The sequence below is a fragment of the Pholis gunnellus genome (assembly GCF_910591455.1).
Source record: "Pholis gunnellus genome assembly, chromosome: 6".
Taxonomy (NCBI): Eukaryota; Metazoa; Chordata; class Actinopteri; order Perciformes; family Pholidae; genus Pholis; species Pholis gunnellus.
In genome coordinates this window covers 12,418,570-12,471,746 of record NC_136532.1, presented here as the reverse complement: position 1 = coordinate 12,471,746, position 53,177 = coordinate 12,418,570, and the positions used below count along the sequence as shown (strand labels likewise).

At 42.0% G+C, this 53,177-nt stretch overlaps 4 protein-coding genes across 6 annotated transcripts; all 4 read left to right on the top strand.

Moving 5' to 3' along the window:
- The first annotated feature begins 2,002 nt into the window (after positions 1-2,002).
- Positions 2,003-14,642, top strand: LOC306697338 (transforming acidic coiled-coil-containing protein 1-like). Of its 3 annotated transcripts, none has more exons than XM_079161176.1 (13): positions 2,003-2,430; positions 4,128-4,219; positions 6,789-7,206; positions 8,892-8,946; positions 9,046-9,127; positions 9,912-9,958; positions 10,979-11,113; positions 11,241-11,317; positions 11,460-11,503; positions 11,809-11,969; positions 12,343-12,449; positions 12,563-12,683; positions 12,821-14,642. In XM_079161176.1, exons 1-13 carry the CDS (start codon positions 2,324-2,326, stop codon positions 12,887-12,889), a joined length of 1,515 nt encoding a protein of 504 aa, XP_079017302.1. In that variant the 5' UTR covers positions 2,003-2,323; the 3' UTR covers positions 12,890-14,642. The 3 variants fall into 3 exon arrangements, with proteins under 3 accessions (XP_079017302.1, XP_079017301.1, XP_079017300.1); XM_079161175.1 differs by having other exon boundaries at positions 8,892-8,961; positions 10,982-11,113; XM_079161174.1 differs by having other exon boundaries at positions 8,892-8,961.
- Positions 14,643-15,891: 1,249 nt separating this feature from the next.
- On the top strand, positions 15,892-16,769 carry LOC306696988 (uncharacterized protein; the record flags this gene model as incomplete). Its single annotated transcript, XM_079160725.1, has 2 exons — positions 15,892-16,051; positions 16,549-16,769. The coding sequence occupies 2 exons, from the start codon at positions 15,892-15,894 to the stop codon at positions 16,767-16,769; spliced, it is 381 nt and encodes a 126-aa protein (XP_079016851.1).
- A 2,387-nt stretch (positions 16,770-19,156) lies between these two features.
- On the top strand, positions 19,157-28,847 carry plekha2 (pleckstrin homology domain containing A2). The gene is made up of 12 exons (XM_079161830.1): positions 19,157-19,341; positions 21,977-22,137; positions 22,267-22,323; positions 22,859-22,907; positions 23,042-23,139; positions 24,336-24,467; positions 24,729-24,818; positions 24,916-24,984; positions 25,079-25,149; positions 26,143-26,206; positions 26,961-27,038; positions 27,173-28,847. The coding sequence occupies exons 2-12, from the start codon at positions 21,997-21,999 to the stop codon at positions 27,623-27,625; spliced, it is 1,302 nt and encodes a 433-aa protein (XP_079017956.1). The 5' UTR covers positions 19,157-19,341; positions 21,977-21,996; the 3' UTR covers positions 27,626-28,847.
- A 7,363-nt stretch (positions 28,848-36,210) lies between these two features.
- On the top strand, positions 36,211-45,843 carry tbx5b (T-box transcription factor 5b; the record flags this gene model as incomplete). Its single annotated transcript, XM_079162106.1, has 7 exons — positions 36,211-36,305; positions 36,610-36,729; positions 38,336-38,483; positions 40,432-40,584; positions 42,635-42,726; positions 43,885-44,138; positions 45,269-45,843. The coding sequence occupies exons 1-7, from the start codon at positions 36,214-36,216 to the stop codon at positions 45,841-45,843; spliced, it is 1,434 nt and encodes a 477-aa protein (XP_079018232.1). The 5' UTR covers positions 36,211-36,213.
- Between the last annotated feature and the right edge of the window lie 7,334 nt (positions 45,844-53,177).

Genomic DNA, 53,177 nt, shown 5'->3' with positions numbered 1-53,177 from the left:
TGTATGAAATGAACAAGTGGTAAAGCCTATTTTTGTATTCTAGATGGAAAATGAAAGGTGCTCAGTATTTTCTTATATTTCCTATATTGTTTTATTATTATTATGGTTGCACAATAACAGTTTCAAATGAAACCATAGAAAACAATATTCTCAGCTATACTGACTATGTTTACATGCAGAGGAATCTGATCAAGACAGTTTGATTTAACTAGCGTGTTCCCATGAGCAGAACAAGTTAGGATGTGCTTGTTTTTATCTACAGGACATAATTGTGTATTCCGATATCTCAGTATAGGATTTCATCACAACACATTCCCATTGTCAGACGATGCCCTAGTCCAGAGGCATGTTTACACCTTCAGGGTGTAGCAGAGTGAACGCGGGATGTCTCTTACTGCTTCAGGGGGTTTGTTAGCTTTCAGGCAGATCCTGTCCACTGGAAGACGCCGGACAGGTTTGTCTTCTCAGCCATACAGATGGAACGATAAGGAAACAAGAAGACAATGTCAGGAATGTTTAAGAAAAACAATAGAGCATTTCACATTTCAGTCCTGCCCCAAAACTCACTTGTTATCTATCCGACGCTCACTCTTCATTTTTAATGAATGCTTTTTTTCTGCCATGCCTCTAATTTGCTCCATTTTTTTCAGCCCAGCTATCACACAGATTGAACAGAGCGTCTTTCTCCGTGTTCACCCGTGTGTGACGTTATTTCTGAGTGTGTTTGTGCTCATCTATCCGCCCGCGCGTGCGTCTCTGTGGATCAGCTCAGTGTCAACAGCGGCAGAGCTCCTGTCTTTCTTTACATGTGTTCCACATGTGAGCAGGAAAAGGAACCTAAAAGTGCAAATAGCAAGAAATGCATCGCTGCTGCTTCTCTTTTCTTTCCCCGCTCACCTTCTTCCGCTGAACCGTCCTGCTTTATTAGATTAGTCATGGTTGGTGTTTTTTCAAAGAACTCCTCTCATCTGGCCTAGATGTGTGTGTGTGTGTGTGTGTGTGTGTGTGTGAGAGAGAAATGTATGAATGTGAAAGCCTGTACTTAGAGTTATATAAGCCACCTATGAACCGCCTCAGAGGCACATGTGTGTGGGTGAAAGTGTGTGGAGCAGCAATGAGAGCTTTAATCCAAATGGCTGCCAGTCAGATGGGTAGTGGCAGCGCTACTGTTGAATCTAGGTTTGCTGTATTGATTTGTGTGCTGTCTGGCCTGGATGTTTTCACTGAACAACAGTGGGTTTGGTCACACCTCATGGAATAAACGGCTACATTTCCAGTTCAGATTTTCTCTCTTTGTTTAGATTATAGTGCTTATACAAAGTACACTCTTAGTCCTTGTAAAACAATCTATTCAACTCTGTTCCTTTATGTATCCAGGGAGGTAAACAACAAGTAAACCAACCATTAACAACGCAAGTTACCTTTTTAAACTCTTTGTGGGCAGGCCGAACACATCAGCATATCAGTAGATAGTTCGGTCTTTACGGCATTTTACTGTTATAGTTTAAGGGAATCAGTGAGGGTGTAATGTCAGTGAGATGGGCTTTATCTTAAAATAGAATATTGTTCTGGGTGAGCTTTATATCCGGTCCAAACTCATCTCCTCCTACATCTTTAAAATGATACTGTCAGCCTCATCATTTCCTCCCCTGTTCTCTTTTCATCTCCTCTTTCTTAAGGACACAAATAGTAACCACAAAAGTAACCAGACGCTTCTTTGCCTCTTAGAACAGGAAGCATTGCCTCCCCCCCCCCCCCCCCCCCCCTCTCTCCCCTCACGATCAGCAAACCCTTAAAGAATCAGGGGGAGGGGGAGGCAAACTCCTGAGAGCAAGTGAACAGTTAGCAAACACACAGGAGCAGGGCGAGCCGTCTGTTAAGCAGCTGATCGGCCACCCAGACAGAGAGGGAGAGGGTGAGGGGAGGGGAGGGGGAGAGAGGGGAGAGAGGAGTGACTACTGATGCTCCAGTAATCTCTACTGTGTGAGTCAGTGCAGTGGAGAGCAAAGCAGCGACAGAAACAGCAGCAGCGTGAGACACGTTTCCCCCTCATGAGCGTCAACAGCGCAGAAGGGCAGGATGGGAACGCAGAGCGGTTAAGCAAGAGGAGGAAGTGAGCAAGAGAAAGCAAGACGGACAGAAGCTGACGTTAGGTGGGAGAGAGGAAAGAAGACAGGTCCACGGCTCCTTTATGAAGTAGAAAGGACTGTGGAAGATCATTGAATCTGTCTGACAGCAGCCACAATCGAAACGAGCCCAGAGGAGGTTTTGTTATTTAATCTTGGAGGTGGCAGCAGGTTCAAAGTCTCATCGTGCTGCAGGGATGTCCTGGTTGTCTCCGGTCCAGTGGGCCAAATGGACATGGTCAGCGGTGACTGGGGGTGCTGAGGACGAGGGGCAGCCCAGATCCAGGGATGACGGAGAGGACAAGTAAGAGGGCTAGGCCACAGCGTTTGTGTATGTGTGAGAGAGAGAGAGAGAGAGAGAGAGAGAGAGAGAGCTGGTTTATTGGGTCGGTGTAAGAAATAGAAACAGAATATCTGTAAAGGAATGGATGATTCTCTGTATTTGCTTTAATAAACAGCACTTGATTGATTGTGTTTTTGTGCGATGACTGCAGATTCCCCTGAGTCACACTGACAGGTGGTGGATATATACAAAGAGAGCAACACACACACACACACACACACACACACACACACACACACACACACACACACACACACACACACACAGACTGATGTGGTTGTATAATGCTGTGGATCCCAGTGTCTTGGTCATGCTGTCATTGGCTAAAAGCAGATTCTTAGTCAGAATACAGTTACTCCATTTTTGTTTGTCAGTCTCTGCTTTGTGTGTACCATCCTGTTTCTTTATGAGGCACCAAACCGGAGGATATGACTGTGTCCAAGGCTTGTTTTTATACGTGTGTGTGTGTGTGTGTGTGTGTGTGTGTGTGTGTGTGTGTGTGTGTGTGTGTGTGTGTGTGTGTGTGTGTGTGTGTGTGTGTGTGTGTGTGTGTATGTTTGTGTGTGATGGCTGTTTGGCAGTTGGGGAACAGTTGCTGAATGTTGGGGGATGGGGGGAAAAAAGCCACAGTTTCCAAAGCTTTTGATTTCTTTTTCTGTCCATCGCTAGTTTCTAAGTAACCATCCAGGGACGTGATTCAGTGTGTCTGTGTGTGTGTGTGTGTGTGTGTGCAGGGTGGGGGGTGGGTATGTATATTAGGATTAGCTCTGGCTCCAGCGTGCATGAATGTGTTTGTGTGAACTAGTATCAGAGATGGAGTGTGGTTGTGTTTTGGCACAGAGAGCTTTGTTCCTTCTCGTGCTGTTTTTCATTAGAGTGCAGACGTTTTGATGTGTGTTGAAGCGGCTGGGAACGGGTACACACACACTCTCACACACACACACACACACACACAGACACACACACACACACACACACAAAACCACATAAACTCTCACTCCCTGTTTCTCCCTTCCTTTTTGTCTCTCCACAGTTTGGGCATAAATTTAGTCTGGGTGTCTAGGCAGCTGACACAGCAGACCAAAAACCATGTGTGTGTGTGTGTGTGTGTGTGTGTGTGTGTGTGTGTGTGTGTGCGTGCGTGTGGGACACAGTGTGTCCTTATTGAGAGGCAAAGGATGCAGGTGGCCTTGTAGGACTTCACTTCCTCTACCTTCCTCCGACTTCCTTTAAAATCAAAGCAGCTTGTTTATGTTTAGCTGCGCTGAACTCTCACTGTCACTTTAAGAAAACAGAAGATTGATATTTGAATATATGTGTATTTGTGAGAAAGCATTTAAGCTGCAACACACAATCCAGACTTTCACTGATATATGTCCTTTAGTGGCATTTACATGTCGTTATTCAGACTGATCAACGTTTTCAATGCCTCGTTGTTCTCAAAGACAGTAGACTGTTGTTTTATACGTAGCTTTAAACCAGACATGACTTCTTTTATCACATGCTCTAAGTCACTTCATGAGAAGACTTCTTTTTGTTTTATGGATCATATTTGTCAGTTACAGCACATTTTCTATTCCAAACAGGAGATCTGTTGTATTTTTCTTTCCTTATGAATGCTGTTTTACGGTCTTCTGCTTCTTCTTCTCTCTCCTCAGTTCAGACTCGGAGGGAACCTTTGAGACCCCTGAGGCAGAGTCTCCAGGTGTTGTGAAGCTGCTCAGCCAGTTGGACAACTCCAACCACACAGGTGAGACGGCTCCGTGACCCGGGGCTCTTATGCTGGTCTAACTCTGTCACACCGTAACGATTGCTTCGGATATATATTCTCAGGCTAGGCTTCAAAATGTGTCCGTAGCACAGACGATCCACATCTACCGAGTACTGAACATGTATATTGTTTGTTTATTCTCTGATCAAATAAGTCTATAATGTGTTTCATTTAGGCAAAGTACTCGTATCGCTGCTTGTGTTTAGACTTAACAGAGCAGCGTCCCTGCCGAGCTGTAATCACACCCAACAATTATGTCACAATGTCCAACAGTCCAATCCAGCAGATTGCTTTTAAGCAGATAGCTTTAAGGCACAAAGGTGTGTTCAAGGGCTGGTTCATGCAAATTACAAACTATTTTCTACCTTTAGTCGTACCTGATCATGGAGATAGTTTTAGTTGTGCAGTATTTGAGATATTTGGCTTTAAGATTCAGGTTCAGGTTTGTTTTTTTTGGGGGATCTGACGCAGTGTGTGTATGTGAGAACGTTAAATGTAAATTAAATTAAATGTAAACGTACTGTGAGACACACACACTACGCATTTGGTAAATTAATGAGCAGCAGATGAATCTGGCCAGAGAAGCTCACTGCCCCCCCCCCCCTTCACCCACACGTTACCATGGCAATAGTGCAATCATGTGCATCTTCTCTGCTCAAAGCGATGCTGTTATTTCACTGATGTTTTTACGAACGCTGCTTCTCCGTTGTCACTAAAGTGACTGAATTTGACAGCTACTGTACGTGTGTCATGGATGAAGTTGGTCTGCGTGGCTCAGCCGGTTGAATCAGACACGTTTTAACGTCAGCAGACGGGACGCTGTGCCAGATGATGATAATAACAGAGAGATTAATGTGATTATTAATGAGTCTGGTTTGCAGACAATAACAGTCTCCTTTCAATGCTAAACCAGTCACACGCTCTGTACAAAACACGTCTTAGCTTCATGAATAAAAGATTGCCCGTGTGGAGTAATCAATATTCTGGTTGAGTATAATTAGACCGTAACGCCTCAGGAGGAAACCCTCACTGTTAATAACAACAACCACAGGCTACAGTCAAACTGTACTGTTGAACCAGGACATAGCTGAACCCGTAGACCGCTTTATCTGTTTCTCTCTCTCTTACTGCTCCGTCTGGTTTTCCTCTTTTTCGTAGAGTTGTGTAATAAAGCCTGATGTTGTCTTTGTTGCTATGCCACGTGGTGGTGTGTACTCTGCATGACTGGGTGTGGTTCCTCTACATCTGTTCCCTTTCTCCAAAGGTTGTGTGTGTGTGTGTGTGTGTGTGTGTGTGTGTGTGTGTGTGTGTGTGTCTGAAAGTACCCAGATTTTGAGCAGAAGCTTACATAAACTTGCATGAATCCAATGTATGACGTAATAACACACTGGACTTCAGTCAGGACAAAGGTGTGAGAAGCTGTTACCGGCCCGAAAGTGAAACCACAACGACTTCATTCATGTTGAGAAGAATTGCAGAAGAATATAGGAGAGTCGTTCTAGTTTTATCATTCTGTGTGAGCTTTACAGTGTGAGTGGGTGTGTTTCTCAGTAACAGTGAGTGACTCAACAGAGACCAGCCTGCTGCTGTGGTCGTTAGCTCGCTGTTAGCGGTGATGTGTGAGGACACAGGATGTGAAGTGCTCTGAGAGGAAGCCAGCAGCCATTTTAAGTGTTCTAACAGGAGAAGGAGAAAGCCATCAATTCAAGTTTGAATCCCCACAACCTCGCAGGATGGGGATGTTAGAGTAAGGATTGAGATCTGCTGGTCACTGGTCTGCCCTGCTGTGGATCTCTTTCTAACTTTCTGACAAGAGCTTCTCAGTTGCCTCCCTCTGAAACTCGGTATTGCGGGGAGCCCCGAGGTTCTGTCCTGGGTCCTTTTCTGTTTGCTTGGTATAAACTTAACTTTGGACGTATAATAAGTAATTTCAAAGGTATCTCCCGTCACTGCTGTGCAGATAATATTTCTTTAACCAATATAATCAATATTTCTAACAAATGATCACCTGTATCTGCAGCTCCCGTCAGCTTTACAGAGCTCTATAGTGAGTTTCAGCTCAGTCTTATTGCTCTCCGGCCCTCAACTTTACTGTTTTATTTCACTTTCACCGTCATCATAGTGCCATTTACGGCCACAGCAGGCAGCTATTTTCCGTTACATTTTTCATCCGAAACCGAGGTGTAATTATGGACAAGGCACCGACTCCTTACCGACATGTTGAGTGGTTCCTTTGTTCTGGATGTTTCAAACTGAAAAACATTGTAACTCCTTCTTCACCTTCCTGAGCAAAACAACCCTGGATTGTTTATAAGTTGTCCAAAGTTCCTCTGTTAAGTTATAGACCGGGTCCTCTAAAAGGTTCTATGTGACACCGATGTTGATTTCTATACACACGTATTCACAATTCGATTAAAGATTCTTGTAATCACTCTCGTAGCTCTTCAGTGTTCCTCGCTTCAGACAGTTTTTATCTCTATTATGTGTCTGCCCTTGAAAGGTTCTATATAAACTTAGTTACAAACTTACATCGCTTCTGTTTTCACAGTTCTTCCTGATGTCACAAACCACTTTCTGGACAAGAACTCCAACCAGGATGTGGGCCCAGTTTCATCCCAAGAGGTCGATTCCCTGAACAACCTCACCGGCTCCTCGCCAAACGACCGCAGCTTTGGTTTGGACCAGAACCTCAACCTGACCCTCAGCAGCAGTCCCGGTCCTGGAGGGGGCCTGTCGCCATCCAGTCCTCTGCCCCAGCCTCAAGCCCTCCGGCCCCCGTCGTTGTCCTTCCTTTCCCCGCTGAACAAACCAGATCCTTCCGAGGTGGACGACCAGGCTCCGGTGACGTCTGACTCCAGCCCGGACTCGAACTTGATTTGTGTGGATCCCGACTTGCTTAATGGCAACATGAACGCCAACACACAAAACACAAAACTGACCCGTGAGACCAACGGCACAATTATCACGTGAGTAAAACACAAATGTACACAAAGGCCTCTTCAGCAATCAGCCAGTGGCTAAAACTGAACTGATATGACTCACAGATTTTCAAGCTGAACAAACAGCGCTCTCTCTTTTATGGCTGCAGGGGACATTAATGAATGCTCGCTATTGTGCACAAGGAACCTGAAGGAAGTGTTCCCGTTACGACTAACTGTGTCGGCCTGTTGTGTATCTTCAGACGTTGTTTGTCTCCTGCACGTCCATTCATTCCTCACCAGCGTTAATATAGTTTTAAATGTTTTACTTTTAGTTATCATTTTAATTTAGAATTTCACATTTTTTGTTCAGTTTTCAGGATGATTTGTTTTTGATTTGCTTGCATTATTGCACAGATTGAAGGCAGGTTTTCAGTGTTCACAGCTGGATGAAGTATTTTTAACAACTATTCTTTGCTTGTGGACAGAAAATGTTCTTTGAATGGTAAAGAGTCAAACAATGCCCTCTTGTGGTGATTTTCTGTTCACTACTGACCACAAATCCTGTTGTTAGAAGAACCATTGCTTGGTTGGTCATTTTTCAGTTCTGTGCTCCAAGAGCATCAGATCTATTAGAAGTTGCTTCAAATCAATCTGCACTAAGATTATTTTTATTGATATTTTTTAAGTCAATGGACGACATAATACTACATACAGAAACAGGCTCTTGAATTACATAAGTAATGGGTTGCATCTTATGGGCCAATATACTGTGTACACTATAGTACATTTCCATTATATTACATATTGTCAATATCACAGCCTCTAGATAAAGGTCTATTTCTCTATGCAGTTTATGTTATTGATCATTTTAGCGCATTTGTTCTTTTGTTGGAGGGTTTGCCTGCTGTCATTTCCGTGTGATGGCTATCTTTTATTTTAGATGTTCATCCTGAGTTTGTTCACAATTTTTCCCAAATAATAATTAATCAGATAATAAACAAACTTTTGTTCCAAATACTTTCATTATCTCTTCACAAATATCTTGCCACTATAAAATATCTAAGGACAAGCAGGAAATACTTGATTTTTAGTTTAAAGCTCTTATCATAGTACTTACTGTGACCTGTGTACTTTGAGTCTTTTTTTTATTTACCTAACTATTATAACCCTGCACTCCCCTTGTGTCCCGTCCTCTCCTGTCTTTCCTTCAAACCTGTCATTCTGTTTCCCTTCTCTCTCTGTGTGGCATCAGGACTGCTGAGCAGGTCCATTTCCTCTGTGTTCTGTTGTAAGTACTGTATGACTGTGTGTTTGTAACCTCAGTCCTTGTTCTTGAAACAAGTCCAGGTCCAGACACATCTGACCTAAATTTTCCTTCAATCACAAGCTGAAGGTGAACAGTAGGAGTAGCTTTAGAAAGTAGAGGAGAGAGAGTGTTAGTGGAAACCCTATAATTCCCTCTAGCGCTCTGAACAACTGCTGTTGCTCTTATTTCAATTTGGCAACAATCTCTTTCATTAATCTGCTTTTTGTTCTGCTTAATTCAGCACTTAAGGCAGAGCATGCAAAACTCCGCGCACACACAGAGCAGAGCAACGAGGTCTGGCTGTAAGGCTTTCTGTTTCTCCTGCTTCCTCTTCACATCATCACACCTGCCCGCATGTACACACATGCAGATTTATGATCAAGTTAGTGTTGACGCTGATGTGGTTATTGACTTTCATTCACAGGAACTCCTGTAAAGTGAAACAGACCGAGCCGATGCAAAATGGCTTCAGCGGACAGGTGAGAACTGATAATGTATGTACTGTATCATGTGGTAGTACTGACTCTAGAAAAGCTTCATACAGTCAGCGTGGCTCATTATGTTTGCGTCTGTTACAGGAGGACCATCGTGGAGACCACGCCACAGACGAGGAGAAGCTGGCGAGCAGTACCAGCGTCAAACCAGACAAGGACCAAAGCGGTGAGTAATCAATGAAGATTGATTTGAATGTTGTGCCACCTGGTTACAGTGCGACACTGAAACAGTAGTGAATCGCTCATTAACAGTTGGTCTCTACTCGACAGAGATCAGATAACTGGAGGTTAAAGTTTCGACAGCATTCTTTAGCTTCGCTCTTTCAATACCGCACCGTGAGAAGGTCATCTTTGCCCAACTGTTACACACAACATTAATGTTTAACGAGCACAGTACGGTTTGTCTGCTCTGTTGTTTTGGTGTGATCGGTCACTTTGTATGATCACACAGGGGCCTTCAGGCTGCTTGTGACTCAGCTTTAGCTTCTGACCGGTCTGAACTGAGCGGGCCGCACTGTTACAGATGTTGCGTAACTGCATCACGTGCAGTAGCTTGAGGTTTCGTTGTTTCTAAACGGGGCATGATGTTTGTTATTTGTTATTGTGAGCATTAGTATTTTTCCAGCTTTGTCCAAAGACAGGCCATTCTCTACTTAAGTGATTTAAGTGAGTTTATTTTAAGTAAAACGAATAACTACACATTAAAAAGATAATATTGCGGTTTGCAAGTCATGAGAATTCTTTTTGCATATTGTACATCATTAATCAGCAGTGTCTATGAGCACATGGTTATAGAGTGAGATATTTAAAGTGAGAAATAGAATTGGAGAAATGTTGTAATACTTCTCATGTCCTGTTAACCATGATGATGAACCATATTACATTACAGGCCGCAGCATCTCTGATCCTTAATTCTTATTAACATGAGTATCACTTTCTTCCCGTTCAAGACTGCCATGTGACATCAAAACCTGAGGACTCAGACTGCTGCTCAGTGGTAAATAAATACTACATTAAATGTCCTTTCCCCTATATGTGCTGCGTCAGGCCCATATACAGCCTATGTGTTTTTCATAGTGGTACACTCTCGTGTTTGTCATCTAAGCAAGAACTGCAACTACAACGTGAACCACTAGATGGAGATGAAGCACTCTTTGTCACTGTAATGGTCCCATTGGCACATTGTGTTCAGCTCTTTGTACTTTTTCTAATTTGAATTTGGTGATATTTACTCAGTAAATGAAACATTGTGCAGGTAGAGTGTGTTGTGACTAAAATAGAAATAGTGCAGTTTTGTGTTATTATTATTATTATTATTATTATTATTATTATTATTATTATTATTATCTAAAGCTGCAGTATGATCACCAGCAGTCTGATATGATGGCCGCACTGTGCTGTAGACAGCAGGAGGTACTTAGTGTCTGCCCCCATGTTCATGTACTCAGGTGACAGATGGATTTAGATTATCATTCAGTCATAATCCAGGGAAGGACATAATGAGAGAGGAGAGAGACGGGGAGAAGAAGAAGAAAGGATTGAGATTTGTAAGAACACTGATTGAAAGGCAAGAGGAGTACAGGGTGAAAAATGAGAACGTGAGAAGTTTGAGAGATGATGAGAGCCGAAATTTGCAGTTTATTACAGACATAAATGTTTCTTTGTGTTTGTTTCTCTCAATAGTTGATCTATTCTAACTAATTGATGATGCAAACTGTAGCTAATAACATGACATTTGCATTGGCTTTTCTTAGCACCTACAGAACAATGGGTTAATGCATTTTATACTTATAAAAGGAAATATTTGAAGACAATAATTAACACCAAACCAATGATGAGAAAAACTGGATAAAAAGGGGAATTAGTTTTAGTGTAAAAGGCATAGAGTTATGGTAGTATTATTGAATTCTACATGGGCTTTTGTCATGAATACTCTGTATATTCCTAAAGTTTGGGTGGGCTTGCCCGCCATTAAACTGTTGGATGTTCAATAACACTGATTTTCTTCTGCCTTCAGCAGTTTGAAGACCCATGCAAACTGAAGAACAAGCCAGAGGGAAGTGAAATGCAGAAAACAGGAAGTCAGGTCCTGGATTCCATCTGCATCAGTGAGGCAGAAAAACAGGCCGTTCTCACCCTCATTAGAGAGGAGGTACACTCTTCAATCACACTCATCCAACATGACATATGACATCAGTGTGTTTGTTTTCGCCTAAATGTATCGCACAAGTGTTTTCTTTACATGCACAGTTCTGCTCACAGGAGGCGTCTCTTTTCAGATCATCACTAAAGAGGCAGTAGCCAACGACTGGAAGAAAAAGTACGAGGACAGCAGACAGGAAGTCAGTGAGATGAGGTGAGACAATCATGCATTTCACTCAGCCGTCACTGACTGATTTTGAGGGTGGTCACGTGAGGTTTTGATAGATCGAAACATTCTGTCTACAGCCTGTCATAAGGTTAAGTTAAGGCTTATCGTGTGTTTTGTCTTATTACAGGAAGATTGTTGCAGAATATGAGAAGACAATCGCTCAGATGATCGGTGAGAGCAGACCTCTATTTTTCATGTAACTCTAATGAGTTTAGTGCCACTGTGTGATTTGTGTCATCTTGTACTGTGAGTCTCCTGTTTTACTGACTTATGTGCAGTAACTTTAATCCACATTCTCTTGTATTGGGAGAGACAAAGCAACAATTAAAAAAATACATGTTTCACTCAAGTCCTTTCCCTTTGTTTGTGAATGTATCCCCGTTTAAATGCAATGTTTCATGCTGTTACCAGACATAATACCAGAAATAAATTTTTTAGCATTCCGCAATAAATGTCTTCTTCTTCGCTCTTCTCAGAGGACGAGCAGCGCAACAAACAGAGTTCCCAGAAGGCTTTGCGCACTGTGACGACGGAGAAGGAAACCGCTCTGGCAGACCTGAACTCTGTGGAACGCTCTCTCTCTGACGTGTTTCGGCGTTATGAAACTATGAAGAGCACCCTGGAGGGCTTTAAGAAAGTAAGCGGTCTTAGGACAAGTTCATGTCCAGATAACTGCTCAAGGAAAGTGTCGGTTTCAAGTGCTGAGGCGATCAGCTGATAGTAGCACAAATTGGAGGGCTCTAAGAGGATTACGATCAGAATAAGGTTGGAAGGTTTCCCTCTGATTAGGGCAGTGGTCGCCTAGAGGTGAGAGCAGCTGGGGCTTACATTGAAGGTCACTAGATAAACCTGGCCCTCAACTCAATAAATTCATTCTCTTACTCAACAGCTGCCGTGGAATTAAACCCCTCGATTGAAAAAGTTAACCCCAAAATCTTGACCCCCAGTTGACTTGCAGCTGGATTAGAGCAGCAATAACGTTCTGCTTGTTGTTTCTTTTCCTCGTACAGAACGAGGAGGTGCTGAAGAAGTGTGCTCAGGAGTATCTGGCCAGAGTCAAGCAGGAGGAGCAGAGATACCAGACCCTTAAACTCCATGCTGAGGAGAAACTAGACAAGTATGTAGAGATTGAAATGAAGTCTTAATTTTCCTATCACGCCAGTTATAACAAATCAAAAGCTTTACAGGTTTGAGATAATGTTAATTTCCCTCATCCCACGCATCTCTCAGGGCCAATGAGGATATTGCTCAGGTGCGCGCAAAGGCGAGCTCAGAGAACACGGCGATGGCCGCCAGTTTGAGGAAGGAACAGATGAAGAACGAGTCTCTGGAACAAGCTCTGCAGCAGAAGGTAACAGTCATCCTCCCGAAATCTTTAGTTCTAAAAAAAACAAACCGTATTAAACAAAATTATTTACCGTATTTGTACACTATAGCATATGGAGACGTATTGAATTTACATATGCATCCTTTGTTGTGTTGTCATAGAATCAAGAGATGGAGGAACTCACTAAGATCTGTGATGAGCTGATTGCCAAAATGGGAAGAGTAGACTGAGAGACACTCCCTGTGATCAGCCACTAGCCTCCCTCCGGTCCTGCCTAACAGCGACGCCCTGTGCATGCCCCCAGCCATCTGCCAGCCCTGCATCACAGAGACTGCTTCTATACAGATGTCTACAGTAACTTCATGTATACTAAAATTGCACTACTTGTGACCTGAATCAAAAAGGTTCTCTACATGCTAATAATTGTTGTAGTTGGGACTCTGTTATGTGTGTGTGGTCACGTTGTTTTGTTTGCATTTTTGCCCATTATGAGGCCATCTGGACCTCTTGTGCTTTCGCCCATCGTGCCAGCGAGCAGCAAACGTCTTGTGACTCAACTTGAATTCCCAGCAGCTTAACGGCTAAATTTCCAGCAACTCCTGGGATGGTATCATGCAGGCGGGGGTTGTTTAAGAGTAACATTTAGGCATACAGTATAATTCGCTTTGACAAGGATTGTTTTATAATAATGCAACAATCCATGAAATGTATTTTTTTATAAAGTGAACAAGGATTTTACTCTGAAAGAGCAAAGCTCAGGGGTATTGTGTGGGGCAGAATGAGGTCAGGGTCAAAGTCAGGGCTGCACAAGAACTGTAGGAAAGGATGAAGGATTATTTGAGGAAATACAGTAGAGCTCAGAGGCCTTGGTTTGTTCAGGAGAGACATTGAAACCAGACTGAGTTTGGACCACATGTCAGTAAAACTAACGCTGCAAATAATTCAAAGCATTTGCTTTATCTGGATTCTGGACAATTCAAGTAGCTGCAGAAAGTGTATCAGTCACAAGTATGATAACTGGACAATCATAGACTTTACTGTAATTATATAACTTAGTGGCATTGTCTTGTCTGAAGTCAGTAAAGACAAAACGTTATGCTGAAGAGAAAAGAGAACAACTGGAAAACATGAAAGCATAGTGACTATATTTTGGTTAAATATATTTGAATCTATTATAAGGAAAGCAAGCACTGCAATATGTCAACAATTATTTTCTTCTTAAATCCTCACTGTGTCACCGAGTGTCCACTAATCACATTTACCTCCAACCAAGAAAACTAGAGTGTTAAACAGCTTCGTAAGAGGTTTTTGTCTGTTGCTCGTATTTACAGCACTGCACCAATTATTCAGCAGATAAATCTGTTTCTTCGCATGATTATTTTCATAGCTTTGTATTTCTCAGAATGCAGATTGTTTTCTTAACACACCAGTCAGACTAGTTGTGTAGTTATGACTCAGGAGGCTGTGGTTTAGTAACTGGGTATCAGGGAAAATATTAGAAAACTTGATTCAAATGAGAAAAGTGTCCGCAATATAAATGTTTATTGAAGGCTGAACACAAACTACCATTTACTATTTACATATAAATATGCAAATCTATAACTATATTTGGTCAAAGAAACTGAAACAAGACTATGAATCTAAAAAGATTGTTGTTCAAATGTTTTTCAACACTCAGTTCTATGGAGTTGGTCACTATTGAAAAGTCTGATACCCAGACCCGTTACCACCTCGTAGATCCAATAATGACACAAAGCCACTGATGTGCCACAGTTTATATTTGTGCCATTCTAATTTCACGTTACATCTCGTTACTCAGCTGGTTTGTCTGTGCTTTACAAAATATTGTTTTGTCACTTTAGCCCCTTTCTTTGATTATTGTTTGTTCATTAGAAATGAGGATCTCACACTTGTGTTGACACTTTGAGGACTAACAGTGTGTGGGTGTGTACATTTGCCTGAATAAACATAAATATAATTTGTTCTACTACAAGTTGTTCATGTTTTCTTTTACTTGTGTTTAAGCAGTTTTCATTATTACCTTTACCACAGACCCAAAGCAGAACATATATACATTCTCACAGTGTGTGTGTGTGTGTGTGTCAGTGGGATGTTATCAGTACGTGTGTCATGGCCTCAGCTTTAGCTTCAGCACTGGTAATGAAGCACAGTGTTTACATCTCTACCCCCCCCCCCCCCCCCCCCCCCCCCCCCACACACACACACACACACACACACACACACACACACAAACACACTCCTGATGTGAGAGACTGCGTTCTGCATTCACCATTTGAAAACTGTCTGTAGTTACAAAAACAGTGTTGTAGAGTCAACACTCAAAGAAATAAACTCAAATCCAAACTGTGTCACCCTGTTAAAGCTGGCTCGGTTAAGTCCATTACCACAGGCTGCTGGCTGTGCAGCATAGATGGAGATTACAGAGATAAGACCGTAATGCCCTCAGACACCTTCCTGCGCCTAAACCCCCTCAATTCTCCTCCTCCACCTCAACCCCTTAGTGTTCCCTCCATCAGAGACTCCTCTCAGCTCATCCTCTCTTTCTCTGGACTCTAGAAGACACAGTGACGAGCGGCCAGCTACCATGAAGACTACTCTGGCCCTGCTGCTTCTCATCTCTCTGGCATGCCACAGTAAGTTTTTACAACACTGATACCAACATTGGATTTTGGGGTTTCAGTATTGGGGAAAGATTTACTTAGGTAACAGCAGGCAGACTAATTGCTGAGAGTTTACAGAAGCACCGTGACCCAGGGGATCCAGGGTTTTTGGTTCCAAAAAGCAGATACTGGTTGAAGATTGTTGATTTATTCAGCAGCAAAGCAGTTTTAGCTTGAGGTCTGCACAATTTGGGACATTTTCCATACCATACCAATCTATCACAGATTTAAACATGCAAGGCTCGAACGAGATCATGTCATGGCATGGTGGAAAAATCTATACACTACTAGTGCAATACAATTAGTGCAATACAACAGGTTGCTGTGACATACAGCAGCTTTCATTGTGTGCAAATGTGTCCCTGTCATAAATTTGAGGAGGGGACTGACAGCCTCCACTAACTGTACCTGCAAGTGAGTGTGTGTGTGCCTGCGTGTGTACGTATGCACACTGGGTGCATATGTACACGCGCAGTGGTGAAAGTATGTGCGGTATGCATGCTTTCACCCACCATGTGCATCTGCATGCTTTCACCCACCTGTGAACATACATGCTTAGTCTCAAGTCAGGTGGTCTCTCCTGTTCTGTCTGCAAAGGCCACGCCCTCAAATGTCACACATGCGTGGCGTCCAACGAGGACGACTGCAACAGACAGGGCTCCACCTCCTGCCCTCAGTATGCTGATGCCTGCTCCACCATCATAGGACCCAGTGAGTAAACAAACAAACACACGCACACACACACACACATATAACCAGGAAAACATGCAAGACAAGTATGATTTGGTGAAATAAGGCATTGTAAAAGCCTCACTAGGGGTTGGCGTAACGCTTACAACCAACTGCATGTGTGTAGAAGCAGTTTAAAGAAGTCAGTAAAGCTTATAGTAGTGCACATCCATTGACAAAGAAGTGGGTTAAAATCAGTATTAACACCCACAAGGAACCAACAGTATTATGAACTGTTGAATGCTTTGCAGATACATGGCCTATTTTTTCTTCTGTCTTCTTCTGTTTGTTTGTGTGTGTGTGTGTGTGTGTGTGTGTGCGTGCGTTAAGAGCAGAAGAGTGTGGTAGGGAGTTCACCGTGTTCACAGCGTCGTATCAAATTAACACAAGTGGTCAGTCTCTCAGTCTCTTCAGAGCAACTAAACTGTGAACGTCTGCCGGCCTCACACATCCCTCTCTCTGTCTCGCTCTCTTTCCAGACACCGTGATGAAGTCGTGCTCCTACAAGGCTTTCTGCGACAGGGCTCATGGCGTCAGCTCGGGAGCCAAGATGGAATGCTGTTTTGGCGACGACTGTAACGGGCCCCACCAGAGCCACAGCCATGGGGATCACCACCGCAACGGCGCAGGGGCTCTGGCCTCCAGCCCCGTCCTGTTTATCACGGCCCTGCTGCTGCATGTGGCCGCCAGTCAGCTGTGATTCATCCGTCAGTCCTTCCAGTCATTTGCTAGGTTGTCCATCCACCTTCTCCTCGTTGTCACTGTGCCCCTCAGGGATTTTCAATGCAAGTTGAATCCAATGGATTTGAGTGTCAGAGAAAAGTGTGTTTCTGATGACTGTGTCAGTGCAGTGAATGTTGTCTGTCACATAAATACAAGCTTCAGCACCTTTGATTGTGTTATTATTTTATTATCATCAAACACTTGAATAGTAGCCTCATCGTCTATGGTATTATCTTATCTAGAGTGTTCACTTGCAGATGATCCAAAGCTGTAAATGCTAACCTGAGAACCTGAGAGTGTTTGAGGTGAATAAGTGTGCACGAAGTAAAGTACGTCTATTGTGTGATAGCCGCCCGGTGTGGTTTCAGTAGGTGCTGGGGCGCCTCAGTGGGTAGCTAGTGTGCAGCTCGCTTGACGCCATTGAACCACATTATTCACCTGTGTCAATGCCATGAAAACCAGACAGAAAAGTATTTTAACTCCACAATCTTTAGAATTTTGTAACGATGCATTTGGTACTTTGTGCATGCAAGCTTGTTTGAATAAAGATACAATCACACCCGTAGTGCGGTGTGTGTACAGTGTGTGTTTGTTAAGATCATCTTAGTGTGACATTTGATGGAAATTTGTGTTTATGTAAGCGTCCCTGATGTAAAAGCATGCGTACAGAAGAGATAAAGTACTCTGTGATATTCAGCAGAATCACATCTGTGGAAACATCAGGACTTCCTTCTTCAACTGTGTAACTTGAATCCTGTGCAGTCGCCACAGGATATGAAGTCAGTGAGGTAGGTCTCCCTCCTCAGGCAGGTCATATGACGTGCAACCACTTCCTCTTAACAAGAGGACACAAATGAACCAAAAGAGGGGGGGGGGCAGATTACAGCATCACTCCTGTAAATGCAGACACTGTAATTGTTGTTTCCGCACTTATAAAAGTGACAGGCTCAGCAGAGAGGAAGATTCGACATGTACATGTGTGGAAACTCTAAATAAGACAGATTATCGACGAGACGTGTTGTTGAAACCAGGAGGTCAGGTCGGTTCATCCTCCGAGCTCTTTTACCGTCTTCTCAGGAGTTTCATCACAGGACTCAAACTGTGGTCACCTTTGTGTACAGAAGGGAAAAAACTGAAGCAATACTGAAGTACTGTATTTAAGCACTGTTGTACTTTCTACACCCCCAGATTTGTCAGATCTTGAAGTTGCTACTTTTACAGATTAAGATTGACAAAATAAAATGCATTGCTGAAGTTTAAACCATGGGGATAGTCAAGCCAAGCACCAACTTGATCACCTACAATAATTAAACACTATTATTCTGCCAGACTCTCTGAAAAGGACCAATCTGCATCAGTAACATCTGAATTTCCAGCCCCGTCATGCTACTGCTAGCACAAGAGGTTTGTTTATTTTTATTTAAGGTATCTCTCAAGTATTTTGTATTTCTTCTCTCTGTAATTATAGGTTAAATACTATAAGTACTTACAGATGACATATATTAGGCTTTTAAAGCTGATTTTATTTTTTTAGACCATATATCTTTCAAATTGTTGTTTTTAGCCACAACTACATACACAGAAATCAACAGATTTAGTACTTCCTCAACAAAAACACCTGGCATATGATGACGCGGCTTTGGAACAAGATTATGCAGTAAAAAGGGAATGTTTGTGATTTTTTTAATCCGCTCAGACAATGTCACAGAGTTTGGTGGCTACAGTCATTTGTAACAGTGTGAGGGGAGATTTCTAAAATCCTGCTGTGGCTCTGCTATTGATGGAGCATTACATTTTGGTAGTCCTGTTGCTACTTTTTGCAATTTTAAAAGGAAATGCAGTGAAGGTTTTTTCCCCCAACTGCTTTTGGCACATCATATTGCACCTGTCACACTCACCTCCCGTGGTATGAATGACACTATTCTTCACTGTTTACCTGCTTATCCAGGTTTACACGCTTTTATAGCTGCTGATTTATAGGCACCAACTGATTCGCGGGTGTGTGTGTAGATGTGTGTGTCTGACACAGTTCTCCAGTTGCCACCTGACAGTAGAAGAGATAACATATCGCATGCAGTTGCAGGAAGAAAGAAACTGCGTACGTTTAATGTATTTTCTAAATAAAAGCCTCTAAAAAAGAGCATAAACTGACAAAACCAAAGTACGGATGGGGTCTTTACTGAATCTTAGATGTTAAAATGAAAAGTTGAGCTGTTAGTTCCTCGTCGTATGAGAGATCAGCAGCAGAGCAGAGGAGGAGGACCCGGCCGGAGCTCACAGGAGGCATAGATCACATCCGGGGCTGGTTTATTCTAATAACGAAACGTCCAACCCGGAAAAAAGACAACTCTTCTGTAATCCGATCACACAATCAAACAGATGAGAGTGTGAGAGCCTGATGCACACCGGACCGGCTTTGATCATGTACGCTGTTTGTAAAAGTTATTAAAACTTTGTTCTAACATGCTCGTTATTTACCAAACGCGGGTGTCTCTGTGCTTGTGAGCCGTGCGGGGCGCTGGCTGTGGCGCAAACTGACTTCACTGCGGGTAAGTAGCCAGCCGACAGTAGCACTTTGTGACTGCGTGTGTGTCATTGTCTGTCTGTGTGTGTGCGTGTGTGTGTGCGTGTGTGTGCGCGTGTGCGGAGGGTTCAGTACTGTAGGTGTGGCAGGCCGTGGAGTCGTTGGATCTGGTGAGTCAGTGCAGGTCATCTGAGCAGAACTAATGTAACGTCTGTCAGGTGTCGCTGAGTAATTCTGCCAGATCACGTTTAAACGTTTCATTGCGCGCTCATATTCACGTTATAGGCTACGTGCACGCCCATGGTTTTCAGTGGCGTGTGTCACGTATCTGCACTGTGGTCAAGAATGTGAATATCCAGCTGTTATTAGAGAGCAGTGGAGAAAGTTATTAATCCACTACTATTGAAACGTGCCTACCACAACTTCCCATAAACCTTGTTTTGTTCAACTAACAAATCCAAATATATTCAGTTTTATCTTCAGATGTTATGTATTTTATTTCTATTTCAAGCTACTTTATATGTTCACTTCACCACAGAATTCGGAGTGAAATATTGTACCTTTTACAGCCAGCAGTTACTTGTTGCTGTGGTCCTCTTTTTAAGCCATCTGCAGTTTATACTTTCTTTGACAAACCCTCCCCTTGACTTCAAAATACTTCTTCTCCTCAAAATAACCAACAATGTTTGTACAGTCCCTAAACATGTGAGGCCTTGTTACAGAAAGTATCTCAAGCTGTTAAAATAAGCTTCTACAGCATTTAAGTAACACTCACATGTGAATGCATCAACCAATAATATTCCATCACTGTCAGTGGGGCTTTTATCGTCTTAGGTATTGTAATACACAATTGCGTTGTCTAATTAATAATAAAAAGCACATACTAACTCAAATTAACTCTGATTTTGCCCATTCTGTCGAACTTCATAGAAGTACATAACCATTTTAAATCAGTTTAAATCGGTTTCTGTTTCAGACAAGAGGTTTAACTTGTCCACAAATAAAGCAGATGTGTAAACTGAGTGGAGGTGGCTTTCACTTCACTGCCCTGGATGTGCTTAAAGACAATGACACCGATATCACTGCTGTGATCTGTACACTATGTTCTGCCCTCATACCTAAACTACATTTACATTCCTTGATATATATATATATGTCTGCTATCTTGTTACAATTCAAAGCCAAAGTACTTTAAATGTAACATAGAACTGTGTTAAAGACTGTCTTGATTATTTACAGAATAGTGGTCAATTTTTGCCTAAGATGTCCACCTCACCGCTGCTTCTCCCCGTGTTGGTTCAGCCTGATGTTTTCCGATACCCAAAAAGCTTTTGGTGTGTGTGGGAGAGTTTGTGGGGTGTGTCAGTCTCAGCCTGGGTGTCTGTGTGCCCTTTGCAGCATCATTCTCTCTTTTCCATTACACCCAGAGTTTCTGCAAAAGGCTGCTGAATGGTTTGTATCTCTGACCTATTTCAGTGGCAAAAGAAATAAAGGTTGTACGACTGACGCATCAGAAACACAACCCACTAATTTTTCTAACTAAGCAGTTTCAGAATTAAGCATTTTTTCTAACTGTTACCTTGAGAACAGTGTCACAGAAGTTCAACCAGGCCAGTGAAGATACAGCCTACGAGTCTGTTGTTTTTTCTCAGTGTCAATGTTTGCCTGTATGAATGTATTCATGGTAATGTTTATGGAAATTCATCCTGTAAAAGTATTGGCAGAGGGCTCAGCCATTCAGTCCTGATCATATATTTTATACGACTGTCACTTACGTTTTACTGTTTGTTCTTCAAATCAGTCACAGATGTGGCCTATAGTTAGCTGTCATAATTACCTTTGTGGCCAGATTCGGTCAAGTCCTTTCAATAAATTGAAGTGTGGGGAAAAGTAAGACCGTGTGTGCAGAAAATCTGCTTTGCATCTTGTGAATGACTGCATCTAACTGTGTAGAGTATGTAGTGTGATGGTCTGCAGAGATGCAGAAGAGTGGATGGGCCGAAAGTTCAAGGATGAGATTATCAAATAGAGCTCTCATCGTGCCAAAAGTCTTCTGGCAAGTCTCTCCCCCTCCCCTCAAAAAAAAAAAAAAAAAATACAAAAGTACTTTCATGTATAGATGTCTGCCATGGATAAAGTTCTCCTGGAAACCAGACATTTTTTAAATATCAGCATACCTGAGTGTCTGAGCTGAATGAGTCTTTATTTTGTTGAGAAATCAGTCAGCAGCTCAGTGATTCACATGCATGGCATCATCTTAATGAATACATCTCACCAAACCTCTCTCCTCTTTTTCCCATTCCTCCTTCCCTCCCTCCTCCCTCCTCTCTCTTCCCTGGCCAGTGGAAATGTGCGTGTGTGCAGTTCTTGAGTGCAGTCTGTAATTTTTGGCTGTGGTGGAGGGCCTCAGCTCAGCCTCGGGCTTCGGGGTTTGCTGCTCAGCCTCAATCACGTCACGTGAAAAACTGCTGAGTGCGAGCGTGTCTCTTTCTTCCTGTGTGTATGTGTATTTGAACAGTATATGAAAGTTGGCTTTATCCCCCACATTTGTTTGTCTATTTCTTTCTGACCTAGGCGTCCATCTCCTTCTGTTGCTCCCTTTACATTTTTGCCTCTCACTGCCCATCTGACTAGAGTGTCTGTCCGTCTGTGTGTCCCAGTGACATGTGATAGCAGCAGCATGCCGTACGTGGACCGGTTGAAACGTGTATGCGGCTTCCTGGACGTCGAGGAGAAGGAGAACAGCTGCCGCTTCCAGAGGCGATACTTCATCCTGGACACGCAGGAAAATGTTCTGCTGTGGTATATGGACAACCCTCAGGTGCTCCACACTTATATGCATGACACACACTTGCACAAACAGCAAGAGGAAGTGGAATTGACCAATAGGAGGAGTGTAACCTTGGACTCTGAGCCAATGACGAGTCTGTGTGTTTGTGTTTGTATGCAGAACTTGCCCAGTGGAACCAGTTTTGTTGGCAGCCTGAGACTGACCTACATCTCTAAGGTAAACCTTTTCACTTTGCTGTGGGTTGTAGTGAACGTAATGTGCAGTAGAGGAGACATCTGAGCCCAAACAGAAACATGTAAATGGAGTGCACAGATACACCACATCGGAGTTATCCATAGTTAACAGTCACATGCAGAAGAAGACTTGGTAAAGTTTTCCAGATGTCAGAGTGCTCGCTGAACTAAGCAGAGATAATGACATCTGGCTGCACTGCACTGTAGTGCTGACAGCTCCTCCCTGGACACTCTGAGTCAAAGAAATGGCAAATAAATGAAATGTTTCTCCTCTTCACTTCTCTCTTCTCTTTTTGTCTCCTTTTGTCTTTTCTTCTATTCTTTCCTTCTGTCTCCCCTCTCCTTGCCCTTTGCCTCCTCTTCTCCCCCTTTCTCTCTTCTTCTTACCTCTCTTTCACCTTTTGTCTCCTCATCTCTCCTTTGGTCTCTTTTTGCTTTTCTGTTGTCTCCTCTCCTTTTGTCTCCACTCCTTTCTTTCCTCTTGTCTCCTCTCCTTTCCCATTGTCTCCTCTTCTCAGGTGAGTGAAGCTACAGCGAAGCAAAAGCCAAAGACAGAGTTCTGCTTTGGTGAGTTTTTCAGAGAAACGCTGAGTCATGCTCATGCAGTAGTGCACAATGGCATTAATTGTCTTTACACATGTGATACAATCATGTAATGCAGTTATTGTGGACCTTCATCAAAGTGATGTCTATCTCTGTAGTCATCAATGCAGTTTCCCGGAGGTACTTCCTCCAAGCCAACGATGTGACTGACATGAGGGACTGGGTGGCTGCTCTCAATAAGGCCAGCAAGATCACTGTGAGTGCAACACACACACACACACACCTGCACACATACATGATATTAGAACCAGATGCGTTTGCCCTATGCGTGTTTAGAAAAAGGCTAAACTCGGGGATATTGATGAGAGATTTGTTTCCACCTGAGCGCAGGAAGCGGTGATGTGACTGAAACCAGTTTGGCCTGAGTGGGCTAAAATGCCGTCGCGTTGCCCACAGATGCCCTCTCACACACTTGTTGAATGAGGAAATTGTGAACGTGCACAATGATGAGCGATAACACACACACACGTCATTGTGGTGGAGGTGTCACAACACCTTTTTGTGTGTGTGTGTGTGTGTGTGACCATGCTATGCACATAATATTTGCATATTATTTGTGCGAGATGACCAGGCTCTTGTTTGCTAGTGACATCCAGATGACAGAGAAGAGTGTCTCTCTTTCTCTCTCACCTGCACACTGACACAGGAAGCAGCGTCGCTCACTCTCTCTTTCACTTCCCCTTCGATTGGAGGGCCTCTCCGCCGCCTTTTCTCAGCTTCCACGGCCTCAATGAAACCTACAGTAATACTTTTTAAAGCAGAATGGACCAGATGTAGATGCAGGAATGAAAGTAAAGCACAGACTGATGAAGCTCACATATTTATTCACAAACGATAGATTGATTATAATAAAGCCCTTCACATGTTATTTCTATTATTATTTTGCTTCTCCAGACAAATATAACTCCAGAGGGGTTATATTTGTTTGTCATATACTTTGGAGACGCCATTTATTATTTCTTAGGATTTATTTTTCATGTTGCCTTTATAAGGTTTTTTTTTTTTTTTAGTTCTTTAAAGTTTTTTTAGAAACAGCACCTCCAGTTTATACGCAACACAACAAATGCACTTACAATTCTGATGACTTGTAGCTCTTGTTCCTCTTGAATTAACTTATTTAAGTCATTTTGGAGAAAATTAATATATTGTACAGTAATAAAACTAAAGTAATAACAAAGTGCCTGGTAAAGAATCATGAAAGTCAAACTACCCTGTAGACTGTGTTGGATGTCTTCATGTAGAACATATTACAATTGCACTGTTGCAGCACAGAGACTCCCAGTGGGAATGAAACCATTAACCCCTGGCTGTTAGTAGCAAGCTTTACCCATTGAGCTCTGCTTGTTAATGCCACGCTAGTTGATAATATCCTACCGGCTGCTGTGCCGACAGGTTCCTAAGTCTGGCCCTGCTCCTCCGAGGTCCGACGTGACCGCAGTAATCAGCGACACTCAGGGAAGAAGGAGACCGCATGCCTACAAGACCGAGATCATCGGTGGCGTGGTGGTGCACACTCCCATCCAGGTAATGAAGAGGAAGCTCAAACTGTTGTGGTTACTATGACGGTATCAAAGGACACAGATGATGCTAGAAGCCAGAATTAGCATTATGGATCATTGTTTTTTTTCTGTGCTTGCTCTCAGCCTCCATAACCACTGTGTGTGTGTCTGTGTGTGTTTGTGTGTGTGTGTGTGTGTGTGTAATCTGGTGTATTTTGAAGATGGCGGTTACACTGACCACGTTCGTTGTAATGATATTGAAGATGGTGGTAATGAAATGTTTCAGAATGAGAGCGAAGAGACAGAAGGGCGGGAGAGGAAGGGCAACAGACCAGGTGTGCTGAGGTGCGGTTACTGTGTCAAACAAGGAAATGTGGTGAGTACACAGCCACTTATAACTGATGAGCTCTGTGTTCAAACAAAGAAATCTGAATGTGGAAACTGTAATGTGTGTGTGTTTGTGTGTGTTTCAGAGGAAGAGCTGGAAGAGGAGGTTTTTCGTCCTGAATGACAATGCAGTCAGTTACTACAAGTCTGAGATGGTGAGGAGCCAGACTTTTTGTTTTTCCTTTCTCACATGTTGATGACTGTGGTCTTTGTCTATCCATGTCTGAATTGTGCTTACGTATGTCCCAGGATAAGGAGCCTCTCCGAGCTGTCCCACTGAGGGACATTCAGAAGGTCCATGAATGTCTCGTCAAGTCAGGGTGAGTCAATTATGAACCCCTCAGTCAAATTCACCATTTTACTTTCTCTCTCTCTGGTTATCTCTCCAGTGAATAGAACATATTACACTTTGATCAGATAGGAACAGCATTCACGTTTTTACAGCATACAAACAAACAATAGGCTAACATGCAGTAGATGTCAGTAGTTTCAGTTTTGTTATTCAGATATCCAGGGAAGTTTATCCTCAATCAGTTTTCTCCTGATTGTTTGATCAGTGCAGGATAAAGCTTGGCTGATGTTATACTTGTGTTGTTTTTAGCTCACAATCAATAGATCTATGATCTACAAGCATATGTCAAAGCCTGAAGACTGTACAGACTTGACAGTAGATGGAAACTTAAGGGCTGAAGTTTGGGACCGTTTAAAAAAAAGTGCATGCAAAATGGATCACTGGCAATGGACAATATTTCTTTTTTTTCATAGACACTTCCAACAACCTTTATTTTCATTTGGACCTTTAACACAAAAAAGTGGCTCAATTAATTATTATGGCAAATTTCTATGGGGCCATTATTGTAATCCGTGTGTTCATAATCATATTTTTAAACGTTTGGACTCCTATCAAATACATAACCTCCACCTTTTAAAGAGAAATCACACAACATGACACACTGCAATTCTGACTTGTATTTCCCCTTTGTTGAAACCCCCATTCTGTTTCCTTTAACAGTTACAAAGCTTTAGGTTTAGGTACGCGGTTAAAATACAATTTATTTTGCATATCTTGTCAACAGTTAAACATAGGAATGAAGAAAATAAATGATAATAGAAAACAACCTAACAGAAGATGAGGCATCTTAAAGATTTCCAGCAGTGTCTGGTGAACGCCCGGCCACTTCCTGTAGAATTCTTCCTGTAGAATACAAAACTGAAACAGACAGTAGATTTGTACACTGCTAAATACTATCTAGCCCTCCCTTTGGCCACTGTTTTATTCAGCATGATCATTTTCCACTATGTGTGTCCATCAGGGACCTCCTGCTGAGAGACAACCTGTTTGAGATCATCACCAGCTCCCGAACCTTCTACATTCAGGTACAGTCTTACTGTCATACCAACCCATCAGAGGGTGAAAGCATGATTATAGACAAATGAATCTGTTAGTCAGAGCAGGGAGGGTCTGTATTCGCAGGTGTATCTTCTGTTGTTTTCTCTAAATGCTCTGCTGCTGATGTGTGGCACTGGCTCTTATTTTAGGAGCATGAAAAGTTTGTTTTTGTAAAATGGGCAAAGCCATCTGTTACTATAACATTAACAACATCCTGTCGCCCCCTCTCGGGAAAACAGCTGACTGAGATGGTGGGGTCGGATCACATGGGAAGTGCTGGAGAGAGAGAGAGAAAGAGGCTGCAAGCATGAGTGCTTTTATTTTTCTGCGCAAAAAAAAAAGGAAGCATGACAAACATTTAGTAAACTGAAAAAAAACATGCATAATAAAAACAACACATGACACCGAGACCATGATCATAGTGGAAGTGCAGACAGCAAAGTGGGAAATCATCTTAAACTAAAATTAAATGTGAATTATGGTTAAGGATTGGAGCAGGTCATTGATATCTAAAAGTTTGGAAAACATAATGGCGATTAAAAAAACATGTTAAACACAGAACAATTGTTATTTATCTTTATTTACGATGTAAATGTGACACTTAGGGTCATTTTTGTTGGTTTTTCATGACAGTAAGAAAAATATAGAATATCGCCGGTGACTCATATAATATCAAGCGTGAAAATAAGTGCAGATATGCAGTTCTGCAAGGCTTTATCTTCTGATAATGTTTTTCTACAGACTGACTCTCCAGAGGAGATGCATGGCTGGATCAGGGACATTGAGATGAAGATCCAGGACTTCAGAGGTCCCCCTAAGGTAACTCTGTTGTCTCTCCTCTTGACACAAACAAATCTTCCGTCCTTTCTCACTATACGTTCTTAGAGGAGACGTGAAAACTCCAGATGAACTTATGATGAACACTGATCGTGTTACTGTCTCTCTCATTGCAGGGTTTTCCATCTAGACGTGTTGCTTCTCTCTATCGAAGTCAAAATGCCTCCTCGGCGTCTCGAGGTCAACAGAGCGATGAGCGCCGACCTACACTGGTCAAGTCCTGCTCTGTGGCACCGGGCTGGCAGCCCTGGACGCCTGTCCCTCCGTGTGAGCCCTCCATCCTGGATGCAGAGGATGAAGACAGTGCTTTCAGCTCTCTGCCCAACTTGCCTTCGCTCTCCTCCTCATCCACCTCTTCCTCAACCTCCTCCTCCTCCAACTCCCTCTCCGCCGCAACCCCTTGCCCCTGCGCCAATCCAGCAGCTTCAGCCAGCGGACTGGGGATCCTCACAGCGTCTGGAGAAGTGGCCAGCGGGCGTCGGAGGCACCGCTCGCAGCCTCAGCCTCACAGCGGCTGCAGCTTCCCCTTTAGCCTGGACGAAGACGGCATCCGCACCACAGACGTCTAAGTTGAGTGAAGTCTGTCCAGACTCCTGTTTGGACTTGAGAGTTGGTACTTGCTTTAAAATGAATGTGACTGGTAATAATAGTGTTCCCTGCTAATGAAGTGACACTGTGACCATCCGCCTCATCGCCATGATGTGAGATGGGGGCCTCCTGCTGGTCTTGCAGCTGCATTGCAGAAGAAGTACGCACCCAGCTGGAAGGGGACCAAGAGGCGCAGTGTTTGTGGTTCACAGGACTGTGAAGAAGTACGATGGAGTGGTTTTAGTGCAACTTCCTCTGAAAACTTGAATAATCTTGTTGTTAATTGTTCTCGCAGACTAACAAATTATGGCACATGCTTTCAGTCTGTTGCACTTGGCTCCGATGTTGATGTAACTCTGTCATCAAGAACGTGTTTTCACCCCGGCTAGAAGTATTTACCAAGAAGTGTTTAACGCATTTAAACACATTAGTATCTATATTTTTTTATATTCAAGCTCATCTTCACAAAATACTCTTTTTTTTAAATTGGGTCTTTTTAGTTTATTTTAAAGCCAGCAGTGGGGTTTTTTCTCTTTCTTCCTGAAACGCATGTTATGTGACGTCAACTTTTCTTTATTAATAATTAACAAGCATTTGTTTACTCGCATCTAATCAGGTGTCTGGGGGGGAAAGTATCAGTGTAGGTCTCATAAAAAAGGTACAACTGAATGAGGGCTCTTTTGTTGTCAGCAGCAACTTTCATGTGTTTTAAACAGAAGCTTTTAATACTTCAAAGAAGATCAACTGTCAGTAAACTGTGACTCCTCTCTTAGCTTTTAACAGGGTACCATGATGATACAGCAGTGTTTTAGATGGTACTTGTCGTAGGATGTACTGCCAACATCAAAGTACAGTTGATCAGCTGATTGACAGCTTTATAAATGTGATTTTCTTATTCCAGCATTATGTGGGAAAATGTGCCACTACTTCTGGTAATTTAACTGTAATTCTGCACTTTGCTTTTCTCAGTTTTGCTTGTGTTTTTAGTTTTGTTTAAAGCTTTTACAGCAGATATTAACAGCTTCCTCTGAGATGATGCCTCAGATACTTTGTGTTGCTACACCAGCCCTCCTCAGGTTCCCCTCAAGACTTCATTGATGTGGTACCATGTTCCCGACTGTTTCAGTTTTCTGAAGCTGTGTGCACTCGTCTGCCTGCATATAGAGTTAATTTTCTTTCTTGTACATTAAATGATGCTTTTTATTTGTCTTCTTTGGGTTGTTTTTGATCAACTCGAAAGTTCACTGTTTGTTTGAGTTTGACTTTTCTCACTTTCTGCTATCTAGTGGCTGTTGCTGAGTCAATCCACATTTTGTACCACAAATAGCACAAACTAACTTGACATTTTCTAAATTCGTTTTTGATAGAAGGGGTGGCATTCAGACTTCTAAAGTTTTATCTTTGTTTTCTCTCCCAAGTGGAAAAATGTCCCAACTACCAGGCACGTCAGGGCCAATTTATTTGACCTTTAACACAGCCACCCTTAACACATGCATGCACGCCATACACATGCCAATCTAGTGCCCAGAGGCTGTGTTAAGTGAAGTGTTTCACACGTCCAGTGCAAAGGTCCATTAGGTAAAACGCCTAAAACTCTGTCCTGACCTCGGTCCACTTCCCTCTCTGCCTCCCAGTGCAGCTGTGTCGCTGCAGGACCGACAAGAGCAAAATGTCTCCACTGAACAGTTTAAAATTGTGTCTTAGGTAAATAAAAAAGGCCCTGAGTGCCTGTGAAATGTCAGCTGTGTTGAAATGAGTTTTCAGTCTGTTAAAGACGGAGCTCCTCTAGGTACTGACAGAAATCCAAGCAGAAACACGTGTCAGGACAGACCGGTGGTGACGATGAGGGGATGCAAGTTTAAGGAAAGAAAAAGAACGTGGAGGATGGTGTTTGTTTGTGTAAAATTGTGAAATTGCGAAGCCCTTTGACTCAGTGATTTAAAACCTCCCACCAATATAATCAACTTCTCTGGTGAGCTTCTCATCTCTCCATAAATACTCTAAGGTGCAGACGGTTTAAGAGACAAAAAAGAGGTAAAGGTCTGAAAAATGGCAACACACAATAAGCCTTCGGGGTTGAATTTATTCTCTGTGTGTGTGTGTGTGTGTGTGTGTGTGTGTGCACAAACATAATGTAAAGGTCACGCTGCACTTCAGTTTGACGCCTGTGAGTGACAGGCAGCTCTGAGGGCAGACTGCCACCCTAAATGTTAATGTTCCCACATGGATGAATCTGCACCAGACTGCTCCGTCTCTCCCTCCCTCTCTGTCTCTTTCTGATGCCATCACACTGGTGATTTATGTTGCTCCTAAATACAGTCATTTTCCTGTAGCTGGATGAGTATGCTTTGTTGCTGTAGTTGTAGTTCACGTGGTTAATATGTATACGATGAAGTAAAGTACAATGTTTGTTTCTTTTGGACTTTGTCACATTGATTTCTTTGCTTTCCACTGTTCCACTGCTATTTCCCTGTTTGCAGAAGAATGCCACTAGAGGGAGCTGCAAGACGACACACTTCATTCAGCACACTTTCAAGTGAGCAGTTCAAGACGCTATAAGCTCTTAAAGCGGTCCTGCTCGCATTCAAGCACTCGCATTGAAACCCAATAAAAATATTTATAGTGGCCATTAGGCCTTTCTATATCATTCACAATATAAAAACATGACAACAATTATGAATCGAGGATGACGTGCCAGCTGCTAAACAATGACAGAGTACAATAGTTTCCTGCGTGGTTTTGATGTTACTCCTCCTAGGTTGTCCCCTACAAAATAAAAGTCCCAATAATAATCAAATTAGATCAGATCTTCTTATCTACAGTCAATGATCGGAACACAGCCTGATGAGAAAAGAAGTATTACATACATTGATTGATACATTGATTTACTTTGCTATTTCAGAGTAAACACTGTTAAATCAAAATGTACACTTAATTGGCTACAAAGAAGACGTATAATCAAGTTATACTGACACAAGTTGTTATTCAGCGGCAAGCAATAAATGTGTGTCAGTTGTTCATGTGTTGTAAAATCATCACAAATGTGTTGTAAATGATTGGAGGTATCATGGTGATTGACTTTTTTCAAGAGTTTTTTTCAAGGTCTACGGAGAGTTCACCCATGCAAGCAAAACAAGTTGATACAATTATATGCATTTAATCAGTGTGTGGAATGATAAATAAACATGATTAAACTGAGTAAATATATAAGTATATCTTTTATAGGTCTCTGAGCAACACTGACCACCGACGTGTGATACACGTCTTCACTTCTAAACCACTGAGTGATCTGATCTGATAGACATTTACAACAAGACAGGTTACACACACGGACTTTAATGAAGAGCGTTACATTTAACTAAGCTGTGCAGAAAGCAGAGTCTCCCTAACATGTGTAATATGAAGTCATATTAATGTAGAACAGGTTTTCCTTCATCTGGACTCGGGGCCCCGTCTGGACCGCTGCCAGACCCCCTCCCTCCTCTGTTCCCACATCAGACCACCTTACAAACTGGAGGTTGAGGGGGGTTGGAATGTATTTTTGCCCTGTGTGATGTGATTGTTTGCAGAGAAATGGGTTGACCTTGCCCTCTTATGCCACACACACACGCACACACCCGCTCTGGACGAGCTGGAGGTGTGTGAGACAGACCTGCTGAGTGCAGGAGGTCTGGGACCCCGTCACCACTTCCTCCATACAGAGAACAGAGGATCCAGTCAGCTGCAGCCAGGATGGGACAATAATGAGCCGTCCAGCCGCCACCACCACCTCATTTGCCGCTTACTTTTCCTCTGCATTGACCAACCAACTGAGGGATATAAAACCATATGAAGAGTTACAGTCCAAAAAGCAGTAGGCCCAGTTAGAAAATTGCATTAAATACTCAAAAAAGAATAGCTAAGTAAATACAACACAATAAAACAACCTGTGACCGTGTATGTGTGTTGTAGCGGCATGCACAATATTAGGATACTATACCGTGAAAATATTGAGTTTTCAAATAGGCTAAATATTTCCTTTTGAAAAGGTGATTTACATCATTTAAATTGAATGAAACATTTTAATTAGGTATCTGATACAAATTACTTAATAACTGTCTATCAACTAAAGCTGATTTTTAAAAAGGGAATATGTTGTTTTTGTCTATATATTTTGTTATTAAGCAGAGCAGATTTTGGACAAAATTTTAAAGTTTTTTTGGGTGCCCACAACAATTTGTCAGACTATTTTGTGAATTTAAAATGTGCATTTATAAACAACAACAGACGAAGTCAGTTCAATTCTGTCTATTTTATTATTTCTTACTATTATTCGATCGTGTGATAGTAAACTTCAACAGAGGAAGTTTTACAGAACTTTTCGGAGATATTTGATGAAACTGTCTTTCAGGAACACTTGAAATGATTTCGATTTTCAAAATAAATTAACGGATTGCAAAGACTTAACTATCACACTGTTGTGCTCAACAGGATCAACAAACAAACGAGTGAGTTTTGCCGAATCCTTCATTTTGACTGGGAAGTTATGACGTATTCAAAGGAGCAGCATTGGCTCCTTACAATATTCCTCACTAACATTTTGTTTTCACACATTAAAAAATCCGGGGAAAAAAATGATTTTAATGTTACAGTATCGTAACAACCCTGTGGCATCAAACGGATAAGTGAACATCTATGCCTGTGGTCTGTTGAATTATTATTTAAAAAATGTAGAGGCTAATAATTAATGTAAATCAACATTTTAGCGTATTTGGGCTGTAAGTACACATAACGGTAAATTCTGAGCAAAGTGTGATAATAAACTATGGATCTGTTTAATTTGCTTTTTCACGCAAAAGCATTTTTTCTTTCTTTAAAAAATATTTAGGTCTTCATTTTGATTTGCCACGTCTGTTCATTTCTGTTTGGTTGGAAAGTCAAATAATTGACCTGTGGGTTATAAAATGGCGCAAACTAAATCTAACTGTAAACCAATATAATGAGTGCGATAAATATTTCATGGTAATCCTTCTTAACTGACAGCAACACACACATATTTCCAGGCTGTGGTGTGACATTGGTTAAATAAGCTATGTATGTTCACTTAACTGCTTTTTCAAAATTACTCAAACTATGTTGGCCTTTTGTTCCGGATACTTTTTTTTACTTTTTCATAAAAAGTAATTTCAGCAAAATCAAAGTTTATTGCTTGTTGCTTGGATTCGTGTGTATATATGACTATATCATTATAACTCCTAATCAGTAGAAGAAAATAATAATAATTGTAATATTATTAATTTATTTTGACTCTTAGTTTGCACTTTTTCACTTTTGTGAACTCCTTAATGATATTATCTTAAAAAACGACTCCGCGTGTGTCTGAGCGTGTCTGTGTATTGGTAGACATAGAGTATCAGAGCAGATCGGAAACTTGATGGGTCTACGTTTACACACACGCTCACACACACCGGGCACAAATCCAGACTCTCCCAGTGGCAGCGCGCTTTCACTGCAGCATCCGCTTGTGCAGGAGAGGCAGTGCACCGAGGGGCTGGTGACCGGAGGTCTGTTAAAGGGGAATTTGATATTTAAACACGGTAAGACCTGCAGTTGTGGATACATTTGTGAAACAAAAGATAGGCAAGTGCCGATGCGCAAAAACGTGGCACATTTACGCACGAGAATTCCAAACAGGCTAAGTGATCTGATTTATTTTCATATTTTATTGCATGTTGTACTTCTTTAAAAAAAAGCAATAAATATATGACTTTAAAATACTGATAGGCTCCAGTCTTAGGTTATTTCAGAACACTTCTCAAAAATATCAAAGCGTTAGAGATAAAGTCAACACCACATTCCTGCAGCATATCCTCATACTAAATGAAATACAAATTAACCACGGCATGTTGGCCTCGCAGTGACCCCTTCAACTTTCAACTCTGGATGCCTCCGGTTATCAGGATCTACAGTAATCCAATCAAAATGTTGCGCGCTCGCGTCAACCCACTGCTGCTGCTGCTCATATAGGCCTCGTGTATAATCTGTGAGCTCATATGTGAGCGTCTCTCATGTGAGATTAGACCTGGGAATTATTATCATTTCAGGGAATGCAAACCAAATCATCATCACATCTGGCTGTGTTATATTAGCAAGTTACAGGTGTGTTTTATTAAACAATATAAGGCATTGCATTGATTAATAGCCTTTTGTGGATTTATTTGAGTATCCTATAGCCCACTAGTTAAAATAAATCCCGTCATTGATTAGACATATAACACATATAGGTATTTCTTTTAGTATAGGCTTGGAGATGAATTACACTCATAATTTAGGTTAAAAAATACCTCTTTCAATTTCCATCCTATTGTGGTGTAGTCATGTTCACCTCACATCAATGGCCAGACGGTTTAATTAAAGCACGCGTAAAATATTCCCATTTTCTCTGATTTTAACAATAATAACATAATCTGATCAATCAGGACAGTTTGACTGATAATCCAGTTGTTGTGCCTGTGTGCGTGCGTGTGTGTGTGTGTGCGCGCGTGATGTGTAACCAAATGAGAAAGCTGTAGTATAAAGGATTTGTTCTCACAGTGAAAAAATAGACACTGTTAGAATTAATAAAAATGCTTTTGAAAAACAGATCGTCCACAACCGACTGTGTGGATGTGCATGTGTGTGTGCGTGCATGTGTGTGTGTGTGTGCGTGTGAGTGCGTGCATGTGTGAGCGTGTGTGTGTGTGTGTGTGTGTGTGTGTGTGTGTCTGTGTGCGTGTGATTGGCCAGTGTCACAACCGTGATTTGGGCTGCAGATACCGATGCATCGTGCAGACCTATGGCAGCGTAGGGAAGGCAGAAGGGGGAGGGCAGAGTGTCTGAGGCGGACTTGACTCCATTTGTAATGAAGAATCTGATGAGCGGGGTTCAGACCAGGGCTGCCGCTGAGTCCGTGAGGGCAATAAAGAGAGGAGCGATATAAATGAGGAGGAACTTACATCCGCTTTGAACGGATCGCAGCCTTTGCAGCCGGAGGTGACAGGGAGGCGGTGGAGCGGACGAGCCGCGGACTGAGCGCAGGGAGACGGACAGCGGAACGAGAATCAACCCGATGATATTTCGGAGCTGCACAGGGCACATGGTGGATTTTTGAGAACCGACGCTCAAGCATTTGAACTGTTGGATTTTAAAGATAATTTAGTGGGAATTAAAGCAAGCCAAAAAACAAAGCAGGCTGCAGTGCGCGCAGGAGCAGGATGAGCGTGTTTTCTGCAGGGAGAGCAGAGCAGTGCGTTTGAGGTAAAGGCCCTCAGGGAGACTATGCAAAATACACACACACACACACACACACGCACACACACACACACACACGCACAGACGGGTCAGGCAGACTGTGGTTTGCTTAGTTGATGTCAGCAATATGCACTTTAAAAGCTGCTTCTATTTTTAAACAGCATGTAGGCTGTAAAAAAATCAGCTGTGGAACTTCAAGCTCCGATATATATATATATATATATATATATATGTCTAGCATTAAGGTTGACACACAAAATATGAACAATAATACAAGCAATGTGACCTCTTTAGTTATAATGCAGACACCTTTTAATATCACATAAATAGGCATAATCAATAGCAAGCATGTCATGTCATCATTAACATACATGTTAAAGTTCAGGTTCACATTAAATCTTATTTTAAATGGAAACCTGCAGGTTATTGAACCAGTTACAGTGTTAGTCAGTGTGATGTAATGTTAGTCATTATCTGTTTTACCACAATATAATAGAGACCAACGTTGACCGCCTCTTTGTATCCTTTAACAAAAACGGTGTCTCACCGTCTCCATGTTAACTGTCCAACAGTTTTTGTTGCATTAGCCTTCACAGTAGTTAGGACATTAGATTTTTGTCCTATCGATTGCAAAAATATAATACTAAATATGTATTGTTTTCATCAAAGATCTTCAGGCTGACTTTAGCCGTCAACATATCTCGAACAGCTCGCTAGTGTTGTTCACCTTGTTCAAAACCAAATGCACATTGAACGTGTGTGTGTTTGTGTGTGTGTTTGTGTGCGTGTCAGTGGGAAATGGCAAACGGAGGGGACCAGTTCGGCCTTGCAGAGCGTCCGGACTCTGACTCCATGGATTCCCCAAAAGAGACCAAACAGAAAACTCCCGGCTACACCTTAAACTCACCAGCTTCACCGCAGAAAGCGTCGAGTCAGCAAGTACCGGCCTGTGCTGCGGACCAGAATGTAAATATAGATTTGTATTAATATTGATCAATTATTGAGTTCAGATAACTAATCCAGAAGTTTCTGCGGTTATCGCTGCAGAAAACAATATTGATGCATGACTGTGGACGAAAATATTCACCTAATTTCTTAGTACAACCTAATTGATGTGAGTTTATTTACAATGGATTGGTTTAAATCATAAACCACTAAATCAGTAGGCTTTATATAGGCCTATACTAGATTTGATAAAAAAAATTGAAATGGTTTCATTTCATTTTGGGGGCCTGTATTTAACTTCCAGAAGACTTCCTCTTCAGTTGTACTGAGCACTGTTTTTATTTTGCAGCAGGGGATGGAAGGAATTAAAGTTTTCCTCCACGACAGGGAACTTTGGACAAAGTTTGATGAAGTTGGAACTGAAATGATCATCACAAAGGCTGGAAGGTAAGAGGAGGAAGAAATAATGATCTGTATAGTTTTTTGACTTTGGGTATATTTCCTTTATCATATTTTTTTTATGAAGCCATGTTTTTACTAAAACACTGTTTTAATGCATGAGATGGATTTTTATAAGCAGCATGTCTGCCCCAATAATTCTGGGACAAACTGTACAACGTGAATGCCTCAGGGGACGTTTTGTCTAGAAGGCTGGCTGTTTATTTTACTAACTTCAGCGATTTTATCATCTAAGTCTATCTGTGTTCGAAAGGAAATTCTAATGTGTTCCTCCTAAACGTGCTCCTTGTAGGAGGATGTTCCCCAGTTACAAGGTGAAGGTCACAGGACTCAACCCTAAAACCAAGTACATACTCCTGATGGACATTGTGCTCGCGGACGACCATCGCTACAAGTTTTCAGACAACAAATGGTTCGTATAGCCTTATAGCAACATGTACGTGTAATGGATTAAATCCAAACTTAGACAATACCACCCAAACTTCTGAGTGTAGAGGGTTATCAAATGCACCCATCCGCAGTGTCCCTGTGCACATGGTCAGCTTGCATGATAGACCCTCTTTATTAATGATGCAACATGTTTAACGTCGTTTACACAGCGAATAGTGAGTAATACAACACAACCACCACAATTCTAAATTAGCCGAATGAATACAAAATAATAGCCTACTTCTGGGGGATTTCTTTTTCAAATTCTCTTCTCTGCTTTTTTTTTTTTGTTATGTGGGCCGCTACACATCTTACAAGACACCTCAGCCTGAGACCTCTGTGAAACGATATCTGTGCACCGTGTTGTTGTGGGTTTACAATTCACTCCATGCCTCCAAAGGTCGGGTCCTCTTTGCAGGCTGGGGTGACCTAATTCCCGTGTTTTCCCCCGTAATTGCCCGCCGGTGAAATCAGGGTAGAGAGAGAGACTGTGACGGGTTCACCGGGCGGACAGACGACACAGGCCGGATTAAAGTCTCCCATTCAACTGTTTGTTGTGCTGAGGGGGAAATCCGAACAGAGCACTGACTCTGTGATCCGTCGATGCGCTGCGTCTTCACAGCATCAGACACTCTGTTGTTACAATGTAACGGGCCGGAAACAGCAGTCCGTGTGACACAAAGTCCGACGAGCGGAGACGAGCGCTGTTTGTAAAGATAACTCGGTGCTGGCCTTTAGGCAGTTTGAAGAGATCAGGTTTTTGTGTGGGTTATTGCTCCCCTCAACTACAACAGGCTGAACATGTTTTTCTAAATTAATGTTATTTTTTTTACTTTCTTTTATTGATTTATTTTAATTTTGCCAGGTCACGTCATGTGGTCGTTAGCATCGAGACTCAAAACATAGGCCAGAATTCATGCAGCTATACAGCACTTTTTAATCACAATGACATAGTTGGTAAATATTTTATATATTTTCTGTATTCTCCGGCTTCATTTGATTATTAGATCACATCCCCCACTAATTGTTTTCGGCCCTATTTTCTGCGTGTGACGTAAAACGTCAGAAATAGTAGGCCTCAGCGTGATGAGAAACACGACCTCAAGCGTTTGACACGTGGATTAAAAATGAATGAACGAAAACCATCTCTCTAACTTTCTTTAGTGCCTGCTTCTAAGCTGCTTTGGAAAACTAAATGACCGTACCTTTCTTGTATGTTTTTGTCTCTTGTTTCTTTCAGTTTTGTGGTGGTTTCCGTGTGTTTCAGTTAACGGGTTCGGTCTTCTCGCTCGGCTCGTCACAACATCTCTCTGGCACAAAATAACAGAGGCTGCAGCAGTTTTGAAGACGACCGAGTTAATTTGTGTCGACTAAGCTATGGGTCCAGATGTGGATATCTGTGTAAACTCAAGAAGGTGCATTTTGTGTTAGTCTAATTAAAGCACCAGATAGGCCTTCTGCAGCCGGCGGCAGCGCAGGCCTCCTGCGTCGGGCACAGCGATGCACTGGCGGCCAGAAAAAACACTGTGACACACTGTGTGTCAATGTCTGACCGTTTCCGATCTTCTGCACTGTTCTCCTCTGTAAAGGTCGATAACGGGAAAGGCAGAGCCCGCGATGCCCGGGAGGCTCTATGTGCATCCGGACTCTCCCGCCACCGGAGCTCACTGGAGCCGCCAGCTCGTCTCTTTTCAGAAGCTCAAACTCACCAACAACCACCTGGACCCCTTTGGACATGTGAGTCTGTCTTCTTTATAGTGTTCTTGCTCTGTTGTTGCTGGAATTAAAAACATTTTTTTTAGCTCTTTGAATAGTTGTGGGCCTGTAATTTGGCTTGATTGTGTCATAAAAACGTCTTTTAAAAAGACCCTGAAGGACACAAATCATTAACTTCCCAGTGAAAATGCTCTATTGGCCTGGCCATATGAAATAGCCATAATATGCATTTTAAATGATCAACCTGAGTGATGTTTTTGATTAAGAAGAATGATGACAAAAACTACAGTCACAGGTCCAATTGGGCAGGCAGGTATAATCACATGTAGCTCACTCTCTTGAACATATAACTCAGCAGACATCACAGCACAACACAAATCAGCACGAGGGCAGAGTGGCCACACTGCAGACTCATTCCCGCCATAATTGCTCCAGTTGCCCAACAGTAACTCTGAGTCCATACACACTTATTTCGTGTGAGCAAGTGTCCTCCTGTTTTTGTGTGTGCGTCTTGGTGCGTTCAAGCTTGTTGAATTAGAGGTAATGATTACAATGACTCGAAAGCCCATTAGCTAATGCATGTCACCGGCGGACACGTCACTGCGATTAAACGGTGCCCCCTTGAATACACAAACGTGCTTGCGCCCATGCATGCGCATACCATGATCCAATTCTCTTTTAAACACTTGTGGAGTTGCCAGTGTCGTGATAGGCTACGATTGTTGGTTGAATGCACTGAGTTGTTTTCACATCTTTGTTATTTCCAGGCAAAATTTAATGAGGTTTCAGCCTTTTTTAATATATAAAAAAAGTTTTTGGTCACCAAGTGCACAAACTTTATACAACACTGAAAAGAGTAGTGGCTGTAAATGTAGCAGTTAAACGTGTGATATTAAGAATACAAAATAAGTTTGTATCTTTACCTAAGTACATCAAGTTGAAGTTAATCTTAATCTGAAGTTAATTTGTTCAAAACAGAACAGAGATTTTTCCTTAACAAGATATATTTACGTAATCCTAGCCAATCTCCTAAAGTGCAGCCTCAGGACAAACAATGATCTTGTCATATCTACTCTGTTCCAATGTAATTGCAAGGTGGGAGGAGCCATGAAAAGTAAGCCATGAGTTGTAGCACCATGAATGTTGTGTGGTTTGGACTACAATCAGAGATAAGTTGGAAAAATATCTACATTGCATTACAGAGTGATAAGTGAAGTGGAAGGCTAATAGTAATAATGATACAATCATTAGAAGTAGAAAGTTCGGTATGTAGTTTGAAACAATTATCATCTCAAGCAATACTTACAGAAACATGTCTTTAAATCATGGTGCAACTATAGTTTTCCTTGATCTTGGCCTTTACTTGCAAATGTATTTTTTACTTAAAAAAAAAAAGTAGTTAATACAAAGACTAGTCCTACTTGATCTACATAATAATATGATGCAAAAAGTTGCCTTAATTTCTTCAAGTAGATCAAGCAGGATATATATATATATATATATATATATATTTTATCAGTATAAATCTGTATTTCAATGAACTAAGATAGTCTGCCAGGTTAATGACACATGATTACATTCAATGTATTTTGGAATTTAGGCCTTAATACGAGATAAAATTCACACAGATAAAATTAAATGAACTGCTTCACTAATCACTTTTCTTTAAGGTGGCATCATGTTTTTTTGGTAACATTGACATGAATATAAGACTTTTAGAAGAAAAAAAAGCCTCAACATACGTCAGTTACATGATGCTACATAATTGAATCAGGCAAAAACAATTCTTACAGTCATGGCTTCCATCAGTTTCTGAATCTCTTAAAGATTAATGTAATCCAAGAAATCTTGTACCTTGACATAAATTAGGTTTACCCTCCACCTGGCCTCCATCAGGTCCCAGCATCTGCTGGTGGGAAACATGACAGCTCTGTCAATCTCACCTCCTCAATCCGTCCCCCCTGTGCAGATAATACTCAACTCCATGCACAAATACCAGCCTCGCCTTCACATTGTCAAGGCTGATGAGAACAACGGCTTCGGCTCAAAAAACACGGCTTTCTGCACCCACGTCTTCTCCGAGACTGCCTTCATCGCTGTGACGTCGTACCAGAACCACAAGGTATACGCTTTACACAAGACACAGTGCACCAACAACACTGTTAAGATATAGGAACTAAAACTCTACAGGGGGCCATGGGTAAAAATGATAGTAAAAATCGAATACAATACAAAACGGGACTTTTTTTAGAGGATCTTTTTGGCTTTATTGGTCAGATGAAGAGTGTGGTGGCAGACTGTAAAGGGGGAGAGAGAGGGGTATGAGATGCAACAAAGGTCCCACAGTTTGAAACGAACCAGGGTCAGTAACCATTCGGCTTGGCGCTCCACTAAATGTGATATTTAGACATCACTTGGTGTTTTTTTGGCAGACTGAAGCTATAGGCTACCTCATAATTATCCTAACAATTATGGAAATTAATCTCAAAGTCTTATGCGTGCAAATCTGATCTATTCTGCTGTCATATTTGTGACCACTTAGATAAGTGTATGAAGATTTGCCTTTGCTCACTGACAACATTAATATTTCTGTCTCTCACACACAGTATATTCACACACACACACACACTTTTTCTTTGTTTGTATTACTGTCCGTATTTTGTATCCAGAAAGTCAATTTGCATCTTCTTTGTTTATGTGGCCTTATTCAGTATTTGTAAATATGTCCAAAACTAAGTTATCGGTGTGTGTGTGTGTGTGTGTGTGTGTGTGTGTGTGTATATATGAGAGCATGTGTGAGAGAGAGTGTGTGAGTGTAGCTCTATAATGACCTGTTTCTTTCCCTTGATCTTTGCTGATCCAGTTTTCTCAACGTCTATTAGAAAGACAGATTGCTGAAGCTTTAAGCCGCTCTGCTGGTTAAGTTTTCACAAGATAGTTTCAATGGGATTACATTTCATAACAAAACTTAAACAACATAAATGGATCAATTTCAACTATATTTTTTTGTCTATACCTTGTTAGCACATGAATTAGTTCAATTTATTTTGTACAGTCCAAAATTACAAATCACAAATTTGCCTCAGAGGGCTTAAACAATAGAGGCCTAAATTCTGCACACATGTATCTACAGATTCAACATGGTATTCTTTTATTTATTGTGTAATAAAAAGTGTAAAAGCAAACCAACTCATACACGGCTCAGAAAATAGATTTACAACAAGTATTGATGTGCATTCATTTATTTAGAATAGTAGATACAGTTTTTAGTTTATGAAAAAGTTTATACCATTTATACATACCAGTTGGAGTATTGTAGTTTGTAAAAACTGAATGATGATGACTTAAGTTAAGTGTCATTTTTGTAACTGCTATTTTATCAAAATGTCATCATGTATATAAATACATAATTGTCGTGTTAAATTCATATTTTGTATTCTAAACTTCTAATTCATATTATTATTATTATTAATTAGTTATAAGTTAGTAATTAAATAAGTTTTGAGTATTATTCTAGAAATGATTCTCACTTTTACATAATTTTACAAATTACATTTGTGTGATGAAATGTGGTTACTGTGTAAAAAATAAACCTAAACATTATTTCTGTCATACAAGTGATAACTACTGGTATCACACTGCTAAATCCAACATGCGTGTGAAAAATTAGAACTATTTAGCCAGTAGTTTGGTGGCGGTATCGGTATTATCGGCACTTCAAAGTTTATTTAGTTCGAGCTCGTGTCAGATCTCAAGGCCAGTTGCCTGCTGTGTGATGGTGGTTTTCCTCCATGACATCACTGAGAAAAGTATGAAGACTTAAACATCAAAGCTCGCAGCTTTGGACCTCTAAAAGCTTTGGCCTGAAATCCTTAAACCTGGCGAATGTTTGGGTAAACAGTTTATTCTGCGTCAGCTGGCGAGGACACTGTCCGCTCCGTTAGAAACGTCAGCTGCTGAGGAATGTTGGCCGTGCAGAGCTTCGGCAGGGCTGCTTTTAACATCTGTAGGGCCTCTCACTAGTAAGCTCTTGAGTTTCAGTCAATGAAAAGAACAGTTGAATGTGCCTCTATGTGTCTGCCTGTACTTGCATGAAAGTGTGTTTGTTTGGGCCTGTGCATGTGGTGTAATGCTTGTGTCTGAGCTAAAGATTTTCTATGTTTTGTGCTCAGATTACACAGCTGAAGATAGAGAATAATCCTTTTGCGAAGGGCTTCAGAGGCAGCGATGACAATGAGCTGCACCGCATGGCCAAGCTACAAGGGTGAGTACAGCTTTGTTGACGTGTGTGTGTGTGTGTGTGGGCGTGTTTTACCCATCCACATACTGTAATTCATTACATTTTAGGGTGAAGACTTGGTTTAAGGTTAGGGTAAGGGTTAGGATTAGGCTGATCATGGTTATGGTTCGTGTTATGCTAAATCTCCAGTAAATGAATGTAAGTCAATGTAATGTCCCCAAAAGTCATGAAAACTCGACTGTTTATGTGTGTGTGTGTGTGTGTGTGTGTGTGTGTGTGTGTGTGTGTGTGTGTGTGTGTGTGTGTGTATCTGCGTGCTTGTGAGCAAGATCTATCACCCTCCCTGAGGGTTGTTATGAGGTGGTACATATGGTCTAAGACACGAGTATGTGTGCGTTTGTGTGTGTGTGAGCCATTGTCACCTGAAGGTTGATCTCAGCCTGAAATCTCGACCAGAGCGTGCAGCACAAACACGACACCCCAAGCGTCAGTTCCTGCATTGATAAATAGATAGATGATGATATCACGTTGCTGCTGGTTTGTTCCACTGTCACTGCTAATCAGCTGATGGCCCTACATGGTGTCAGTTTGCTTGTTGGACTGATCTCCATTCAAGTGCTGTTGTGGCAGGCAGTGTAGAGATTTTGATAAGCCAATGGGAGAGGCTGTGACAGAGGGCGGAGGAGGGAGAGACGTTGCTATTAAATGCAGCACCCCTGTGTTACTGTGCTGCTGTGGTTGGTGGGGAGCAGAGCAGAGGAGAGCAGAAGAGAGTCTATCTGAAGTGACACACGGATGGATGTTTATTTTTAGAGCGGCGTATTATCTCACAACAGGACTGGCTGTGTGTGTGTGCATGCATAAGAGTGTGTCACTATCTCAGCGAGGGTCAGGGCGATGTGGCCCGCTGTCCCTTACATACCACAGAGTTCACCAAGAGGGGAGTGTGTACAAAAAGAGATCAGAGCTGAAAGGATGGAGTACGGCTAAGTAGACTTGAAAGAAGGGTGTCTGTGGGGGGGGGGGGCAAGACCACTAATAATACACCCAGGTTGAAATAAATACACGTACAGAGTCAGGAGAGGTCGTTTTAAGCAGCACATCTGAGGCCATGACAACATCAGATGCAAATTGTTGCTTCTGCTGTAATTCTCAACCCACCTCTCTCTTTCTCTGTTTCAGTAAGGACTACCCTGTGGTCCCTCGCAGTGCTGTCCGTCAGAGAGCCTGTTCCACCGGCAGTCCCTTCAATGGGGAGGGCCGGGGTCTGCACGGATCCCCCGAAGCTGTCGGATCCCCCTTCAGCTGCGAGAACGGCTTGAGCAGCGGCAGTCCCCAGGAGCTGCTGAGGGCTCCCCCTGCACACTACACCCTTCCTCATCGTCAGCTGCAGCACGGCCAACAGCCGCAGGTCTACCACTGCACCAAGAAGAAAGGTAGGAGGAAGCTGTAAAAACACAAAGCAATGCCATTAGTCAACTAGTGCAGACACTACCTATTTATTTTCATTTAATTTTTATGAAAATATCACTGAGCGGCCCTGAAACTTATCTAACCTGTGGCTCTGTGCCAAATTATGAATAGGCTATTAGCACAAAACTTTGTGTAAATGCAGTGGTTTTACATGTTTTTTTCCAATTGCTGACAATCATATAAAGTTGAATATTGTTTTAAAATTGAATAGGATTTTCAGCCAGTATGGAAATTGGAGACTTGAAGACTTGAGTTATTTGGTTATCTTTATTTATTTATCAGTCACAGCATCCTCTTGGTAATGCAGTTGCTGCCGGGACGATTTTGAAAACTCAGATATGGTTACCAAAAATCATTGCATTTATGAGATTTTAAAATATGAATGTTTGTCATCTGTAAGTTAATAAGTTAATGATGATCATGTAACTACTGCATATAACATGGAACTAACAAAGAGAGTTGACCTTTACTTCAAATTACCTCAAATTGTAAGTCTTTTCAGGTCGTTTTTTAGCCTATGAATGGCAACCAATGGCTGCCTGGGAAAAAGCATATAAACCTAAAGACCAGATTCACTTGTTCTGTGACTGGCATTGAGTCTGTTTGCAAACTCTTTAATTAGCATCAGATTCACTGAGGCAGCAGCTGACTGAATGAATATCAGTTATTATGATTATTGGTCATACACAAACGCTTGCATGGGTTCATTCAGACATATTAATCAACAGCTAAAAGAAAATCACTAACAATGACTGACTAGAGAAAAAAATGAAAAGAAGTTTAAAATACTAAATTATTATTCCACAATATTTTGTAAGGCTGCAACTTAACTCAAGCTGAGAAACATCATTTAATTAAGCATGGATGACGAGTAATGTGTGCTTCAGGCTTGATTAAAGAAAAAAGAAAAACGTCTCAAAATGCCTTTTAAATCTGAACTGGGCTACTGACAGAAGGGTCTGCATTGATGATAAGTATAGCTTGTACACTTTGTAGGCTGGGCTGGGTATTGTTTTAATTATATTATTGATATACTGATACTACTGTATGTTTCAATACGTCTTTTTCTCTGTCTGTCTGCGTCTCTCTTTAGTGGAGAACTGCTCTTCAGGAAACCGGCAGCACCCATACAAGAAATCCTTCACCAGAAGCTCTCCGAGTGAGGGCGAGTCTTACTATCACCCCTCCTCCTATCCTCCTCCTCCAACCGGTCTACCCAACAACCCACTCACTGACTCCCCCTACAGCTCAGACATGGGACAGCGTCAGGCTTGCATGTTTGCCGGCGCCGAGCCCAGACTGGATGAACTCAACTGTACATCCTGGTCATACACCTGCCCGCTCCCCTCTGCCATGACCCCAATGGAAACCTACCCACCTTACACCCCTCATCCCCCCTACAGCTCCAGCCCTCAGGGCTCCCGACTCAGTGCTTTAGCCCACCAGAGCTCTCCGCCGCTGGGAGAACACATCACCCACGACCCCTTTCAGAGCCAGAGCTCTGGACCTTCATCTCAGAGCTCCCAAAACATTCACAGCAGGCAGGTCAGCCCTCCTCTAAGAGAGTATCCCCGCTACACGGCCAACCTGTCTCCTCCTCTCTACCACACACTAGAAACACACACACACATCCGATGTGGCGTCCCAGAATGGAGTGCAGCCTCCTAACTGAACCAGAGGACACATGCGAAAGACTGACAGAGATTCCTCGTCTCAAATTCAGCGACCCTTCTTTTTGCTTCGCTGAAAGATGCTGCGCCATATACAGACTGAATATGATATGACCTTTGTAAAATATTTGTGAAAAGTGATTTTGTGCTGTGTGAGGAAGTCTCATCGTTCCTCATGCCCCCCCCCCCCCCCCCCCCCCCCCCCTGTGCTGGATGGAGCAGTGGATTGTTAAAGACTGGATTTGGACATCCATGAAGTGTTAAAAAAAAAGAAAAAAAGAATCCGAGCAGCACAATCAAAGTTGTACTTTATTGTCTTTCCATACCCCAAAGACTGGTGTCATCCACATGTTTGCACTGTGAGCCCTGCTAAGGCCAGACCTTGAACAGCACTAGGCTGTTTTCCTCTCAATGACTCCCACTCTCTCCATTGTGAAGGATGTAAATTGTGACCCACTGTCAGACAGGCAGCAACATTTACTGACCAAAATAATCTCAGCTCTCACAGCAGAGCCCAAGGGAGACATTGTTTCTCTTTAGTGGAGCAAAGCACAGCTCCATGCTCAGTCTCAGTGAAGGAGAAAAGGCATGAGTTGTGTGTGCGTGTGTGTTTGTATGTAAAGCCTATGTCAGTTCAGCTCAAGGATGCTATGAGTTAATTTCCAATGAGACAGGCAGTAGTAGCTGCAGGCGCTGCACCATAGAAATAAACAGTTTGTTTAGACCACGCTACAGGCTGAAGGACCTGTAAACACTGCTTCCACTGCATTCTGGGTAAATGCACAACTCAGCGTCACCTAACTGTCACCGCTGTCCTTTCAGTCACCCCCAGCTGACCAATCGGCTTTCTCCGTTCACTGAGAGCCAGCCAATGAACAAGCGCCTCTCTTTTATCCCGAGCTGACCAGTCAGAGCTGGAGCGCAGCATGTTTCATGTGTGCCTGTGTGCTGGCCCATTTTAGTTTGTTTCTGAATTATTCATGAGTCCAGTGTTGATCCTTGACATGTGAGGATTGCTCAGCAAACATAGAGAATCACAGTGCTGTAAATGGGCTAATGTTGATTCACCAACTCTTTAAAATATTCTTTTTAGTCCTTTTACTTTGAATCTAAATGCTCCCTGTGGCGTCCATACAGAATGTTTCCATTATATGCTGTGACAAGATTGGGTTCAATGCATTTCCCTGTAAAGAAACATGTGTGTCACCCACTGTGCAAGATTTTGGTTTATTGTGTAATGAAGCAGTTTTTATGTTTATGTCCAGGTGTTTTACATGCAGTAACATATGAGAAGGTGCTCTAACATTACAAACCATCAGTATGCAGAGAGCAGATCCTCATCATTCCTTGATGTGTATGTGTGTGTGTGTGTGTGTGAGTATATGGGTGCGTTACAATGAGATTTTTTTATAGCGTTGTTCCTGCTAATAGTATTTATTACTCTAGATTTGTAAAGATTAGTTTGTTGTCAACTTGTGAAACAAGACGGTATTGTTCAAAGATATTTGTTTCTCTTTGAAGGTTTGCTTCTGGTTTCACCCTCCATCTCCAAGTGGTGATAAATAGTTGTGATAAACAAACAAAATTTGCTGTTCAATGGAAATAAAGACAGATTTATATACAGAAATGGAATAAAGTTTTGAGAATTTCGCGTAAGTCAAGTGGTTGTAGTGTTCTTCTTTGTGATTGGACAAGAAACGCAGCAGAGACGAACTATTAACATTCCCAGTGGGTTATTTAAAGTACGTTCAGCACCTTGGGTGTGGAAACTCTTTTAAGTGGGGTGCAGTTTATCAGTTTCAATGCATGATTCAGTATGAAGGACCCGATAACAGCAGCAGCCTGCTCCTTCTCTCTGTGTGGGCAACAATCTCATTCAAAAATGTAGAGAGTATTGTTTAAAGTGGAACAGTGCATGTGCTATGTCGTCTTATCACATATAAAGGACCCCAGTGTCTCTAATTCTTCCACTCAGCAACGAACCCTTGTCCGCCTCCTGTTATCTCTGACAGGTTGTTTGGCATCTGCAGTCTCCCCCAGCTGGACCCCCTCACCGATACCCAGAGAGGGGTCGGGTCTGCCGGGATGCAGGACAAAGAAAGGTGGGGGTGTGTTGGTGGTCCCCCCCTCCCCTTTCTCAGACTCTCCTCCTGACATCATATGTTTCTGTGTCTCTCACAGCAAAGTTAACCTCTTACACCTTACACCTGTTCAGAGTTTACAGCACACTTGTTTTGAAAGAACAAATGGACGTAACATGAAGAGATTTATTTAGAAAAGGCTGCTAAATCATTAAACTTCCTGGTGTATTTACATTCAATTGCATAGTTATATGTCAGTTGTCAGACCTCCCTCTTTCTTCCTTTCTCTCTCTCTCCTACACCATAAGGTCAGAGGTTAAGCAGGCAGCTCTTCAGAGGGTCTGTTCCTCCTTAACCCTTCGTCTCCAGACAAACGCGGGCCAGGATGAGGAAAGGGGGAGAGGGAGGTCCCATGCATGGGCCTCCGACTCTGAAGATGGATTGCGTCGCTTCATGTTTGCTTGTACAGTAACGGAGCTCTGTGATGACTTCTGTGTGGCTGGAAGTTAGCTGGGAGAATAAAGTGGTAAAGTAATATTAAACACAGAGTGTGTGTTTGTGCGTGTGTGAAGGATCTTAATCCATCTTTCTCAGACACACTGTTCAGACAGTAGATTGATGAACCTCAGTGATCAAAGAGTCTAAGTGGTGCTTATCATTATCTCCCAGACGAACCCCCCAACACACACACACACACACACACATACACCACTAACCCCTCCGCCTGCCCTCAACATATTCTACTTTTCTCATCCTTATCCAAATTTACCATGATGGTTTCTAACAGACGCAGAGCACAAACAAACGCAGACACCGCATGTAAAAACAGAAAAAGACTGACATTTGAAAATGTCACACATTTGGCCTGCAGACCTAACATTCTGTAACACAACTAAATTGGGAGGGTTGCTGAAGAAGGGCTTATGTTTCTGCTGTATGAATGTTAAAGCTGCTGCCCGGCTACCAAGACCCATTTCTCTAGCAAAGAAAGCCTTTTTAAAAGGCATCAAAGACTTATTTAAGCTTATTTCATTACAGTCTGAACTATTGGTTTGAATCTATAAATGTGTAGCAGGAGTCTCTTGCAGGACACTGAGAGGCATTTGTGTGATGTCTAGCATTAGTGATGTCATTTTGTGTAGAATAAGTGGTCTGAGATGGAGTGTAATTGGTAAAGTTGATTACGGTTCATCTCTATGGGTCGGATGGTGCTCCGTCTCTGTGGCAGTAAAGGGAAACAGCTCAGTCCTCCCTGACTAGCATGGCGCTAGTTCAGCAGCTGTTACACTGAGATGTCATAGACAATAGAGAAAGCTTGGATCGATTTTCACGTTTCAAAAGTTTACAGTTAAATATTAAAATCGTTTTTGTATTATTTTTTCTTTTCCCATTGGCTTTGCAGAGATTTGAGAACAACAATCACACCGAAGCTTGTTCAGGTGTTTTTAGAGAGGGAATTGAAAGTTGAGAGAGCATAGTTGTAAAATGGGTTGACGGATGCATCAAACATATCTCTTTCAGCGTATGTTAATATCCCGAGCCATACGTAACTGTAATTAGAATCAGTAAGCACTGTATGGCACTAAGAGGACAGCACAATGGCAGTACAATAATGTAAAACAATGAATGCTTGGCCATTAGATGTGATGCAACAAAGTAGGATGGTGGAGGTTTATTTGAATGATACTATCCATCCTTGTTGTTATTTAAAAGCCACAAGAATGGTCTAATGCTGTTAAGCACAGTATGGAAACAAGACTGAGACTCAAAGCTAATTTCCCCCTAAATGAGAGTTTATGGCTGAAACGGCCCTGAAATCACTGAAGTAGATCTTAATATGAACATAAGGGCTGTCAAGGATAAGAGGCCAAGTAGGAGTGTGCGTGTGGGGGGGTGTGTGCTTGGGTTGTCCTGCGTGTTGAGTCTAAAAGACAAAGGAAGAGGTTAAGGGTCAAACTAACAGCAGACAGGCCAATCCAGGGTCAGAGTGCTCAGGCTAACCTGATCAGTAATGGTTGTTTATCAGGCCATCCTCGAACCATCACCCTGATGGAGCTGCCTGATCCTTCTCTCTCATGCTGGACTCTCACTTTTAGACCAGATCAACTACTCAGTGCCAGTTTTAAAGAACTGCTGATCCCCGTAAAAGATACAAACATGCAAACATCATGAAAAATCAGATCCAGGATATCTTGTTGTCATGTGGCCGTCAAGTCCCAGGATCGGGTCCAAAGGGATAACTTTGTCTCCCCAATTTTCCTGTCACTCTCCCCATTGGAAGCAACGTTTTTAAAAAGGACAATGTGATGTGAGCAAGAATAATTGTTTTAACTCCTAACATACCGCCAAGGTCCCAAGACCAGCAGCCAAACACACATGACAGGGTGAAAGGGATAGAGGCGCTCCCGCAGTGGGTGGTGAGGGGGGTTGTGAGACGTCATGGAGCCAATGTCTCGTCTGATTACAGCCAGAGGACTGGAGAGGCACGCTAATCCCCCACACACACATACACACAAATACAGATACACAAAAACACTCTCTTTGAGACAAAGCCCCACAACCAGCAAGACACACAAACACATACACACACAAAACCCATACAGTCAGTATTAACCCCATACCCCCTGACCTCACTCAGTCCCCTTGCCCAGACAAGACACACATAATGATATCACTACCAGCAGGACTTCACTTTGCCGCTCCTTTTGTTTGCTCACTGTACAGACCGGTCGTGGCCCCTCACCGTCCCCCAATTTTGATTAAAGGAAAATTGTCAGGTCATTATTGTGCATGTGCCCGGGACCGTAGCCAGGATTTCAAAAATACTCAACTCATGAGTCCAAGTCCCCCCCCCCCACCCCCCTTCTCAAAAAATCTATGTGACATTCACAAAGAAAGTCGATTTGTTTAACTAATTATTTGGATGTTTTAAATTAATTAAAAATCTTGTCCACAATGATAGGAATAAAATCAGGTAGGGAAATTCCCACTTGTATCCTTTTTTTTTCTTTCTTATGCCTTAATGACTCTAAAGCTGCTATAATCAATATTATGACTGGATAACAGTGTTTCAAAAGACAAAAAAAAAAGTGTCCCATCTGTAGCTCCCCTCGACTTTACAGAGCTTTACAATGAGTTTTTCAGCTCATTGTTTACCTGTCTCGCCCCAACTTTATTGTTTTGGTACACTCATATCACTCTCATAGTGAAAAGCTCCAAAACCCCACAGTCCACTTCCTGCTCAGCACCAAACCGCAGACAAACACAGTTTAGCAACTTGCTGCTGAAGTTAGTAGAGCACAACAGCTAAAGAGACCGGTCAAGTCAACTTTATTTATATTGCACAATTAATACATAATAAAATGCAACACAGTGTGTTTTACATAACAATGGTGTACTAGTGCAAGTGCAGAAAAAAAGCTGTGCAGAATATAGAGATGACAAAATATACAAGGCACACACACGTTCACACACACACCCATCCTCAAACTCATACGCACTAAGAAGAGCTAAAGGAGTTGGATAAGGGACTTACATTCACCAGGTGGCCAGGAACACGACAAATAAACGATAACTTGTATAAAAGAAAATGATACGTCAACGCTGTCTTCACAACTGGTTTACGCTGCTTGCCAAGTGGCCAATGAAATCAATTATTGGAAATTTAGGTAGTCCAACTTTAATATGGCAAGTCCAAAATACTAGATTCAGCCTATAAAATACCCAAATTGCCTTAATTCTCAGAAAATAAGGCTACAGCTATGCAAGCGTCAGGCCCCTGCTTAAAAATGGCATGCCGAAGATGAATAGTGTATCTCTGCAACTTCAAGGTATATTTGAATAATCACAATAAAGGTAACTATTTCTTCAGAGGTGTAAGAAGTCAGTATGTTACTGGATATATGCAAGTGAAGATGTAGCACAACATAAATTAAAAAAAGCTCTTGCAAACCACATCACAACATCTGAACATTACCTGTGTGCAGGTTGATGCTAATAAAGTTAAGCAGGGCAAAGTGGGAGAGTAAGTTTAAGTTTAAGTAGAGGAATGTTGAGGGGGAATCTCCAAATAGTCCATTTTGGGTTCACCATCTGTGCATTTCAAATTTTCTCAGGTAAATGGTACACTAGTTTAATTTAATTTGTACATCACTATAGGTATTAAATCCATGTAACCAAATACAACTATCTCTGGCTTGGTTTTGAAGAATCAGTCAGACACTTCTTACAGGAGTATGACAGAGGGAAGGCTGTTTGAAGCAGGAAGGCAGCAAATTAATACAGAATTAATACTGGAATCATCTCAAAAATGCTCCAGAGATAATGGAGTAGCCATTAGCAGCTCTGACACAACATCTAATCCCAAAACAGCAAAGGCAAGACATCATTTACGGTTATTGCTGTATAAAATGACATTTATTTTTTCTCTCTTCTTCTGCAGCTGATTTAGTGTGTTTTGTAAGACTTAACTACTCTAGGAATCTGTGGAGGATGCTGATATTGATTGTGCGGATAGCATAACATAGCTTAATGCTAGCTCCACACTACATGCACTATAGCGTCAGCTGTTTATACTTTGTGCTCGCTGAGTTGCTTGAATTAAAATGGTTATCTTCCCGTTATGTGGTATGCAGGATGAATATGATGCTAACATGTTTAATATGGTGTAAGGTTGTGACGGTATCAGGTGTCTCGGCTCAAGAACTGCAAACACAAATCAGCATGCTAACATTCTCCTAAAACCAAGCAGGTATAATGTGTACTGTGCACGAAATACAAAGCTGAGGCTGATGGGAATGTAGCGTTAAACCAAAATGGACGAATTGACACTTTAAACTTAATTAATTAAGTTGAGTTAATATCATTCTGGAGCAAAGTGGTGAACCGACCAACAGACGGACTCACATCCATAGAACCACATGGTAGCATGGCTGAAGGCTGAGGCTATGACCTATATGTCCTTAATTGTAGTGATGGTCCATATTGGGTTTACGACCTCATTCACACTGTGGCCTTATATTGTAGATATAAATTGTGAGCAATTCAACCAAACCAGAGATTTCCCTTCATGAATAGTTTCATTTGAAAGATGTTTAGTGGCTTGAAGAGGTGAAAGTATTCTGTATGTCACAAGAAAAATGAAAAACTTGGATGGAATCAGAAGGGAATAGACATCATACATCAGATGTGTATCAGGTAAATTGTTCTTAGGATACCTCAAGCACTCCTTAATCCAGTTTGGGAAACATTG

Coding starts and splice junctions, on each gene's coding strand:
- LOC306697338 (XM_079161174.1), top strand. CDS start 2,324: ATGTCCTGGTTGTCTCCGGTCCAGTGGGCCAAATGGACATGGTCAGCG. Junction 9,959..10,978: donor ACTCAGACTGCTGCTCAGTG/GTAAATAAATAC, acceptor TTCTGCCTTCAG/CAGTTTGAAGACCCATGCAA. Junction 11,970..12,342: donor CCCTGGAGGGCTTTAAGAAA/GTAAGCGGTCTT, acceptor TTCCTCGTACAG/AACGAGGAGGTGCTGAAGAA.
- plekha2 (XM_079161830.1), top strand. CDS start 21,997: ATGCCGTACGTGGACCGGTTGAAACGTGTATGCGGCTTCCTGGACGTC. Junction 22,138..22,266: donor GGTATATGGACAACCCTCAG/GTGCTCCACACT, acceptor GTTTGTATGCAG/AACTTGCCCAGTGGAACCAG. Junction 27,039..27,172: donor ACTTCAGAGGTCCCCCTAAG/GTAACTCTGTTG, acceptor CTCTCATTGCAG/GGTTTTCCATCTAGACGTGT.